This window comes from Dipodomys spectabilis, unplaced genomic scaffold (genome assembly GCF_019054845.1).
Source record: "Dipodomys spectabilis isolate Male_0828 unplaced genomic scaffold, ASM1905484v1 ptg000003l, whole genome shotgun sequence".
Lineage (NCBI taxonomy): Eukaryota > Metazoa > Chordata > Mammalia > Rodentia > Heteromyidae > Dipodomys > Dipodomys spectabilis.
In genome coordinates, this window is record NW_024870680.1 from 4,215,378 (window position 1) to 4,287,466 (window position 72,089).

The 72,089-nt window shown below is 41.7% G+C and overlaps 1 protein-coding gene across 1 annotated transcript; it reads right to left on the reverse strand.

Annotated features, from left to right (window-relative positions):
* Nucleotides 1-270: 270 nt before the first annotated feature.
* Ccdc83 (coiled-coil domain containing 83) lies at nucleotides 271-39,062 on the reverse strand. The gene is made up of 11 exons (XM_042689784.1): nucleotides 39,028-39,062; nucleotides 32,370-32,480; nucleotides 28,127-28,211; nucleotides 24,191-24,353; nucleotides 21,677-21,844; nucleotides 20,084-20,175; nucleotides 17,057-17,125; nucleotides 7,891-8,012; nucleotides 3,548-3,627; nucleotides 2,443-2,624; nucleotides 271-578 (listed from the first exon to the last, which is right to left on the reverse strand). Exons 2-11 carry the CDS (start codon nucleotides 32,450-32,452, stop codon nucleotides 420-422), a joined length of 1,203 nt encoding a protein of 400 aa, XP_042545718.1. The 5' UTR covers nucleotides 32,453-32,480; nucleotides 39,028-39,062; the 3' UTR covers nucleotides 271-419.
* Between the last annotated feature and the right edge of the window lie 33,027 nt (nucleotides 39,063-72,089).

Here is a 72,089-nt window from a genome sequence, read left to right on the forward strand (position 1 = left end):
GATAATAGTAACCATGATCCTCAAATCTCAGCCTCTTGAGCACCTAGGATTACAGGTCTGAGCTACTTGCACCCAGCTAGAAACATTCCAATTGAACTGCTTCATACTGGAATCTTGGATTAGTGGTGAATTTTTAGGTGGGAAAGGAACGCCAGATGCCACCTTGAACCTACTGTTTTGCTTCTGAATAATGCTTAAACAGAGACACCTTTGTCTCTCCGTGGTTTTCTTTTGTCACTCATGCCATACAAGTAAATAAAAAGCTGAATATTAGGAACTTTTGCGTTTTGAATGTAATCGTGACCTTCTGAAACAACAGGTTTGAAAATGGACCAACGTATAAGTCAAACAAGCAAGTGGGATTTATCATTCCTGGGGCATTTAGAAGGACGAGTTGTTTTCATTCTGTCGCTGCAGCCTTAGAGAAAAGACTTCATCATCTTGTAAGTGATGCAGGCTTCTGGGCTGCTTTCCTCAAACAATTTGGCAGGAATTTCCTTTTCTTCAAAATGAATAGGCATTTTCTTGCTCTGCACACTCATAAGCTTCACTGCCAAGGGACCCAGGTTTGAATAATCCTAGTGAAGAGACACAAGAGAACAGGTTATCTGGCAAGTTAGCCTTGATAGATTAGTTTTTATTATATTTGACCTTGAGCTGACAGCTTGCAATGGTCCTGTGAGCTAGAATGCTGAGTTACACATGAAATAGGAAAGTCACTGTAAAACAAAAACCTCCACAACACTGCGTAAATTTATGTAGCCAGAAGGGCAAAAGCTCTTGAAAGGCTTAGGCAGGAAGGTTGGTCATTTGGTCTCAGAGGTAGCTGAGGGGCACAGGCACATCTGCAAGCTGTTTAATTGGTGAAAGAGTATTGCCAAGATACAACCACAACAGACTAGAAAAGTTTTCTTCAGCAACAAATGGGGAATAATCGGCAAATGCTACTTTGACTATAGATATTCTAACATTGGGCAACTTTTCCAGGAATTTCACACATTTCACAGCATCTTTGGCTATGATAATATATGTATATATATAAATGTGTGTATATATTTATATATAATAAACTGCATTCTGACAAAGTATAGTCTAAAATGACAACAGAAGAATTAAATTTATATAAAAATCCCACAACTATCCTAAAACATCTCAAGCCCTATCCAGCATCCTTTGAACTGGGAGAGCTTCCAAATCACAACTCTCCTTTTTTATTTCTTTGATAGTTCTGCAAATCTGTCCTGAGTGCCAGCTGTACATATTAAGTGCATATTAACATACAGACAAGGGAGCCAGATGCAGGTGCTGGGTTTCCTCTTTATACAGTTAATATGGACTTCATTACTCGTCATCTGTAGCCCTATGAGCAATCTGAGGATAGGGCCCGCTATCTGGGTGTCTTTGAGAATTCATTTCCTGGTTCACCCCTTAAATTCCCAAACATCCTGGCATGTTATAGAGTTTGCAATAAAGAGCTCCCAGTACTTATCTGAATTTAAGAGAATCAAAGAATGGGGGAAAAAAGGAGGCAACATTTTATTTCTCAAGACTGCTTATACTTGTATTTTGTTTTCAAAGTATTCAACTATTAAGAGTAAGGGAAAGTGATGGAGGTCTACCACTTTACATACTTAAGGATATGCTAGTTCTACCACATCAAAAACTCACAGGAGGGGCTGGGAAGGTGGCTCAGTGGTAGAGCGCTTGCCTTGCATGCATGAGGCCCTGGGTTTGATTCCTTAGCACCACATAAGCAGAAAAAGCTGCATGATGATGTGCACCTGTAATCCCAGCAGTCTGAGATGGAGGCAAGTGGATCACAGGTGGATTACATAGTGAACAGCCTCAACTACATTGCCAGACTCTATCTCAAAAATAACAAAAACACGGGAGGGAAAAACAGAAGGGGTGATGGCATTGTCCAAAAAGAAATGTACTCCTTACCTGACATATGACATGCCCTCTGTACAATCACCTTAATAACAAAAAATAACCCCAGATAATAGTAAAAAATTAAAAAACCATTCATGTGGAAATAAATATGCCCTGCACTCAAACTAATGACGTCAACATGGATTTTGTATACAATTGTCTACCAGTCTGCAATCATAGTGATATGAGAGTCATGATTCCAGGAGGCATATTGGAGTGCATGAAGTATACAGTTGAGAAACTACATTGGGTCATTTTTGTGTGTGTGCCTATACTGGGGCTTGAACTCAGGGCCTTATGCCCTGGCTTAGCTCATTTGCTCAAGGCTAGTGCTCTACCACTTGAGCTACATCCCCACTTACGGCTTTTTGCTGGTTAGTTGGGAATGACAATCTCAAAGACTTTCCTGCCGTGGCTGGCTTTGAACTACAATTTTCAAATCTTAGAGTCCTGAGCAGGTAGGATTACAGGTGTGAGCCACTGGTGCCCAAATGCTTTCTTGAATCTTACCTTGAAATCCCGATCATCTTCATATAGCAAAAATTTCAGAGGAGAACTGCCAACTTCAGTGCAGGAACCAAACTCCTCCCACGCCTTCAGGCGCCAGGCATCGTCAGCGCGGCCTTTAGCGCTAAAGCCACGGGTCTCATCTACAGATTCCAAGTCTGTAGTTTCTAATATTGGTGGCTCTTCTGTGATGAACACAAAACAAGTAATTATGTTCACATTGTCACAAGATTTTAGAATAACATGCAATAGATCCTTTGTCACATTTTTAATTTTAAAGAACTTTGCGTATCAGAAATATAAAATTTGGAGCTAGGAGTATAGCTCCATGGTAGTTCCTGCCTAGCATGTGGAGCCCTGGATTCAATCCCAGCATTGGAGAAAAAGAAAAGAAAAAGTGGGAGGGGGCAGGAGGAGTAGGTGGGAAAAAAGAGGAAAGTTTAAAAAAAATTGATAAAAATAAGAAGCATCCTCATTTTAAGAAATCCAAATTGTATTTCCTTCTGATAGCTAGCAAGTCCAGTAATCAGTCATAAACAAAATATGGCTTTTAGTTAGCTAAACTGGGACCCAAACTATGTCATTGTAGGTAACATCCTGTCCCTTTTCACTAGTAACTAATTCACTGTGAAACGTGGTGAGTTCAGTTAGAAATGTATTAGAAACTAAGTATAGTGGTGCCTGCCTATAATTCTAGCACTTGGGAGGCTGAGGCAGGAGGATCAAGAATTCAAGGCCAGCCTGGGCTGTACAGTGAGACCAAGAAAGAAGAGATAAGAGAGAGAGAGAGAGAGAGAGAGAGAGAGAGAGAGAGAAGAGAGAGAGAGAGAGAGAGAGAAACAGACAGACAGACACAGACAGACTGACTGACTGAAGGAGGGAGAAAGGGAAACAGGGAGAAAGAAGGGGAGGCAGGAAAGAGAGAGGCTAGATTAGAACACACAGCAGGAAGTCTGGAGGAGCTGATAGGAATCTATGCCCTGAGTAGCTTTTGTAGGTGGGGTACCTGCCCATAAAAGGTCAGTAACTGTTCATTAAATTGAGAACAAAAATTAACATGACCGGACCCAAAACAAAAACAAAAACAACATTGCAATAAAAATAACACCTATTTGTTTGCCTGAGAACTGCAAAATCATTTCTCCAGGTGGCACTTCCTGCCCAGTAGCTTGAGTAAGATAGAGTTGCCTGAAAGAACAAATAAGAAAAGCAATGTCAGTCAATAAATATATTACATTTCTCTCCTGAGTGCCAGAGACACAAAGGCAAAAGTGAGAGTGATGTGCCTGGCAAGCAATCCAGGGGCTTCAAGTGATGGCTGATACATGGTGGGTGATTGCACCATGTGTGAAGGCTGAGGAGCAAATGCTGCAGTCCCTGAAGTAAGGACGTAGGGAAGGTTTCCCCGAGGAAAGGAAACTTGAGCTGAATCTTAAGGAATCAGTTTACCAGGAAAGAGCTGGGATGAGGAAAGGGCATTCCAAGATAAGGGAGAAACACCAAGGGGAGGCAGGGGAAGAGGAAAATGCGTTGCCTTAAAAGCTCTGTGTGACACTGATATGAGGTTTCCTGAAAAGAGCAAACTGGATCCCTGCAGCTATGCAAATGACCACTTTTTCTTAGCAGCTCAGCAACCAAGTAGATCCCCTGAATTATGGGCTGTCAATTATTTAAAGCACATGTATACTGTGTTAGCCAGACATCTGTGAATAAAACTGATTAAATATGTTCAGTATTTCCATATGTTCTACCTCCAAAAGACCGACAGGCCGAGCACCAGGGGCTCTCCCCAATCCCAGTAACTCAAGAGGTTCAAAGCCAGCTTGGGGCAGATAAATCTGTGAACCAGAAAAAATGCTGGGACTAGAAGTGTGGTTCAAGTGTCAAGAGTGTCAGCTTCAAGCATAAAAGGCCAAGTGAGAGTTTGAGGCCTTGAGCACCTGGACAAAGAAAAAAAAAAAAGACAGTGTAAGTTTCATGTGTAGCTTTGATCTGCAAGAAGACATGTCTAAGGCTTTAGAATTGCTTCTTGGTTTTACTATTATGAATTAGTCTTCCTACATGTGACAACCTTCATAAATCAAGCTTTATCTCTTAGCCATTAGTTTGTCACTTCTTCTGTGGGTGGCAACACTTTGTATTTAATAATATAGAAAACATTTTAAAAAACATTGTTATATTAAGTTAGTGTTAGATTTTGTAGACATTGGCCCACTGGAGTCCCAGTCATTTCTGGTTGACATTTACTTTGTCTATTTAGCCCAGTGTGTCAAACAAATACTATGATGTTCCATGCGAACTGTATAGGAAAAGAGCCTGGGATGCCTTGCATGGGAAATGTCTTAACTGTATAAAACAGAATACCCTGTTTCTTATCCAGATGGAAATCAGAAGGTTTATATGTCCTCTGGTTCATGTCTTTCTCCTCACTGTACTAGTATTACCAGAGGGAAGAATTCTCCACAAAGAGGTGAGGCAGTGCCATAAAATATAAAATGCTGTAGACCCTCAGTATTTATTGGTGGAGCAATTGAGGAAAACCTGTAAATGCTCAGGATAAATACAGTTCAACACTGTACTCAGATGCTTGATTTTTTTCATAACACTCTCCAATTCCCTACCAATGACATACTGCTTTTAGATGAATCTCAAATTTCTACTTTAACACTTAACTTTAATTTGTGTTTGTTTGTTTGTTTGTTTGTTTCTTTCTTTCTTTCCCTGTCTGTGCTGGTACTGGTGTTTGAACTTAGAGTCTTGTGCTCTCACTTGGCTTTTTCACTCAAGGCTGGTACTTTATCATTTAAATCACTCCTTCACTTCTGGTTTTTTGCTGGTAAATTGGAAAGAAGAGTCTCTCTGATTTGGCTGCCCTAGCGTGGCTTTGAACCTTAATCCTCAGATCTTAGCCTCTTGAGTAGCTAGGATTACAGGTGTGGTGGAAGCATATGAACTTCTTACTTATTTGGGGTACCATTTGCATTTTTGGAAGAGAGATTTTCAGAGAACCAAAGGCAAGAAAACACTCAGCAGACAACATAGTGATTTAAACACAACTAATGATATGGGACTGACTAAGAGTGTCTGTGCCTCCACTGAGTTGAGAAATTGTACACAGAGGGATTTAAACCTTTTTTGTTTTGCAATTTTTTGATTTTTAAAATTTATTACTTTTTATTTTACTGTTTGGTCAGCATTGCATGCAATAAATTCTCAACGTGTTATGTGTTATTTTTCATTGACTTGGAAATGGGTATAGCTCCTGAATACTAAGGTTATCTTTCTCAATAAGAAGTCTAACAGGTAATGGGGAATTTACACATTTCCCTATAATGCAGATCTTGTTAAAATGTTCTGAATGGGGGCATCAAGGAGTTCACAATCCAGCAAGAAAGCAGAAAGCAGAAATGAAGTAAGTACAGGAATGCAGAAACTGATTGTAAAGGAAAAGTGTACACTGCTGGGGAGTCAAGTACCAGAGACTCCTGGTCCAGGTGCGAGAAATGCACCAATAGGCTTGCTTTCTCCCTTCCACCTCTCCTTCCACCTCTCCCAATGCTCAGGCAATTACAAGCAGAACCTGATGCGACTCAGTAAACAAAACCAATAAGGACTGATTTTGCACTGTGAGCAGTGTGGACTTTTCTGGACGTTTTGTGGGGAAGTTCAGGACAGGGTTAACTTGTATCTGGCATAGCAAATGGCGGAGTGAAAAGTTGCATTGAAAGTTTCACATCTGGGCTATGTGTAGCTTAGTAGCAGGGCACCTGCCTAGCATGCACAAGGCCCTGGGTCCCCAATACTGAAAAGAAGTTTCCCATCTCCTTTCCTGTCCTCACAAGTCTTTTCTGGTCAGTGAAAGAACTCTCTATCATTATCACAGCACTTCATACCCACATCAGCATGAGCTCATAAATACCATCCCAGGCTGATCAAAACAGAAAAGTGGAGCTGGCAGTGAACAGCGTTGCTCTGTTCTGAGGTCTAGTGAGTTCAAAAAGAGGACAATGGATGGCAGGTATAGCTACGGTTAAAAGCCACACAGCAGTGACAGCTGGTGGAGATTAGACAGGATCACGAGGAAGACAGCAGTAGCAGGTGACAAGTATTCCAGTGGGACAGTGGTGTGGAGCTGGAGACCTGCTGACAGGTGGGGGCGGGGTAGGGGGGTAGGGGTGGGGCAAAACCCAGGGAGACCTCTCTCCTCTCAGGGAGACATGCAGGGCAGCAGCTCAGGAGTATGAAGTTCAGGAGTCCAGTGAACCAATCAGCATCTTCAGCCTCATTTCCAAAGCATCTACATTGGTACCTATTCTTCCTAAACATGATCATGTCTTGTTTCTGTTTCTATTTGTCTAAATTATGAATGTCACTTTGAATTTTAATTCCATATTCAAGAGTCCTAGCTTCCCATCAAGATGGTTATAAGACTTTTGGGGGAGTCCAGTGTGAAACCTAGCCAACTTAAACACAAAGCAATGCATACATTTGGTTTCTCCTGCCTAGGAACCATTGGGACTTGGAATTAGAGATGTTTTCTCCTCTTACAAAGTCATTTCACCATTTCATCAGAGTAAAGAATAATATAGTGTAGGGGCTGTGAAGATGTCTCAGTGGTAGAGTGCTTGCCTTGCAAGCATGAAACTCTGGGTTCAATTCCTTAGCACCACATAAACAGAAAAAGCTGGAAGTAGAAATGTGGTTCAAGTTGTAGAGCGCTAGCCTTGAGCTGAAGAGCTGAGGGATAGCACCCAGCCCCAGAGTTCAGACAAAAACAAAATAAATAAATAATATAGTCTACAAGATAACTAGATGCCCAAAACATCTCTAAAACCTTAATTATCGACTCCATTGTGCTAACTCTGCACCTCATTTATCTTTCCCTACACTATTTTTACTTTTTTTTTTTCTTTTCTTTTGGATAGTCATGGGGCTTGAACTCTGGGCCTGGGCACTGTCCCTGAGCTCTTCCGCTCAAAGCGAGTGCTCTACCACTTTGAGCCACAGCGCCACTTCCCGTTTTCTGGTGGTTTATTGGACATAAGAGTCTCATGGACTTTCCTGCCCAGGCTGGCTTTGAATGGTGATCCTCAGACCTCAGCCTCCTGAGTAGCTAGGATTACAGGCCTGAGCCACCGGCACCCAGCTTCTTTCCCTGCACCACTAGGTATTTAATTAGTAACTATTTTTTGTGCTGGCCTGGGGTCTTCCAAAAGTTGGCTGGTGCTTACTACATGACATCGTATATGAGTGGTAGCAAAGTAAGCCTGTGTTTCCACAGTACTTCACAGTAATAATCCCGGCCTTCCTCATGCCATTATGGGCACTCCTTTCTGACTGTTGCCATCTGGCGGAAGCATTGAAAAAAATCAAACCATCTGTAAGAGAAACAACTCTTTACAGATACCAATGTTGATGAAACACTTTCTAGAAATGTGCATGGACTCTGACCTGGGTATTTTGAGATCCACAAGTCTACAGTTGAACAGTTGATCTATGAGCAGCAAGTTTTCTTCTTCCAATTCATAAATAGTATTTTCTAGTTCTTCAACTTCCTTCTTGTGAACTGCAATCTGTTCACAGAAGGAGAGAGTGGATGTTAGTATTGACTGAGTTCTATGACATCTCCCACTGCCCATTCAACTCTTGAAAGTGCAATTGCCTGAGAGGAAGCTCGGAGGCTCACTGTAAGAAACAGGTGATTATTGGAACTTGTTTCATAGACAGGCAGTTATTAGAGAAGAATAGAAAGTGTCCTTGTCTACCCTTCAAAAGCACTGCTAAATTTAAGCAAGGCCAATTAATTTATCAATATGGCATACTGGTAACTAGCTCAATGAGAATCTAGTTAAAGGTTACAAACAATACAAGGAAGACTGGTAACACTGGAAAGAATTATATGCTATGGTATTTTTCCAAAGAAAAGCACATGCCTAGCAAACTTCTGTAAACTTCTACAATATGGCTAGGATTCTAGGTGTAAGCCATCATTAGTGTGTGTGTGTGTGTGTGTGTGTGTGTGTGTGTGTGTGTGCGTGTGTGTGTGTGTGTGTGTGAGCACATGTGCACATGTACATGTTCTACTGGCGGTGGAACTCAGGTCCTGGGCACTGTCCCTTAGTTTTTTCGCTCAAGGCTATGCCCTACCACTGGAACCTTAGCTCCACCTCTGCCTTTCTGGTGGTTAACTGAAGGTACGAATCACTCAGACTTTTCTGCCTGGACTAGCTTCAAACTATACAATCCTCAGATCTCAGCCTCCTTAGACCTAGTAACCAGGATGAGCCACTAGTACCCAGCTTCCTCATCAGTTTTTGAAGTACATTTTGCTAACTGATGTCTAAAGAAGGCTTGAGGGTGGGAAGGAAACATTGATAGATGCTACTAGAAAGAACCTCTGACTTTCCTGTTTGCCACCCACAGCAGTGGGGCTGCATGGCTTCCCGACTAGGAGGTGTTCATAGGAGAGATCAGGAGAGTGGAAGAATTAGAGCTAAATAGAGAGAGTGAGGACTAGTGAGATGAATAGAATAATGAACAGGGCTTTGAGGGAATAAGAAAATAAACAACCCAGGTGCTTAGATTCACCATGGCTTCTGAAGAATTGCCAAGAGAGCAGCTGAGTACTGAGAAGGAAATGGCAATATTTTCTGCAATGTCACTAAGACTGAACTGCACTTTGGAATCTTTTTTTTGGGGGGGGGGGGAGGGAAATCTGGTCCTGGGGCCTGAACTCTGGGCCTGGGTGCTGTCCCTCAACTCTTCAGCTCAAGGCTAGCGCTCTACCACTTGAGCCACAGCGCCACTTCTGGCTTTTTTCTTTTTGCTTATGTGGTGCTGAGGAATCGAACCCAGGGCCTCATGCATGCAAGGCAAGTGCTCTACCACTGAGCCACCTTCCAAGCCTTGCACTTTGGAATCTTGAAGCATTCATTACATTACTGAAACTGTATCACTCAAGTCAGGGTTCTGAGTTGGATGCAGGATACAAATGTGAGTGAGGAGCCTTCCCTCACCACAGTTCATAATCCAGTGAATAAAAACACAAATAATTATAAAGCAGCATCACAGAATTGCTAGTGGTTTAGTGTTAAAAGGAAAAGTATATATTATTTACCTGCCTAAAACAATCTTAGCAAAACCACTGAAGTCCATAATAGTAAATTACAAAGCCAGGGAGGGGTTGCTGTTTTAGGATCTCATAGGTGCAGAGATAATTAACTTATTACATTCTTGAATGCCCTAAGGAAAAATTACGATTCTCAAATGTCAATGGTTGGGAAGGAAATTAGAGTTAGAGCTTGTAAACAGAGGAAGAACAGAACATTTGGATTCGTTTGATATAAGGGTGTGGCATGCCTGGAGGCGGCATATATCTTCTGGGTCTGTTTCCAAAGTTGGGATCAAGGCCCAGTTAGGGAGTTATATCCAGTTTTTCCAGGTACCCTTTTGGGTACTAAGTGATGATCTTATCAGTAGCTGCTATCTCTCTTGTATTTTAAAATATTAGGGAAACAAAACAAAGTTCCTGTGTGTGTGTGTGTGTGTGTGTGTGTGTGTGTGGTAGTACTGAGGCTTGAACTCAGGATCTGGACACTGTTCCTTAGCTTTTTCCCTCAAGGTTGGCCCTCTTACCACTTGAGCCACAGCAACACTTCTTGCTTTTTGGTGGTTAACTGGAGATAAAAGTCTGATGGACTTTCCTGTCTGGAAACCAGTATCTTCAGGTCTCAGCCTCCTGAGTATCTAGGGTGATAGTGCTTGGCTCTAACTTTTATAATCATTATAAATATAAATATATTTAAATTTTTGGAGTAAGAAAGCAAAAAGGAGGAAAAAAATGGAAGACCACCTTCCCCCAAATACCTAAGACATGTGCACAGAAATCAGGAAAGAATATGTAGCTAATAATGCCAATGCTTATTAGACAGGGACCTAGAATAAAAATATCTATTTTTGCAATTTTCTTTTGAAAGTTTTATGGTAGCCTGAGGTCTCCTCATGCTAACTTCTTTCCTTTGTTTAGTTTCTCTGGTTTTCCATTTGTTAAGTCAGTTTAAGTCATTTGAAGATTTCAATTCTGTTCATTTTCCTAATAAGCATGCTAAATAAAACCAGATAATAAAATTCATACAAGAAATCTTTGTATCCTTTCCAGGGACCCATAATTCTGGTTATTGTTGAAAGAAGTTAAATGGAGAAATATCTTCAAGCATTCCATTATTAAATAATCCATTGTTATTCATTCTAAACCTGCCCCCAAAGAAATGACATACATTGTTCTGTTTCCAGGCAGTTTTTTAGTCTTGTAATAAAACATTAAACCAGAAATAATCTTCATTTTGTGAGTAAATTTAATGATGCTAAAATGAATATTTATTGAAATAAGAAATCTATTGAATTTCCTTGAAATGATTTGTCTTTTATTACTTTTATTACTAAGCCCTTTTCTCCTATGATTAAACTTGGAATATTTTTCTATCTTTTTATTTCCATTGACTTATAAGAAGTAAAAAGTAAAAGCAAGCAAAATGTAATTGTGGTTTTAGCAGAGTCAAAGCACCAATGCAGCCTTTCTTTACAGTTAAATATTCATTTTTGTCATCATTTTCTCTAAACCTAAGATCCATGACATCTTATAAAATTAATAGTTGAATAAGATCATGTTTAATAAAACTATAAGAACTAAATTGCTTCCCAATACTGTGGTGTGTGTGTGTGTGTGTGTGTGTGTGTGTGTGTGTGCGCGCGCGCGCGCGCGCGCGCGCGGGCATTCGCGTACCAGGGCTTTAATTCAGGGCTTCACGCTGTTACTCCGTTTTCTGGCTCAAAGATGGGATTCTGCCATTTTGAACCATACCTCCACTCTGGCATTTGCTGGCTAATTCACGAAGTAGTTTCACACTTTTTCCCCCAGGCTGGCTCTGAACCTTGATCTTCTGATTTCTTCCTCCTGAGTAGCTAGGCAGCACCAGGCCCCAGTACTTGAGCTATTGACATATCTTGAAGTTTATTTTCCCCTCATTTGAATGCATTGCATTAGCATACATTGTTTACAAGGAAAGAGGGACAGTTCCATACATGTATACAATGTGCCCCTTGCCCCTTCTGTTGTTCTCCCAGATTTACCAACTCTACTAAAGGGAAGGGAAAGGGGAGAAGCTGCAAGGGACCTTTTATCCTGAACGTTTATGAAACCCAGGGGAAGAAACTTCAAGAAGGAATTGAACAAGTCCTCTCACAGATGTACTGAGTTTGAAGTTGGGACATCCTTGTGGAAATATGCAGCAGGCAAATGAAAGTATAGGTCCAGAGTTCAAACCCCACGACTGACAAAGAAAGAAAGAAAGAAAAAGAAAGAAAGGAAAGAAAGAAAGAAAAAAGAAAGGAGAAAAGAAAGGAAAGAAAGAAAAAGAAAGAGAAAGAAAGAAAGAAAAGAAAAAGAAAAGAAAAGAAAAAGAAAGAAAGAAAATAGAGGTCCATAGCTACTCAGTTTGAATCCAGCCCAGCCGGAAAGTCTATGAGACACATCTCCAGGTTAGAAAACAGCAGCAAGCGGAGCTGTGGCTCAAGTGGTAGAGCGCTACCCTTCTTCAGAAAAGCTCAGAGACAGCACCCTGAGTTCAAGCCCCAGGACTAGCACAATCAAAATTGTACTTTTGAGAATCATGAAAGAAAAACTTGCTAAGCAAGATCTGCATCTGGTTTGAAGTCAGTTCTTTCAAAAGGTAGTGAGTTTTGATTCAGTATTTAAACACAGACTAAATGGCTACTGGTCCAAGTAAAAAGGTTAAGTAGGAATGGATGGGTGATGGGGCTAGATAACCCAAAGCACCATGAACAATCAAGTGGTGAGTTCAGTCAGTCAACACTACGTAAAGTCCAAATCTGTCTATGCTCCATACAGTGCCCCCTTTGTGTCCCTTATCTCTGTATTTCCTGGAGAACTGGTCATTGAAAGATTTTAAGCAGTAGACCAATATGATCAGGTTTGGTTTAGAAAGATGTGGAGGTAGGAGGAAGGACAAAGAGAAGTTTCTAGTTAGGGAAGAGGTGCAGTTGAGACTTGGAGAGTGATATGATGAGAGCCAGAACTAGGTAGGTAGGAAAGAAGTAAAGGAAGCTGGGCACTGATGGCTTACACCTGTGATCCTAGCTTCCCAGGAGGCTGAAAAATGAGGCTAGAGATTCAAAGCCAGCCCAGGCAAAAAACGTCTGTGAGACCCCTTATCTCCAATTAACAACCAATAAACTGGAAATAGTGCTATGGATCAAAGGGAAAAGCACCAGCCTTGAGTGAATAAGCTAAGAAAGTAAGGCTTGGGAGTTCAACCCCCAGAATCATCACAAAAAAGAATAAAAATAAAGTAAAAGGTCAGTGAAAAGGAAGTAAAAGAGAAAAGGCCATTAGAAAGTAATGCTGAGTGTGTAGCGGGAGTGAATAGATAATGGAGGAACTCCACTGGAGGCGCTGGGACAGGCCAGGAGAGGAAGCAATCCCGTAGGATGAGAAGTCTGTGGTGTGCTTTCAGGTGTAACTGCACACAGCTGGTTGTTGAGTCAGTCTGTTTGGAGCCTGGAATTAAGATCAGATGATTTGGAAGCCTGCAGCACAGTTACCTTCCTCAGACATTTCTGTCCTTGAAAAGGGCAGTGTTCCCTGTTTTTCCAACTTGGTATTTTGTTGGAGTACATTGTTGCATAAATTCCTAAGACTGGGAAGTAAATGTTCTGAGCTTTGTGATTTCTGGGGGAAAAAAAAAACCCTTAATTTTGTCCTTAATTTCATTGAGTATAGACTTAATTTTCCATCTGAATTTTGCTATTGAAAAAGTGAACACCAGTTTGGTGCTAATGCCTACCTTTGCAATCAACTTCCTCCTCCCCACCCCCACTACATTCATTTTTTTTTTTGGGGGGGGGGGTCCGGTCGTGGGGCCTGAACTCTGGGCCTGGGCGCTGTCCCTCAGCTCTTCAGCTCAAGGCGAGCGCTCTACCACTTGAGCCACAGCACCACTTCTGCCTTTTTTCTTTTTTCTTATGTGGTGCTGAGGAATCGAACCCAGGGCCCTCAGGCATGCAAGGCAAGAGCTCTACCACTGAACCACCTTCCCAGCCCCCCACTACATTCTGCCAGAAACTTTTGGCATTTTCCTTGTGTTCTTTTTTTTTGGGGGGGGGGGGGGCGGGGGGGGTCTGGTCGTGGGGCCTGAACGCTGTCCTTCAGCTCTTCAGCTCAAGGCTAGCGGTCTACCACTTAAGCTACAGCACCACTTCTGGCTTTTTCCTTTTTTCTTATGTGGTGCTGAGGAATTGAACCCAGGGCCTCATGCATGCAAGGCAAGCGCTCTACCACTGAGCCACCTTCCCAGCCCCATTCCTTGTGTTCTTGAGTCCTGAAAACATACATGTTTTTCAGTGACCAGAAATTTTCTTCTATTATTTCACATTCCTCTTTTGCTTTTTGAAAATACTATTGCTTAAAAGTTGTACATTTGACTCTAGTACTCTGTATCTCCTGTTCCCCCTCTTCCATTGTATTCTCTTCCATTTGTTGGGGATTATTCTATTTCCAATTTGATTATTTTTATCTTAAAGTACCTTTTTTGCAGGTATGAGGGCAGGGAGACAGGGTCTCACTATAAAGCCCCCGCTGGCCTTGAACTCTTGAAAACTCTTGCCTCCACTGTTTCCTGAGTGCTGAGATTAAAGGTGTACCCCAACACCTGACGTAAGTATCCTCTTTTCTAAATAAAATTCCTTTCTGGATATTATTATATTAATAAAAGATCTTTTCAATTCCCTGGATTTTTTTCTATCCTTTCAAGGGACAGTTTTTCTTATTGTTTACGTTTTATTGTTGCTAGTTCACTTGGGTTTTTTTCTCTTCTACTGTGCTTTATCATCTTTCACTATATCCATATTTAAGACAGGTCTGGGAAATGATGTGAATTTTCTCTAGCACTGTGTACATGGTAGAGAAAGTTTCTCCTCTGAATGGGAATGTAGCTTGAGGACTCTGTATATGGTTCCTCAGGGTAGATGGACTGACAAAGTAGTTTACAATGTGAAGGCAAGAGTGGTCCATTGGCCGTGCCCTGCCAGTGCTGTGATGGGAAGGATTTTGTATTGGTTTGTACAAAATTATTTCACGTCTAAAGCAGCTTTTATTCAGATACTTCCAGTGTTCTCAAAGGACATTCTTCAGATTCTTTGTCTAAGAATAGCCACCTTCGTTCTGTGTGAGGAAACGATGGTGGTCCTGGGGAAAGCTCACCCTTGCACACCGTCCTGGAACACGTGTTTTCTGTTCCAGTTCCCATTCCTACAAACTTGGAGCAGAAGATTCTCCATGTTTCTCTAAGCAGCTTAAGTTTTGCACATCCAGTGTAATACTCTTAAAGCATCTGAACCAAACATTACCTGCCAGTTCCACGCAACAATAGACTTTCATATCAGCTTTTTTTCTCCTAGGAAATAACTGAAACTTAACCTGTTAGTTAATTTCTCCTATTCTCTTTGTAGATGAGTGCTACAATTGTTATACTTCCATTTTATTTCAGGGGGTTCTCAGGAGAGACAGGATATATATATATATAGTCTGCTAGATTCAACACAACATTAACAATTCACAAAAGTTTTAGAATATCTAGGATCACCTAAGATTATTTACCTACGATCTAAGCTATATATTTGATTCATCCCTTCAATGGCTGAATTTACATTCATTGATATTCATTCAGTAAATGTTTAATAAGCATAAATTATTTATCAGGTGACATGAATATACAATTGAAAAAACCCACATGGCCTGTGTATCAAGGTCACAGATGCACCAACAGATGAATTTTTAACATATTTTAGCAAGAACACTCTGAGAAATGAGAATGATGTTGGAGTGAGTCCTCAAGATTTCCTGAGGTTATAAAATGATTCATGAAATTATCAAAGTCTGCGCCTGAAGGAGGAGTTTTCAGGCAGATGAGAACAAATAAGGAATGGAGACAATGAAAAAGGGACCATCATGGATGGCAGGACAGTAGCTCATAACAAAGAATTAGCTGTGCAAAATGTCAATAGTGTGGAGAGTGAGCACCTGCCCTGGACCACCCCAGCCAGAGCCATGCGGTAGCACTGGTAGACAGAGACCTGCAGCTGTGTCGAAGGCAGCACAGCTGGCTGAGGAGATGGGAAGAGAACCTGAGGTCAGGATGGGTTGAGGTGCAGCAGCCTCAGTGAGCGCGGACATTTTGAACACAAGCAAATGGATGGGCTGTGGCTTCAGTATTGGCTCACACACAATGTCCAAAAGACCAGAGCAGTCTACTTCAGAAGTCTGAGTGCCGGGTAAGGCTGTAAGAGGCAACTTAAAAAGGATGCTTTTGCTGGGCCCTGCGAATTAACTGAAAGTCCCCCAACTTGGTGTCTGTGCCCTTTGGTCTGAGCTATTCTTTGCTACAGCCCCTTTGCAATCACCGTGGGCTCCAAGGAGGAAAGAGAAGATTCAGCTGGAAGCTGATCCTCCTACAGGCAATGCCTTCTTCTTAACATCTTAAAGGCAACAGCCAAACAGTCAGGAGACCACCTTATTCCTCTTCTGTTCCAGGAGTGAAATGATAACAATTCTTTGGAACTCCGAACTAGTGGTCAAGTAGGCCATACCTGTGACTTGGGACTGTTTTATTATTCATTCATTTCTCATCCCCTGCCCCCATTCTCTCTATCTGACCTGTATTTAAGCCGATGTCTGGACCTCTGAAAATGGCTGAAGATGTACTGAAGTTCTATGTGATAAATCTCCTTTCTCTGCCCTTCACTATGTCTCTTTATTTGGCATATGGAGTGAGTGGCTAGACCTCACTCTGGGCTCCTGGACTTTGGGCCTTTGATCTAAACAGTACTTCTTGTATAGCAGAAAGACAAGAGGGATCAAGGATCCAAAGGAAGCCCCCTGGATCTAACACACTCAGTAACACACTCACAAAAAGCCATGCACGACTATTCTCCCCAACGTGCTCCTCTCCATATTTCCTGGGGCCATCTTGGAAAAGTCATTGGTGGAGAGGTTGATGACATGAAACCCAGGAGGAAGGAGGCTCATGAAAAAGACGAGTTCACTTTTAGGACATCAAGAAACTTCGTATATTTGAGTGTAGTGGGTGAAGTGTAAAGTCCCACATTACTTCTGGTTGTTACTAAAATTACTTATGGTATGTGCTGAGTAACAATGATAATAGCAATGGGACATCACTTGGGTTTTACTTTCTCTTAATCAAAGTTCAGTGCTTTCCCCATGACTTCAGTTTACAATTAATCAATCATTTCTAGTTCAAAATTTGTGAAAGAAGCCAGACACCAGTGGCTCACACCTGTAATCCTAGCTACTCAGGAGGCTGAGCAGCCCAGGCAGGAAAGGCCATGAGACTCCTATCTCCAATAAACCACCAGAAAACCAGAAGCGGTTCGGTGGCTCAATGTAGTAGAGCACTAGCCTTGAGCAAAAAGCTCAGCGACAGTGCCCAGGCCTCGAGTTCAAGCCCCATGACAGACCAAAAAAAAAAAAAAGAAAAGAAAAGAAAGAAAGAAAGAAAAAATTATTCTGATGAATTCCTCTTACCTCTTTTTTTAGCCAGTCATTCTCCCAGATCTCTCGATAACTGCCCCTGTCAATGAACTTCACAGCATTCTAAAAGAAAGTTTCTATGTTAAGGAAGAATTGCTACTTGGTGATTCATAAATTCAGTAATGGTAACACACAATTTATCTGATCTTTTTTTTTTGCTGGGTAGGGTGGGGAAGGGGGGTTGGGGAGTACTAGGGCCTGAATCAAGACCTGGTGTTGTCCTTTAGCTTTTTAGCTCAAGGCTGGCACTCTATCAATTGAGCCACAGTTACACTTCCAAATTTTTGGTAGTTAATTGGAGTTAAGAGTCTCATGGACTTTTCTGCCTGGGCTGGAATAGCTAGTATTATAGGCATGAGCCACTGACATCTGGCTTATCTCTCTCTCTCTCTCTCTCCTCTTTTTGGTCATGGAGCTTGAACTCTGGGCTTGGGCGTTTGTCCCTGAGCTCTTCAGCTCAAGGCTAGCACTCTATCACTTGAGCCACAGGGCCACTTTTGGTTTTCTGGTGGTTATTTGGAGGTAAGAGTCTCATAGACTCTCTTGCCCAGGCTGATTTTGAACCATGATCCTAAGAACTCAGTCTCCTGAGTAGCTAGAATTTATAGGCATGAGCCACCGGCGCCAGACTTATTTCTTCTTTTTTTAATATGAAGTTTTATATTATTTCTTCACATATGCGAGGCAAAATACTGTATTTCTGTACCACAGCCACAGCCTGATATTTACAGTGTCACCAACACTTTATCTATGAGATGGTTTTATATAGATATCAGGTTACAAATTAAATATTCAGTATCAGAAAGTCAGAAGAGAAATTTAGAAAGATATTCTAGAAAAAGGAAGGCCAGGTACTGGTAGATCATGCCTGTAATCCTAACTACTCAGAAGGCTGAGATCTGAGGATCAATGTTTAAAGCCAGCTGAGGCAGGGAAAAAATCCATGGGATTCCTACAATAAACCACTACAAGAAGTTGGAAATGGAGATGTAGTTTATCTACTAGAGAGCTAGCCTTGAACCAAAAAAGTTTGGATAGTGCCTAGGTCCTGAATTCAATCTAGATCCTTCTCCCAAATACACAGAAAAAAGAAAAGAAAAATAAGAAATATATTCTAAATCATAAACATCAAAATAAATAATTTCATGAGTATATGAAGGGTACATTTATATGTTAAGTCTGTAAGTTGGAAGGCTTTTAATTTTCAAAGAAAGTCTTTAAATTATATTTAATAAACTAAGAGTGGATATCTATTTCCTAAGAGCCAGTAACTTTTTTTTTGTCAGTCATGGGGCTTGAACTCTGGGCCTGGGTGCTGTTCCTCAGAAGTGGAGCTGTGGCTCAAAGTGGTAGAGTGCTAACCTTGAGCAAAAGAGCTCAGGGACAGTGCACGGACCCTGAGTTCAAGCCCCACAACTGTCAAAAAAAATGAATAGTGTAGTGAAACCATGTGGTAACCAGAAATGAATCTAGATTTTCCCGCTTGCTATAGGCAAGTCCCTACTACTTTATGGACCAAGTAAATTGAATGAGTGTTTTGAGCAGTATGTGGACCAGTTCTTGTGATATATGCTGGAAGCTATGCTTCTTTGATCGATGTATACCTTGTAAATTAACTTGACCATGGTCAGATTAACTGACCAAGTTAATGGTTGATTTCACAACTTAGTCATATTTAATTACAAACAATGTATTATATTGTCAGACTAACTATTGCCTTACCATAATCCTCTGTATTTGTGTAAGTTAGTAAAAGGAAGGTAACATTGTAAGAACAGCTAATAGGGATCTGACAAACAGGAACAACTCAAATTCAGAAAGAAGTCCTCTCACCGGATGTTTGTGATTCTGGAGAAAAGATGTCCCAGGTAAAGAGGCATCGCTTACTCATTTAGGAGACAGTTCAGAGATAGGATTATGGGTGAGGGTATGGAGGGGGGAGTCAAGTATTCTATGTAAAAGAAATTAGAGAACATTGGAAGTTACATCTCAAAAAATGTCTGAGGGGCTGGGAATATGGCTTAGTGGTAGAGTGCTTGCCTAGCATGCATGAAGCCCTGGGTTCAATTCCTTAGTACCACATAAACAGAAAAAGCCAGAAGTGGTGCTGTGGCTCAAGTAGTAGAGTGCTAGCCTTGAGCAAAAAACAGCTTAGGGACAGTGCCCAGGTCCTGAGTTCAAGCCCCAGGACCAGCAAAAAAAAAAAAAAATTGTCCTAAAATTTTTGAAAGCACTAGCAATATACAGTGTAATGTCCTAGATTTAGATACATAAGAAACATATACAAATATATCTTAATTTATTTGCATATATTTGGCGACACTGGGGTTTTAATTCAGGGCTTCATATTTGTTAGGCAGGCACTTTTTCACTTGAGTCATGTCTCAGTCTTTTTTGGTCTTGGTTAATTTCCAGATGGTGTCTTCCTTTTAGCCCAAGCCTATCTGGATCCTCCTCTCTTTATGCTTCCTCTGTAAATTGGGATTTAAGGGAAGAATCACTATTTCAGCATTTTTATTTTATTTTTTTTTTGTTGGTACCTGAGTTTGAACGCAGAACTTGAGATTGCTTGGCTGGAGGCAGGCCTGAAGTCAAGCTTTTTGATGGTCATTTGGGAAATGGAGTGTAATGGACTTTTCTGCCTAGGCTGGCTTTGAACTACAATTCTCCATATCTCAGCCTCCTGAACAGCCGGGATTACAGGCATGAACCACCCACACCCAGCTAATGTCCAGTTAACATGCTAGTCTCATGAACATTTGCTCAAAATGGCCTTAAATCACAATCCTCCTAATCTCAGCCTCTAGTAGCTAGATTATAGACCTGAGATAGTAGAACCCAAGTTCTTAACCACTATGTTAAACTATCATAAATAAGGGAAACATTTTGCTGTAAGATAGAATCGGGCTGGAGGTATGGCACAGGTAGTAGAGTGCCAGCCAATGAGCAAAAGCATCAGATACCAAGTCCAAGTCCTGGTTTTGGACCACCCCCCCCCCAAAAAAAAGGAAATGTACCTACCTGGGTAGCCCATTCCTTCTTTTGTTCCAGTTGCAACAAAGTTTCCTTGTTTATTTTCTTTCTAGCATCTTCCAGAGTGATTTTATAATGCTCTATAAAAAGAAATGAAAGCTTTAATAGGAATGATCCTAAGTAAAACTACGTTTCACTGTCTATGATTCTCATCTGCCCAACTATGCTTATTTTTTTCTGAATTTTGTCAGTCATGGGACTTGAACTCTGAGCCTGGGTGTTGTCCCGAGCTCTCCAGCTGAAGGCGAGTTCTCTACCACTTGAGCCAGTGCCACTTCCAGTTTTCTAGTGGTTTATTGGAGATAAGAGTCTCACAGAGTTTCTTGCCTGGGTTGGCTTTGAACTGCAATCTTCAGATAGCCGCCTGAGTAGCTAGGATTACAGGCATGAGCCACCAGTGCCCAGCTTTTTCTGAATTCTTTTTTTTTTTTTTTTTTTTTTGGGTCTGGTCGCGGGGCCTGAACTCTGGGCCTGGGCACTGTCCCTCAACTCTTCAGCTCAAGGCTAGCGCTCTACCACTTGAGCCACAGCTCCACTTCCAGCTTTTTTTTTCCTGCTCATGTGGTGCTGAGGAATCGAACCCAGGGTCTCATGCATGCAAGGCAAGCACTCTACCACTGAACCACCTTCCCAGCCCCTTTTCTGAATTCTTGAAGTATATTTTTATGATGCATCTGGTTCCTACAATTAGAAGAAATGCGCTAATAATCTGCTAACATCTTAATGTAAACTAACGTAAGATCAAAAGAATGCATTTTCAAAAGATTGTCGCTTCAAAAAGGAAAATTTTAGACACTAGTGTTTGTGCAACAATCTGTTTTTTGCATCACACATTCTAGGATTCCAGAAGAAAAGTCTAAATATTTTATTATCTGAGTGGTACTGTGTCCATTTGACTCCATCCTCCTAGATTTCCAGTAGTGCTGACATGAGTTTTATTATCTGAGTGGTATTGTGTCCATTTGATTCCATCCTCCTAGATTTCCAGGATTGCTGACATCTGGGGCAGGAAAGGCAGAATGAGAAGAAGAGAGTGCCAAGAACAGAGGATGCTGGAAGGCAGTGTGTCTGATGATACGTTGGGCTGTCTGCATGACAGGAAGATGGATATGAAGTGCTAGATTCTATTCTCTCTGCCTTTTCTTATGTTCATAAATGTCATATGGAGGGAGCAAAAATAAAGTGTTAGACCTCAATGTTCCTTTATTTTCCTGGCACTAGGGCTTAAACCCAGGGCCTTATGCTCTCCCTCTTTTATTCAAGGGTGGTGCTAGACCACTTGAGCCATAGCTCCACTTCTGGCTTTTGCTGATTAATTGGAAATAAGAATCTCACAGACTTTCCTGACCAGGCTGGATCTGAACTGTGATCCTTATATCTCAGCTTCCTAAGTAGCTTGGATTACAGGTGTAAGCAACTGGAGCCTGGTCAGTTGTGCTTTATTTATCATCCATGCACAATAATTTTCAGAAGTCAAGCATCCACCTGCCATTTAGGACATAGTTTTAACACTAGAACTGCCTGGGTCCTAGGGAAAGAGACCACAGCCTGCGTTCCTTGAGCTACATTTATTCCACTGACCTGACATTTTCTCTGCATTCTCTTTAACGGTATTGATGTCATTTTGTAAGGAAATAATGAGTTGAGCATGCTGTTCACTCCCAACATTCTTGTATTCTTCCCAATATTCCTTTTCGCCAAGCTTCTCAAGAAATATTTTCTCAGCATTAGTTATTTGCACGCGCATATCTGTTGGAAAAAAATCAAGACATGTCATTTTTACTGTCATGGCAATCATTTGTTGCAATCTGATATCATAAAGACAAAGTCTGATATAAAAATGCCACTAATTCATAAACACTATTTGTATATATGTAATTTGGGGAAATCTAAACTGTTCATGTTATTATTAGATTCAAAATCTAAGTAAAATTAAAATATCCAACTTAAAATAGGTGTATATATGAGCCTATCAACAATATATACTTGTATATAAACACACAAATTCATATAGTCCTGTGATAGCTTCATAAGGGTCCTTTTTTTTTTTTTTTGGTCAGTCATGGGGCTTAAACTCCGGGCCTGAGCTTCAGCTGAAGGCTAGTGCTCTACCACTTTGAGCCACAGTACCACTTCCAGTTTTTTGGTGGTTAACTGGAGATAAGAGTCTCACAAGTTTTCTGGCTTTGAACCATGATCCTCAGATCGTAGCCCCCAGTAGCTAAGATTACAGGTGTGAGCCACTGGTGCCTGGCTAAGGGTCTTATTTTGTACAACATATTAGATCATGTTTTCTTTACCATAGTGTAAATTAGAACTTTTGTCTCTGAGCAAAAGTGGTTTAAATTCATTTTTGTAAGGAAATAATTATTACCATTTTTGTGTGTGTGTTTGTGTGTGAATTCAGGAACTCCCAATCTTGCTCAGTTTTCACACTCAAAGATGGCACTCTAACACCTGGGCCACAACTCCACTCCCAGTTTTTCTGGTAGTTAATTGGAGGTTAATCACCAAATTAATTAGAGTGACACTCCAAATGAATTGGAGTCACACACTTTTCACTTTTCTGCCTGGGTTAGTTTCAAACTACATCCCAAGTAGCTAAGATTACAAGTGTGAGCCACCAGTAAGTGCATAGATTAAAAGAAATTATTTGATTCAGTCATCTAAAATTCACTGTTTGGCTTTCTCTTTTATGCAAAGTAGCATATAACAATCACAATTAATGTGTCTTCTCCCCCACTTTGTAAGACTTTAGAGTAAAATAAGTACTCACAATATGTACAAATATTGAACTGTTTCTACTATATAACTTTTAGTCTGCCTTTATTAAGATGCACTTGCTAAATTTGGTTTTAGGCCTGAGTAGAATGTTGCTGAATCTATTTGAATGGGAGCATTAATAGAGCAAAGTACTATGAACTTAATGGCTCTTTGGTTCACCAGCTTTGAGAGTTCCTTGAGAACAAGACCATACTTTGGTCATCTCTGTAAAGGCAGCCCTTAGCAATTAGTTGGTGCTCAGTAAATGTTTACTAAATGAGTCATTCTTGTTGGTCTGGAGAGATGTTGTTCAGCCCAAAGGTCTAAAAAAAATGCCTATACCATTCACAACTATTCTCCTAGCTACTTTGGAGGTTTAGATCTGATGTCTTGGCAGAAAAATGCCTGAGATTCTTTTTTTTTTGGGGGGGGGGTGTCCAGTCATGGGGCCTAAACTCTGGGCCTGGGCGCTGTCCCTCAGCTCTTCAGCTCAAGGCTAGCACTCTACCTCTTGAGCCACAGCACCACTTCTGGCTTTTTTCTTTTTGCTTATGTGGTGCTGAGGAATCAAACCCAGGGCCTCAGGCATGCAAGGCAAGCGCCCTACCACTGAGCCACCTTCCCAGCCCTGCCTGAGATTCTTATCCATGATTAACCAGGAAAAAGCCAGAAGTAGAGGTTTGGCTCAAGTGCTGGAGTGCCAGCCTTGAGCTAAGGTATGGTGCCCAGGCTCTGAGTTTAAACCCCAGTACCAACACACACACACACACACACACACACACACACACACACACACACACACACAACTTAGGCAGGCCCAACTTGCCCCAGTTACCATAGTTTTCCTAAGAAAAACTATGTATGGGGTGTTTCATACAGCACCTCTATTTCTCTCTCTGTCCTCCAAACTTCCTCTTCCCATCTCTAATCACTTTTCCCATCCAAACAAGAATGTGGGGGCTAGTTCCCTTAGAGAGATGGAGGGAAGGTTCCATGATTACAATCACTTTATTACTCCCAAATCTACATTAAGGCTAAAGGCAAAGAAACCACTAAATAATCGTCTCTCGCAGAAAAGAACCAGTCCCCATGAAAGGCAGATGGATTTCATCTGTGCTCCCCTCCCTGCCCTCACTCCTCCTCACTTGGCTCCGCTGCTTGCTTGATTATTTCCTTCCCTGCCATTTAACTACCTGTGTTTGTGGTGGTGATGCCATCAAATGAAACACACCCACAGCCACTCTGAACACATGGGCAGACAGAAGTGTTCATACATGCCAGAGCCAACGGACCCAACTTCTATCAGGATTTTCCTTCTTTTTTTCCACTCACCTTTCAGGTATTTTTCTTGGTCTCTTTCAAACTGCCATTTCTCCTTCATTGCTTCTTCCACATCCTCCCTTGTTACAATCGGCAATCTGCCGGCCCTCTCCTCTGTCAGCTCCTTCAGGACATTCCTCAGGTGCCAGAGCTGCTCCTCCTTCAAGCGCCCGTTCTGCCACAAAAGCCCAAGGGTGAACATGGGCTAAACTCCACACGCTGCTTCCCCAGCTCATCACATAAATGACAGGGCATTATCATATCCAAGAGCTATTGATGTGAAAACCACCCACCAGGCATGATGTTACCTATTAAAGTGGTTCTATGAACTTATCCCATTTCTAGTGACTATACAAGCGAAATGTCCAAGTCAGTTTTTCTTTTTTTGCCAGTCATGGTGCCTGAACTCTGGGCCTGGGCACTGTCCCTCAGCTCTTCAGCTCAAGGCTAGTGCTCTACCACTTGAGCCACAGCACCATTTCCAGCTTTTTCTGCTTATGTGGTGCTGAGGAATCGAACCTAGGGCCTCATGCATGCAAGGCAAGCACCCTACCAGTGAGCCACCTTCCCAGCCCCCAAGTCAGTTTTATCAACGCTGTTTTCTAACATGAACCAGGCTGTATTCTGGGCCCTGAGATTATATCAGTCAACAAAACTGAAAAAGTGCTGCTTTTGGAGAACTTATATTTAAAAAAAAAAAAACTTTTCTCACAAATTACTTTAACTGTCTTTTTAAAGTTTTTTTTTATGGTTACTATTCAAGACTCCACATTGAAATTATAGACTCTTCCAAATTTCTAAACTACTTATTTAACCAACACGAAGCTAATTAATCCAATGTAAACCGGCCCTAAAATAAATACTAAATCGAGTTCTTCACAATGAGGTAAAGGACACCAAAGAGTAACAACATAGGCATATCTGAAAGCCAGATAATGGTTATTTATTTTTTATTTTTTCCCCTATCTTATTGAAAAGACAACTGCATAGGGGAGTGATTATCAATCTATGGACATGGAAGATAAAAAGTGTATTTTATATGATAACACTACAAATGAAGAAGGAAAGAATGAGACAAAAGTTTTGTATGTTATTGAAATTAGGTTGGTACTAATGTAAACTAGACTATTGGCCAGATTATTCCTTGAAATTATCAAGGAAACGACTAAGAAAATAACTTAAAAGGGGGCTGGGAAGGTGGCTCAGTGGTAGAGTGCTTGCCTTGCATGCTTGAGGCCCTGGGTTCGATTCCTCAGCACCACATAAGCAGAAAAAAAAGCTGGAATTGGCGCGGGTGGCTCAACTGGTAGAGCGCTAGCCTTGAGCTGACAGCGCCCAGGCCCAGAGTTCAGGCCCCATGACTGGACTCCTCCCCCCTCCCAAAAAAAGAAAATAACTTAAAAATACAATAAAAGAAATAACAGAGTTAAAACAGTACAAAATAATGCCAGGGTACCAGTGGCTCACGCCTGTAATCCTAGCTACTCAGGAGGCTGAGATCTGAGGATTGCTGTTCCAAGTCAGACTGGGCAGTAAAGTCCATGAGATTCTGATCTTCAATTTAACCACCCAAACCCCAGAGGTGGAACTATGGCTCACGCCTTGATCACAAACGCTCAGGTAGAGTACCCAGGCCCTGGCTGGCATAAAAACAACAACAATAACAACAAAAAACAAAAACAAGAAAAGAAAGAAATATTCTTCCCATATGTAATTAGTTAAGATAGAGTCAGACTAGATTATGGTGGGCCCTAAAACCAATGATAGGTACCTTTTTATTAAGAAACAGTATGAAAAAAAAAAAGAAACAGTATGAAGAGCAGGGGTACAACTCAGTGCTAGTAGAATGCCTGCTTAGCATGCATGAGGCCTTGGTTTATTAAAAAAATTTTATTGTACAAATACTGTACAGAGGGGTTACAGTTACATGAGTAAGGTAATGAGTTCATTTCCTCCTTTGTTTGTTACCTCCTCCTTTGTTTCCCCTCTCCCCAACTCCTCCCCCCTCTCAAGTTGTAAAGTTCATTTTCAACTCATTGTTATAGGGCCAACCTATATTCTATTTCAGCATTTTGTTACTTCCCTTCCCCTCCCCAAATCAGAAAAATGTATCTACAAGATTCAGGGCACTGGAATCAAATACAGTAAAAACAGGGGTTATACCATGGGGGAAGAACATACAAAAGAAACAAAAAAAATCACATGGTACATTATAAGTACATTAAAAACAACATCAAGAAAGATAAAATCACTTGTCTTTCTAGAGGCCTTGGTTTTGATCCTCAGTCTCTCTCTCTCTCTCTCTCACACACACACACACATGCACACACACACACACACACACACACACGTGCGCACGTGCACGCACTTGAAAAACAGATGCACAAGAGAAATGGCATTGCTTGGATTATAAACAACTCAGTAGAAGACTCAGTGTTTAGAAGCCATGTAATGCTAAGGAGTGATGAAAACACCAGAAACGAGGAGACACGATGACTTCTGTCTGAATGATTTCAAAAGGAACCAGTCTTGCCTCCAATGTGCCAACAGTTAGATTTTTGAGCTTTGGCTACCTAAACTATGAGAAAATAAATTTCTGTTATTTTAGGGCAGAGAGCTTGCCATATGCTCTTATGGCAGCACAAGGAAGTAATCCATACCCCAACAACAGAACCCCAAAATACGTCAAGCCAACCCCTCTCACCACCTAGTAGCAATTAAGGAGCTTCCCACATATGCTTCAGGTGTCAATGAAGGCCAAGTAAGGAACCAAAAGTACTGTCTATCACCAGGCAGAGTTACAAGGCGACCAACTAATGTGCATAAAAACTAGGTAAAATAGAAGGTCATAAATAAGATCCAGAGGTTACAATACGATATAATATGAACATGTCCAGGTTTCAACTCATCATACCAATAGTCAAGATCTCCAGATGAATGAAAAGGGATACATTTATGATGTCAAGGCCCAAGTCCCTGATAGGTTACAATTACTTGACAAAGTTAAAGCAGCTATGAAAAAACTACTCCATGAACAACGATCAACATGCTTGAAACAAACAAACAAAACACAGAAAGCATCAGGTGCTGTGGCTCACCTCTATAATCCTAGCTGCTTTGGAGGCTGAGATCTAAAAATCATGCCCAGGCAGGAAAGTCCAGAAGACCCTTAACTCCAATTAACCACAAAAAGCTGGAAGTGGCACTCAAGTGGTAGAGTGCTAGCCTTGAGTAAAAAACCTCAGGGACAGTTCCTAGGCTCCCAGGGAAAGAGGTAGAGAGGAGGAAGGAGGAAAGGGGGGGTTGTGGGTGAGGCGGGGGGAAGAGGGGAAAAGGGAGAGAGAGGGAGTGAGAGAGGGCAGAGAATCTGCAAAAGAATAGCACATGCAAAGAAAAACACAATGAAAACTGTGTGTGTGTGTGTGTGTGTGTGTGTGTAGTAACTGAAAGAAATAGCTAACAATAACAAGTAGAATGGAAGGGCCAGAGGAAAGAATGAATGACATGGAAGATTGAACAAGTGAAGATTGAACAAGTGAAACTTAATGAGAGAGAGAGAAAGAGAGAGAGGAGAGAGAGACTTGAATAGAAGTTTTGGCTGGGAAGGTGGCTCAGTGGTCTGTCTCCTTCCTTCCTTCCTTCCTTTTTTTTTTTTTTTTTGGCCAGTTCTGGGGCTTGAACTCAGGGCCTCAAGCTCTCCCTTGGCTTCTTTGCTCAAGACTCGTGCTCTACTACTTGAACTGTCCTTTCACTTCAGGACTTTAGCTAGTTAATTGGAACTAAGAGTCTCTCAGATTTGGCTGCCTTGTGTTGAACTATGAACTTCAGGTCTCAGCTTCCTGAATAGCTAGGAATACAGGTGTGAGCCACCTGTGCCCAACTACACTGTGCAGTTTTTAAAAGCACGTATCTACATGTTTAATGACTAAAAATACATTTTTTACTCACCCTTTCATGATTCTTTTGGTTCTTTTCTCTAAGCTTTTTTATTTGAAATATCAGTCGATCTACCGTATTTTCCTTTATTTCACGTCTGAGAATAAACAAAGATGTATTACAATTATTTAGCTTAGAAAAAGTTAAGACAAAAATTAAAAATTAAACTAAATTGTTCGAATTCAATTAAACTACTAGCTGTATTCCAATAGCCCTTTTTTTTTGGGGGGGGTCCGGTCGTGGGGCCTGAACTCTGGGCCTGGGTGCTGTCCCTCAGCTCTTCAGCTCAAGGCTAGCACTCTACCACTTGAGCCATAGCGCCACTTCTGGCTTTTTTCTTTTTGCTTATGTGGTGCTGAGGAATTGAACCCAGGGCCTCAGGCATACAAGGCAAGCGCTCTACCACTGAGACACCTTCCCAGCCCCAACCCATTTTTTTATAAGAACCTTTTGTAAGAGAATTTGTGTCTTTGAATATATTTAATTCATTGAAAAATATGTTAGACAACTTCCAGCTTCTGGCTCTTTGGCAGTTAACTGGAAATAATAGTCTCACAGCCTTTCCAGCCCTGGCTGGCTTTGAGCCAAGATCCTTATATTTCAGCCTCCTAAGTAGCTAGGATTATAGGCATGAGCCACTGACAAATTTGTATTCTTAGCAGAGAGAAAAACAAGGTTCTTTCCTTCTAAATGATGAGGAATCACAAAATAAAAACAAAGCAAGCAAATCCTTTTGTACAAAAAAACTGTATTTGAATAATATGAAACTTAGATGTAGTTCTGTCTTTCCACTAACTGCCTAAGGGTACTTACCCTCTTTAGATCTTGTCTTACTGCTCTAAACAAGATGAAAGGAGTTCTGTGATTTCTTTTCTGAGGTTTCCACTGACCATTGTTCCCTTCATCCAGAAGGACATGGGTTCTGAGTAATGTTTAGCATTGTGTGGGGGCATTTAGACACAGTTTAGACTAAGACCATCACCATCCTTGCACAGCTTATAGACCATGACAAAGGAAGCACATAAGCATATGACTCACACTTGGTGATTAATACTATGGGGGAAAATATCAGATCATGGGAGCAGTAAATGGAAGAGGCTATGACAGCAGTGGACGCCACACAGATTTAAAAAATAAACTTATAGTAATTAAAAAACCATCTTTTCTTATTTAATTAAAGCTTAGGCACATAATGAGTGGGAAGGGATGCCTTCTCTTTCTTTGTGTGTGTGTATGCTGCCAGGGATGCCTGGCTTCTTTGGTGAGATAGGATCCCACTAACTCCTCCTCACCCCCCTTCACGCCAGCCTCCTGAAGGCTGGCCTTAAGCCACAATCCTCCAGTCTCTCCCTTACAAGTAGCTGGGATTAAGGTGTGCACCTGGATTTAGTCCAGCCTCTTCGGGAAGAGAAAATTAAGTAATGGTAACATTTTCTGGGAAAAAAATAAAGCCTATGCAAACATGCGCAAATATAATCTCAGCAATTACACATGGCAGAGGAATCCCAGGTGTGTTGCCTGCCCTGGTTGAGACAAGACTTTGGGCAGCTTTAATAGACAGACTCTCAGGCTGTGCCCACATGCCTTCCTTGGTGATGACTGAGAGAATGATGAGCCAGCAGGAGACCACACGTAGTCCCAACCCCAGGTACTGCATGGGATAGACTTACACTGAAAATGGTACTGGAATTAAAATTTAATTGGATATCTTGTATTTTCTGTTACCTCTGCCAACCTCATACTTAAAGCCCATCACTGCTGCACTCAGAGCATTTAGGAAAAAATGGTCCAGAGCTTTGTCTTTTGTTCATTTGGCAGTGAGCAGTTCCCTATGACTGGAGTCAGCAGACGTTGGGGAATTCTGGGAGGCCCTCTTGTGGAGCTTGTGGAAATTGCACGTGTAGCTTAGCGGGGTCTGTCTCTGGAATTCACTTCCAGCTTTCTAGGAATCATGCAGAGGTGGATTTACCAGGAAGCTTTGGAGCTTCAAAAATCTACATTCTTAGCACTACATGGAATTCCATTGTTACCATTCTTTTTTTGTTGTTGTTGTTGGTCGTGGGGCTCAAACTCTGGGCCTGGGCATTGTCCCTCAGCTCTTCAGCTCAAGGCCAGCGCTATACTGCTTGAGCCACAGCACCACTTTCAGTTTTCTAGTGGTTTATTGGAGATAAGAGTCTCACAGTCTTTCCTGCCCGGAATGGCTTTGAACCGTGATCCTCAGATCTCAGCCTCCTGAGTAGCTAGGATTACAGGCGTGAGCCACCGGCGCCGGGCTCCACTGTTACCATTCTTTATAGCCTTTCATATCTCCCCACAGGTGCCTTAGCATCCAAGTGTGCCCATGGTATCCTGAGTGGTGAAGCAACTGGTGTGTATATAAGCCAATGTATTAAAATGGGTTGAGGGGCTGGGAAGGTGGCTCAGTGGTAGAGTGCTTGCCTTGCATGCCTGAGGCCCTGGGTTCGATTCCTCAGCACCACATAAGCAAAAAGAAAAAAAGCCAGAAGCAGCGCTGTGGCTCAAGTGGTAGAGCGCTAGCCTTGAAGAGCTGAGGGACAGCGCCCAGGCCCAGAGTTCAGGCCCCATGACAGGACCCCCCCAAAAAAAAAATTTAAAAAATGAACAAAATGGGTTGAAAAGGATATAGCACTATTCTAAAGCACAATGTTATTAAAATGTTGTTGGTAATCCATTAATTGTTAGTAATTTATATTTGTTTCCTCCTCAACTTTCTACATTGGAAGTAAATAAAGATATCAGAACAGGGTTGGATATGGTCCTAGATTGAAAAACAAAGAAGCAAGAACACATGCAGCAGGGCACTAGTAGCTCACAGCACCTGAATTCTAGCTGCTCAGAAGAATGAAATCTGAGGATCACAGTTTAAAGCCAGCATGGGCAGAAAAATCCATTAGACACCTATCTCCAATTAACCAGCAAAAAGCCAGAGGTGGAAGTGTGGCTCCAGGAGTAGAGTAAGAGCCTTGGGGGGAAAAGCTAAAGGAAAACATAGGGCCTAGGCCTAAGGTTCAAGCCTCAGTACCAATAAACACACAACACACACACACACACACACACAGATAAAAGTATACATTTTGTTAGAATTCAAATTTGTTTTCATTTTTCTGTTTGTTTAGTACTGGGGCATAAACTCAGGGCATCCCTTGCTTAGCATTTATTCACTTATGGCTGGTACTCTACTACCTGAGCCGTACCTCCACTTCTCAAATTTGTTTTCCTTCCTCAAAATTTCAACATAATAGTCACACAGGAAAGGAAGGGGTACGAGGGTGTCACATTACTAACAATTAATGGATTACCAACATTTTAATAGCATTGTGCTTTAGAATAGTGCTATATCCTTTTCAACCCATTTTGTTCATTTTTTTAATTTTTTTTTTGGGGGGGGGTCCGGTCATGGGGCCTGAACTCTAGGCCTGGGTGCTGTCCCTCAGCTGTTTAGCTCAAGGCTAGCACTGTACCCCTTGGGCCACAGCACCACTTCTGGCGTTTTCTGCTTATGTGGTGCTGAGGAATCGAACCCAGAGCCTCATGCTTGCAAAGCAAGCACTCTACCACTGAGCCACCTTCCTAGCCCCTCACCAGTGATTTTTTTAAATACCTGTTTCATGGAATTTTGCACAGCAATTAGAAAGAATAATATCTCATTTGCAGGGAATGGATAGACCTAGAACCAATCATGTTAAGTGAGGTAAGCCAAGCTCAGAGAGACAAATGGCACGTTTTCGCTCATATAGGGAAGCTAGACCTAAAATACACAGGGATATGATAAATTATACTGGCTTTCTAAGCATTCATACACAGTGAGATCAAAGGAGGAAACTCTTAGGAGAGGAACATAACATCACACAGAATAATACTTATCGAATGTACCTGTTTTGAGGTAGGTATTTCACCACTGCATGTGAGTACTTAAAGAATATTTCCTATATCTATAAACAAAGCAAGATCGTTTTATTTTCATGAATGTAATTTTGCTCTGGCAAGATCTAACAATATTTTCTCAAGAAAGAAATCTGAGCTCACACTATATATCAGGCTTTCTAGGTATTAGAGATATAAAAAATTGTAAATGAGAAAAATAAAAGACACAACTGTACAATTTGGTCTCCAACCTGCTTCTATTTTCTTGGCAATAGTTGGATGGACTATTTTCATTTGGTATCATAGAACTCCCAACAATGACTACAGTTACATCAGACAATTGTTAAATTTCAGAATACGAACTTACTGGTAGTCCAGAAGCGATTCAGTGGTGGACATTTTGTCACTCTTTGGTTGTGTAGGTATATCCTTTCTATTTGCTTTCTCCATTCTTGTGGTTAGCTACTAAGAAATATGCCTATATAAAAAAAGACATAGGAAAAGTGAATAAATTTTGTCCATCTAGCGTTTGTTTACTCTAGGAACTTAAAACTAAAAGGCAGAAAGAGACTATGTGGGAAGAGAAAAGAGACCAGTAGCAGGAGTGTGGGGAGCAAGAAATGGGAGTAGATATGATTCATATACATATATAGAACACTCATGATAAAACCAATTAAAATATCAAAAAAAAGAGAGAAAGGAAATAAAGTCTTTGTTACGCAGGAGTCTGAGATCTGAGGACTAAGTGGTTTAAAGCTAATCTGGGCAGAAACATCCAAGACTCTTATCTCCAACTGCCCACCAAAAAGCAAGAAATGGAGGTATAGCTAAGATGGTAGAGAGCTACCTTTGAGCAAAAAAGCTAAGCAAGAGCGTGAGGCCCTGAATTTAACCCCAGTACTAGTGCACGCAGGCGTGCATGCACACACACAAACACACAGAAAAAGAAAAAAAAAAAAAAAAGCTGGCTTTTCTGTGCCGACTGCTTCTTGTGGCCAGATCTAACATCAAGTGCAAGTCTGAAACATCAAGGATTACTTGGGTTCCTGAGTCCCATGATTTCCATGTTTATTTTAGGTACAATGTCCCCTCTTCATCCCCACATCCATTCTTCCATCCAGAACTTTCTAAGACTCATTCTCTTATGTATTTTGATACTTTATCCTTATCAAGCTCCTCTAAGAGCAAAAAAGTGATATTGATTTTTAAAAAAAAAACACATTTTATTTCTCTATACTGTGTGGCAGGGTGCATAACACATGGTAACTACTCAATAAATATCAACTAATATTTTATCCTTTGTTTTTTGTTTTTGCCAGTCCTGGGGCTTGAACTCAGGGTCTGAGCACTGTCCCTGAGCTTCTTTTGGTCAAGGCTAGCACTCTACCACTTGAGCCACAGCACCACTTCCAGCTGTTTCTGTTTATGTGGTGCTGAGGAATCAACCCCAGGTCCTCATGCATATGAAGCAAGCACCCTACCACTGAGCCACCTTCCCAGCCCATTGACTAATATTTTAAAAATGAAAAATGGTATCACAAATTTTGTCTTTCTTTTGCTTTTGGTCACACAATTTTCTATAAGCATCAAGAAGCTTGGATCTAAACAAATTGAAACTAGGCTCCAAAAGAATTAAATTTTGTCTGGGTTACTACAAAAGTAAATAAAAATACATTTTGAAAGTCTTTCACTTAGAAAGGGGTGATTCTGGGGCTTGAACAGCAGATTTGTTCAAGGCTAGTTTTGAACCCTGATCCTCAGATCTCAGCCTTCTGAGTAGCAAGGATTACAAACATGAGCCACCAGTGCCTGGCTTGAAGGTGCTTTTCAAAGGTTAGGAGATTTACAAATGTAAATAACAATAATCCATTATCTACAACAACTTTTCATAAGCTATTACTTTCTTCTAAACTTAATAAAAATTATCAAAAATATATACATACATATGTATATGTACATTTGGTGTTTTTTTGTTTTGCAGACGTACTTTTATTTTTTATTTTTTTATTGTAAAAATACTGTACAGAAGGGTTACAATTACATGGGCAAAATAATGAGTACATTTCTTATCAAGCATTGTAGCCTCTTCCTTTGTTTCCCCTTCCCATCCCTTCCCATCCCCTCCTCATCCCCCCACCCAATCTCCCCCCCCCCCCACCCCCCCCCCCCACACACACATTTGGTGTTTTGAGACAAAGTTTCACTGTGTATTTCAGGCTGGCCTTGAGCTCATGATCTTCCTGCCTTCTGAGTGCTGAGATTGAGATTACAGTATATGTGTGTGTGTGTGTGTGTGTGTGTGTGTGTGTGTGTGTACATATTTTTGTTTTAAAGAAAAGCCAGCTGGGCACCTGTGGCTCATGACTGCAATCCTAGATATTCAGGAGGCTGATATTTGAGGAATCAGGTTCAAAGCCAGCTTGGTCAGGAAAGTCTGTGTGACTCTTTTCTCCAACTAGCTACTAAAAGAGCCAGAAGTTAAGCTGTGGCTCAAGTGGTAGAATACTAGCCTTCAGCAGAAAAGCTCAGGGACAGCACCCATCTGTCCAGAACCAGAACAACAACAACAACAAGTCAAAGCTCACTATTCATCAATGTTTCTATTGAGCAGGAATATTTCATGGCTTTGATTTAAGTACTCAATTACCCCTCGCAGTGTATAGTTTTCCTAAGAGATTTTAAATTTAAAAGTTTTACTACTCTCATACCTTCAAGGGGAGCAGTCTGTGTATTGGTAGTTGGGTGTGGTGGGAAGCATATCATCTTTGTAACTCCTTGTTTAAATGGTTAAAAATGCAGGAGAGTAAGCAAAGGAATGTGTAATTAGTTCTTGAACACGACTGCAGTTTCCACTAAGCCCAACATTCTTATCAATGAATGCTTCAGTGGATGGATGGATGGATCAGGCATGCACATGTTTTAAACCTACACTCACCACCTAACTATCTGCATGACCTTGAGAAGATTACTATAACTCTTTTTGAAGTCCTTTTTCATCAACTATAAGGTGAGAACAATAATGATCTTATTCTAAGGACTCTTGTAAGGATGAAATCAACTAGTATTTAAAGTACCAGGCATAACATCTCACAAATAGAGCTTAATAAGGGTGCCTCTACCTCTTTCTTTCATTTATAACTCCAGACTGATCCTAAAATTCCAGGAAGCCATAAAGCAGAGGATGTGTGTGCACTGCCAAGTATGAGGACATGTGGAAAGATCAATCATAGACTGTCAACCTTCATGACGGACTTGGATCACAGGATTAGCAGTCTACCTAGATCTGCATAGACCATTTAGCTCCACAGTGGAAAAACCTGCTGAAATGGAAACATACTTGTCTCTGTACACTGCCCACAGCCTTCCCGGCCCCCAGACCTCCAGTGAAGCGCTTTGTGTCTGAGACTTTTCTAGCCAAGTATTCCATCATCCTTGAATGCAAATATACAACACTTTCCAATGGAAAAGCATACCGATGACGCATAGCAAAATATAATACATTAAGGTAGTGTCTTAAGCTGGGCACCATGGCTCATGCCTATAATCCTGGCTAATCAGAAGGCTGAGATCTAAGGTTGGAAGGCAGTCAGACATAACTGTGACATTCTTCTCTCCAATTAATCAGCAAAAGGATGCAAAGGGATGTATGGCTCAATGGTAGACCATCAGCCTTGAGTAAAAAAGCCAAGCAAGAGATTAGGGCTCTGAGTTCAAGCCATAGTACTGGCACACAAAAAAGGACGGTGTCTTAACTCAGAAAAGTATTGAGAATAATTCAGTAAGATCCATGATTTTTTTAATGAAAATACCATACAGAAGAGTTACAATTATATGGGCAAGATAATGAGTACATTTCATTATCAAGCATTGTTGCCTCCTCCTTTGTTTCCCCTTCCTATCCCTTCCCACCTCCCCCCCCTCAAGATCCATGATCTTAACTACAAAATATTTTATTTGAAAGTTAAATGTCAACATGAATCTCTTTGTGACTCATATGGAAGAGATCAAGGTTTATGGACTCCACCTGTGGTACCCATCTGGTGCTGGTGGAAAATGACCTCATCTTGCTCAATGGCCTCACATACCTGGCTCTGAGGTTCATGATTCTCTAGTGCACAATTAGTCACCTAACTGTGGTCTAACCACAAAAGGTTTTAATAAAATATGAGTGCAAATATGGATTTGTTAAAGCACAAATGACTCATGCATAAATTATATTAGGACTATTGTTTAATACTTTTAAGAAAATTAGTAATCAACTAGACTGCGCTTTGCAATCCAATTTTTTTTTTTTTTGGTCGGTAGTGGGGCTTGAACTCTGGGCTTGGGCGCTGTCCCTGCTCTCTTCAGCTCAAGGCAAGCGCTCTACCGCTTGAGCCACAGCGCCACTTTTGGTTTTCTAGTGGTTTATTGGACATAAGAGTCTCACGGACTTCCCTGCCCCGGCTGGCTTTGAACTGCGATCCTCAGATCTCAGCCCCCTGAGTAGCTAGGATTACAGGTGTGAGCCACCAGTGCCCGGCTGCAATCCAATTTTTTGCAGGGAGCTAATGACAAGTACTTCAAAATGTACTCTTGCATTTGATAATGTCCTTTGAACAATGGTGATTTTCATATGAGTCCCAGTTCCTGACCACCCACAGGATTTCTATCTCTAGTAAAGACTGAGGATCCTAGAAAAACATTCACAAGGGCTGGGAAGGTGGCTCAGTGGTAGAGCGCTTGCCTTGCATGCATGAGGCCCTGGGTTCGATTCCTCAGCACCACATAAGCAAAAAAAGAAAAAAAGCCAGAAGTGGCGCTGTGGCTCAAGTGGTAGAGTGCTAGCCTTGAGCTGAAGAGCTGAGGGACAGCGCCCAGGCCCAGAGTTCAGGCCCCATGACCGGACCCCAAAAAAAAAAAAAATCACAAAGTAAGGGTTATCTCCCAAGAGGATGGCACTTAGACTAATTCCTGACCAATGGCTGTCTAATCTGTCAATTACTGCAAACATGTATTTAGTGCCTACTCTGCATATGACACTTTATCTGGCCAATGGCTATATAATACAGAAGGAACAAGATCTTTATTCAGACTGAAAGAAAGAATCACTTTGCAAAACCATGGAAATTTAGTGGGAAAGGGAGGGCACCTGTGGCTCACACCTGTAATCCTAGCTATTCAGGAGGTTGAGATCTGAGGATCGCGGTTCAAAGCCAGCCAGGGCAGGAAAGTCCGTGAGACTTTTATCTCCAATAAACCACTCGAAAACCGGAAGTGGCGTTGTGGCTCAAGCAGTAGAGCCCTCACCTTGAGCTGAAGAGCGCAGGGACAGCGTCCAGGCCCAGAGTTCAAGCCCCACAACCGACAAAAAAAAAAAAAAAAGCCCAAGACAGACACATAAAAAAACAAACCCAAAACAATGTGACTAGCACATGACCTCTCTTTTGTGTTTTTCCATCCCAAACTCTGAACACTAAGCTTCCATTCCAGAATCAGGGCAGGTGAGCAGTCTAGGATTGAAAGATTTAGGTACCTAGCCTTTCATCAAAATGAATGCTCAAGAAATACTTCATCTGAATGACTAATTTGTAAAGAAAGCATTACGTTCCCTACCAATCACCCTATTTATTTGCTAATGATGTTGCATATACCCTAAATATGGAACACAAATTACCACTTACACTAGGCACATTTTTTTTTCTTTTTTTCCTGTCATGGGGCTTGAACTCTGGCCTGGGCTTGAACTCTGGCCTGGGCGCTGTCCCTCAGCTCTTTAGCTCAAGGCTAAGGCTCTACCACTTGAGCCACAGCACCACTTTTGGTTTTCTACTGGTTTATTGGAGATAAAGAGTCTCATGGACTTTCCTGCCCGGGGTGGCTTTGACCGAGATCCTCAGATCTCAGCCTCTTCAGTAGCTAAGATTACAGGCGTGAGCCACCGAAGCCTGGAAGAAACTTGTTTTTTTTTTAACTTACAAAAAGAAAAGGTTTATTTTGGTTCATCAGGACCCAATGTCTTATATCTCATCTATTTGTGTGTGTGTGTGTGTGTGTGTGTGTATGTGCGCGCGCGCAGATCCTGGGGCTTGAACTCAGGACTTGGGCACTGTCTTTTAGCTTTTTTGCTCAAGGTTGGTGATCTACTGCTTGAGCCACAGCTCCACTTCTGCTTTCTCCTGGTTAGTTGTAGGTAAGAATCTTGCAGATTTTTCTTGCCCAGGCTGCTTTCAAACTGTGATTCTCTAACCTTAGCCTTGAGGTGTGAACCACCAGTGCCCAGTCTCAGCAAGTTTTTCTTTAAATGGAATCATTTAAAACCTTCTAGAAGTGATATCACCTAAAGTTTACTTATTTTTTTAAATCTCTTTTTATACAGATTATGTATACATAGTCATAAAGTGTTAAAATGTAAAATTCATCCAGTTTGGAGAAATAATGTTAAAACTATACATTAAAATCTAGGTATTTAAAATATGTGGATGAATAGCATTTTCAACTGGCATTTGGATGATTGATGATGTGTAATTATATTGACATGTATTTTCTTTACCAATGAAAATCTTTTAGTCACAGCACATTTCTGAATTGCATTTCCTAGTTATTCTGGATTCTTCCACTGGTCTACCTTCTGATTCAGAATTACTAAAAACAAATGATGTTATCTTAATGTCTCTAGTAAGCAGAGTTCCATTTTCCCTCAACTCTTCCTTCAATTTTACTGTCAAGAAAAGACAAAAGCATAACCAAGAATATTGTGAGGATAATGGAAATATGTGCAATACTTCTTTTTTTTGTGTGTGGGGCGTCGGGTCATGGGGCCTGAACTCTGGGCCTGGGTGCTGTCCCTTAGCTCTTCAGCTCAAGGCTAGCGCTCTACCACTTGAGCCACAGCACCACTTCCAGCTTTTTCTGCTTCTGTGGTGCTGAGGAATCGAACCCAGGGCCTCATGCATGCAAGGCAAGCGCTCTACCACTGAGCCACCTTCCCAGCCCCACGTGCAATACTTCTATACTGGATAACTGGAGAACATACATTTTTCTACCTTCAAAGAGCAGTAGTAAATATACACAAGATATCCTAGGGTCAGATCTTGGACTTGGCTGTAAGGAGATCCAAGAGTAATGATCACATTCATTGTCAAGCATTCATCCTTAGCATTTTCATTCTCAGCCTTCACAGAACTAAATTTCCACCTACTCCCACTTCTTTTTTTCTTTTTACTTAAATGGAACATCCTTTCCCATTTGAACTACTTCTTCAACCTTCTCTGCCCAGCGGAGAAGTGTGAAGTAAGGGAGTGAGTAAATGAATAAGGTACTATAAAAATCTAAGGGCTTCCTTAAACCTAGAGTTCTTTTTAAAAGGATGTCGAGGTGTCAAGGAGAGGAGTTTTAACAGTTTATGGATTGAATGTGAGTAAAAGAACATCAACAACACATCTGGCACAGCCAGTGGGAGGAGCCCTGTGATGTCAGAAGGATTCCAAGACTGGAGAGGTCTTCACTCAAAAAGCTTTCCTTGGGTTGGGAAGGTGGCTCAGTGGTAGAGCGCTTGCCTTGCATGCATGAGGCCCTGGGTTCGATTCCTCAGCACCACATGAGCAAAAAGAAAAAAGCTGGAAGTGGTGCTGTGGCTCAAGTGGTAGAGCGCTAGCCTTGAGCTGAACAGCTGAGGGACAGCGTCCAGGCCCAGAGTTCAGGCCCCACGACCAGACCCCCCCCCCAAAAAAAAAGCTTTCCTTATACTGGGAATTCAATGGCAAAAAAAAAAAAAAGGAGAAAAGAAAGAAGAAACTATAGCAGCAAGACTGAGTCTAGCCTTGGTTTCTCCACCAAGTTTTATAGATTCAGACAATTTTCTGAATCCCTCTGATGCTCAGTTTCCTTCTCTGTTTTTCTCTATGTGGTACCATGCTTTTCTGTTTTATTTTCATGTTTAATTAGACATGGAGTCTCAGGACTTATGGACTGACTTTGAACACAGATTCCTCTAGATCTCAGTCTCCTGAGAGACTTTCTTCTTTTCTCTTTTCCTTTTTGGCCAGTCCTGGGACTTGCACGCAGGCCTGGGCACTGTCCCTGGACTCTTCAGCTCAAGCCTAGCATTCTACCACTTGAGCCACAGAGCCACTTCCAGCTTTTTCTGTTTATGTGGTACTGAAGAATCGAACCCAGGGCTTTATGCATGCTAGGCACGCTAGGCAAGTACTCTACCGCTAAGCCACATTCCCAGCCCACCAAGTTTCTTAATGAAATTCAAATGCTTTGGGAAATTTGTGTGACAAAGTCCCCTATGAATGGAAGACATTATAGTAGTTCCCCTTAATCAAGGGGTTTACTTTTAAGATAACCTCATATATGCTTGAAAGGGAATAGTACCCATCCCTATACTATGACTTCTTTTCTTTTCCACTGTATATATACCTATAATAAAGTTTATTGGGCAAAGTTGACTAATAGGCAAGCAGATTAATGACAATGATACTAAAATAGAACAATTACAACATGCTTTAACAAAAGTCACTTAAGCTGGGCGCCAGTGGCTCACACCTGTAATCCTAGCTACTCACAAGGTTGAGATCTGAGGACCCAGCAGGAATATCTGAGAGACTTTTATCTCCAAATAACCTCTTAAAATCTAGAAGTGGAGCTGTGGCTCAAGTGGTAGAGTGCCAGCCTTGAGCACAAAATCTCAGGGACTGTGTGGCCCAGGCCATGTATTCAAGCCCCATGACCCACCAAAAAAAGTTATTTATAATTTAAAAGTACAAATAGTGTATTTCTGGAATGTTCCTTCTGCTATTTTCCTGCCTGCCGTTGACCTGGGGGAGCCGAGGGGGCCCGCGCTTAGCCTACCAGTGTGCTAGGCCCAGGAGGCTAGGAACCTGCGAGCTCGGCGAGGCTCGCCCCAAAGGCAAAGGATTCGTAGTGTGCTCAGATCAAAACCGGCCAGCTCCTCTCGGGGTCTACCAGGCCGCGAAGAGGGGTGCCCGATGAGCGCCGCTGCGGGGGCTCCTAACGGCACCGGACGGAGAACACCCACGCGCGCGACCGCAGGCCCACGGCGGAGGCAGCGTGGGGCCCGGGGCGGGTTCGGGGGTGGGGCCGGGGCCGGGCCGGGGCCGGGGCCTGGCCCGCGCTGGGGCCGGTCTCCGGGCTCAGACGCGAAGGGCTGCTGTGGGTGGCGCAGGGACCCGCGTCGCGGCGGTTTCGGCGAGGGCACGGGACCCACCCCCCCACGCCCAACCCGGCGGACGCGCACGCGGTTTCCAAGGCGACCAGCGTCCGCTCTTCCTTCCACTTCCTACCCCCAGTTCAGCCGCGGTTCGGGCGCGCCCCCTGGCGCCAGGCCGGGGAGAGTCGGGCTGTGGCCGGCGCGCCGCTCCCGCCTCCCCGGTGCGGACCCCCCTCCACCCGCAGGCCGGGCCGGAAGTGCGCCGGCCCCGGCTGTAGAGTGAGACGCCTGGGCGCGTCGGTGGGGACGGGGAAGCGGGATGCGCGTGAGGGCGGGGGGGTCCTGTACGCCCCACGGTGACTTCTCTCCTTTTGCGTGGAAGCCTTTTGTTTTGGCTGCTTTTGTTTTCACCCAAATGATTGTGGTTCCAGCTCCAGGCCGAATGGCGAACAACCTGGACGTCCAGCTTCATCGGGAGGATTTTACCGATGTATTTATATAGCTCCTAAGCCGCACACGCGCACACACGCGCGCGCGCGCACACACACATATAACGCATGCACACACATATAACGCACGCACACGCGCGCGCGCACACACACCATGACATCTCTTCCTTCCTCTTCACGCTTTATCTCTTCCTAGGGACTCCACATTGCACCTTTAAAGTTGGCCTCCGCCAGTGAATTTTCTCATTATGGAGATAGTCTACATTTGGGCTTCTTCCTCTTCTGTTTGGTTTGTTTTTGGTGCCGATCGTGGAGCTTGAACTCCCGGTTGGTTCTCTACTACTAGAGCCGCAGCTCCACTGCCAGTTTTTGGTGGTCAATTGGAGGTAAGACTCATGGACTTACCTACCCAGGCTGGTTTTGAACCTGAGGTTTTTAGACCTCAGCCTCCTGAATTAGCTAGGATTATAGGCGTGAGCCACTTGCACCAGGCCCACTCATTTTTCACCTTTTGTCGTGGGCAGACAGTGGCCTCTGTTCACTTCCCAGATCATCCGTTTTCTTGGAAGGTCTTTTTTCTTCCTTTTAAATATAATTTTATTGTTAATAGTAAGGTGGTGTGCAGAGGTGTTACCGATTCATAGGTCACGCAATGAGTACGTTTCTTTTTGGACACTGTCACCCTTTTTGCTTTCCTCCAGTTTCCCTTCCTGTCCCTGCCAAGTTGCACAGTTCATTTTCTTGGAAAATCTTTTGAAGATAGATTATCATGCGTATTTTGGTTCACACTGTGGTATATTAATCCATTAAGAACTTCTTGAAAGTAACTGAGTTAGCCAAAATATGAATCAGCTTTTACTAAGAATTTTTCTCATTAGTAAGATGTTATCTCCAAGTGAACCAGTTTGAAATAATTTAAACCACTTTTCTATCAATGTTATATATTTATCAAGTGACTTGTGAGTTGTGCATCTGATACAGGTGTTTTTTAGTTACCTGATCTTCCCTGGAATAACAGGTGTCATTCCGGAGTCAAAAATGTATTAAATATTGTGCAAATGAGGGAGAAAGAGAGCTACTACTGAACATTTTAAAGCAAGGAGATTTTTAGTTAAATTGAAAAACAGTGTGTGATACTTCCCGTTGAATTAATTCCCACATCATTTCCTATAAATCTCAGTCCTGCTTTTATGAGTGCCTGGGCCATGATCAAAAATGTGCTTTTACCCTATCGTTTATCGCCTGCAACGCTTTTCTTACAATGCTTGCCAGTTGGTGGTCAAACAGTGAAGCCAGATAAAAACCTTTTGCTGTTTCCTCATTTGACCTTGATATTCTGTTAGCTTGCCATGTGGAATGATGCACAAATAGAAGCAGGAAAGTATTTATGGTAGAAAATACCAAACACATTGTCGATTTTTGGCAAAACTACAAAGGACCTGTTTGGTACAAACACTTGCTAAATTTTCTTAAAAACTGCAGGATATATACATATATATATTTTTTAAAAAATTCTATGAACATACTTTTTCCTCATTATTTTGCTTAAATCTACTTTCACTGAAGATGACTGTCTTTGCCAGTAGGCCATTAGGCAGTCAACAAGATTTTAATATTAACCATCACAAGAATTTCTGGAGGTCTACAGTGAAATAGAACTGAAGACCCAGAAATGAACCCACAGACCTGTAGCCACCTAATCTTCGATAAGGGCTAAAAAAAAAAAATAGAATGGAAGAAAGACAGCCTCTTCAGTAAATGGTGCTGGCAAAATTGGTTAAACACCTGTAGAAAACTAAAGCTAGAACCTTATATATAACCCTGCACCAGAATCAACTTCAAATGGATCAAAGATCTTGAAGTCAAAGCAGGCACCCTGAAAACATTACAGGAAGGAATAGGAGAAACTCTAGGGCTCCTTGGCACAGGCCGAAATTTTCTTAAGATCCAGAAACACAACAAAGCAAAGAAAGGTTGGGCAAATGGGATTGCATAAAACTGCAGAGCTTCTGCTTGGCAAAGGACATAGCTAGCAAATATCAATAGAAAGCCCACGGATTGGGAGATCTTCACTAGCCGGATTGGGAGAAGATCTTCACTATCTATACAACGGACAAGGGTCTCATATCTAAAATATACTGAGAACTCAAACTAAATCCCCCAACAACAAATCCTCAAAGAAACAACTGCCCAATTAACAAATGGGCTAAAGAGTTAAAGAGAAATTTCTCTGAAGAGGAAATAAGAATGGCCAATAAAAGAAATGCAAATCAAAACAACATTGAGATTCCACCTCACCCCAGTTAGAATAGCTATAATCAAGAAATCTAATAACAACAAATGCTGGAGGGGATGTGGTCAAAAGGGAACCCTACTGCATTGTTGGTGGGAATGTAAACTTGTTCAACCACTTTGGAAAGCAGCATGGAGATTCCTCAAAAGCTCCTTTATGACCCAATAATTCCACTTTTGGTCATTTACCCAAACAATCACAAACAAGACCATACTAAAGCTACCAGCACAACTATGTTTATTGAAGCATTATTTACCATAGCTAAGATATGGAACCAACCCAGATGCACCTCAGTAGATGAATGGATCAAGAAACACACACACACACACACACACACACACACACACACACACAATGGAATTCTATGTCTCCATCTTAAAGAATGGCATCGCCCCATTTGTTAGGAAATAATTATATTAAGTGAAGTAAGCTAGGCCCAAAGAAACGTAGGACCCATGGTTTCCCTTATTTGCAGTAACTATTATATGTCTATGACAAACAGAAAAGGTCAAAAGCTATTTGTACATAGGCCCATCTAAGATGATGTTAAGCAAAATGAGCCCCAAGATAGGGACACAACTGGTTTTTATTTTCTTGCTATTGTTTTTAATGTACTATGTTATTTTTTTTTGATCTTTTGTATGTTCTCCTCTACGGTATAACCCCTGTTTTTACTGTATTTGATGTTGGTGCCCTGCATCTTGTATATACATTTTTCTAATTTGGGGAGGGGAACGGAAGTAACAAAATGCTTAAATATGTGGCTCACGCCTGTAATCCTAGCTACTCAGGAGGCTGAGATCTGAGGATCACCGTTCAAAGCTGGCCCAGGCAGGAAAAGTCCAGAAGACTCTTATCTCCAATAAATCACCAGAAAATAGGAAGTGGCGCAGTGGCTCAAGTGGTAGAGCACTAGCATTGAGCTGAAGAGCTGAGGGACAGCGCCCAAGCCTAGAGTTCAAGCCCCACGACTGACAAAAAACAAGAAACAAAAAAACAAATGCTTAAATAAAGAAACAAGTTGACCCACTGTAACAATGAGATGTACAAGACACAATGTTGAAAACTTTATAACTTGGGTGGAGGTGTATGTGTGTGTGGGGAGTTGGGGAGGTGAAGAGGAAAGGGATGGTAGGGAATAAACAAAGGAGGAGGTAACAACGCTCGATAGGGAATGTACTCATTACCTTACTTATGTAACTGTAACCTCTCTATACAGTATTTTTACAATAAAAACATATAAACATTTCTGGAGGTCTGTGTGATTTAACCTTTTGACTTTGCATCAGATGTTTTACTGACATTGAAGTTACTTTTGAAAAGTAAAAAAAGCTAGGCTACAATTCTTTTAATCCAAAAACTTTGTTCCTAGCATTTTTGAAACAAATTGTGCTTTGTGGGGAAAAAGCAATAAAAAATATGAGGTCATGAATATTCTCTCTCTCTCTGTCTCTCTTTCTCTCTTGTGCCAGTACTTGGATTTGAACTCAGGTCCTGGGTGTTGTCTGAGCTTTTGTGCTCAAGGCTAGTGCTCTATGCTCTACTACTTGAGCCATACCTCCACTTCTGGCCTTTAGGCAGTTAATTGGAATCTCTTGGACTTTCCTGTCCGGGCTAGCTTTGAACCTTGATCCTCAGATCTCAGCCTCCTAAGTAGCTAGGATTACAGGCATGAGCCACCTTTGCCAGGCAATGTCCCTTAACTTTTTGTTTGAGGATGGAGCTCTACCAGTTGAGCCATAGCTCCACTTCTGCCTCTCTGTGTGTGTGTGTGTGTGTGTGTGTGTGTGTGTGTGTGTAATTGGAGATAAGAGTCTCACAGACTGTCCTGCCTAGGCTAGTTTCAGGATCCTCAGTTTTAAGCCTCCAGAGTAGCTAGTGTTACAGTTGTGAACCACCAGCACCTGGTGATGAATATTCTCTTGAAAACAAAAAAGAGAAGATGAGGTAACAAACTCACCCAAGGATAATGTTTTGATGCCTTCCGGCTTTATTTATACGATCACTTGATTTCCCTTGTAGTCGGCTCCTTTCTTCATTGTATCTATCTAGTTTTGGCATGAATACCCATACATGACATCTTTCTTTTCCCCTTACCTCCTCTGTAATGAAGTTTTTGTTGGTTTGTGTTTACCAGAACGAGGGCTTCGATTCAGGGCCACATGCTCTTGCTTAGCCTTTTTCTCAAGGCTAGAGCTTTACCACTTGAGTGGAATCTCCACTTCCAGCTTTTTGGTGATTAATTGACTTGGCAACTTGATGGTTTTTTAACCTTGATTATCAGATCTCAGCCACAGGTGTGAGCCACTGGTGCTGGGCCTTATATAACTAATTTTTGAAATGACTTTTATGATCTGTTTGTTTTCTGGGAGGGAAGAAGAGTCAGCCAGTTTTATGTTCCAGCAACATGCACCAGGTGATGTAAATTATGCCTGATGTCATGAGAGAGAGTTCAACAACAACAAATTACTGCATGCTTACAGTACTTCTAAAACAAGGAAGCCCATGAGAGCAGAAACAGAACTTATACAATATCCAGAATTTCCTGTCCTGTGAGCTCTTTTTTTCCTCTTATTTTTTTCTTTTTTTGCTGGTCTTGGTGGTTGAACTCTGGGCCTGGGCACTGGCGCTGAGCTCCTTTTGCTCAAGGCTAAGCACTCTACCACTTGAGCCACAGCACCACTTTTGGCTTTTTTCTGTGATTAATTGGAAATAAGAGTCTCGTGGACTTTCTTGCCTGAGCTGGCTTCAGACCTCGATCCTCAGATCTCAGCCGAGTCAGTAGCTAAGATCGCAGGCGTGAGCCACTGGTGCCTGGCTTCAGTGAGGCTCTTAACTCTTATTAACCACCAAAATCCAGAAGTGGGGAATCTCTGACACAAGTGGTAGAGCACCAGCCTTGGGCAAAAAAAGTTACTAGACAGTGACCAGTCCCTAAGTTCAAGTCCCAGAAATGGCATGCACATACATGTATGCATTCACACACACATACACACACACACAAATAGCTGAGGTATAAGACATTGGGTCCTCCCTGCCAGCTAGCCGTTGGCTAAATATTGTTGCATCAAACTTACTTTATGTCTTAAGGAGCAAGAGATCAGCAGTTAGTAGACCATGGGATACAAAGTGGTTGCTGTTTTAAATCACTTAGTTTGAGTAGTATATTAGTTCTCACTGTATTAATATCACTCTAAAATACAGTGGCGTATTCATGACTGTGATAAGCATCATTAGCTCACAGTTTCTGTGAGTGAGGAATTTGGGAACAACTTGACAGGCCAGTTCTAGCATGGTGCACGTACCTCATGAGATCAGATGTTGGATGGATTCTGCATCTGTCTGGAGTTGCTTTCATCTAAGAGGAAAGAGTTAGTAGTCAAGTTTACAGGCAATCACAGCACAATTGGAGAGCCCCAGAATGGGGTGGGGCAGGAGGGTGTTATGGAAATCTGAGTCTAGGTTCTGGCATCTAGGACTGACTCCTGGAAGAAGTAAAGATTGATTTGAGAAGTGACAATGAACAGGAATTATTCAGCTTGGAGTGGGGTGGGGGGGACTGAGGGCATGGCATATATAAAGGCCCTGAAGCGGAAATGAAAATGCTGAGTTTCTAAGGGAACTAAAGATAATTACAAGGGTTACAGGCTAGGATCCCAGAGCTAAGAGCACAGCAAGGCAGGAGGCTGGAGAAGCACACAGGGACAGATGGCATCAGGCCCTCTCAGCCATGCTGAAGGTAACAGGCTCTGTTAAGAAGACAGATGTTTACACTGCCTGGTGTGTGCCAGGTGAGAAAGGTCAGGGCAGGGTGAGATGCCACAATGAACTCTACTGACCACAGTTGTCATCCTTCTTTTGCCTGAGGGCCTTGCACTTGGGTCCAGTTTCTGGTCCAAGGAGTATTCTCAGGCTCTGCTCTTTCTAAGTTTGCAGTGATGACAAAAGGATGACTTCACTCTCTGGCTCAGCTTGTCAGTTTGCCTAATCTCTTAAGGCTTCAGTGACTCAGGTGAGATGTCCACCCCCACACTAGGAAGTAGTCTATGAAACTTTACCATGACCACAACATCAGCAAACATATTAAAAGAATTAGAACATAGGGAATTATACTACCTCACAGCTGGAGAATGAGGCTGTATTAATTCTAATGTCCATTTTCTACCAACTGCATTTGAGCCAGGTATAGTGATATACACCTGGCATCCCACCTACTCAAGAGGTGAAGATGGGAATCTTGAGTTCAAGTCCATTCCATTAGAGACCCTAATCTCAACAACAACCCAAAAACAACTCATAAAAAAGCAAAAAACCCACTGGATTTATGTAACTGTAACCTCTCTGTACATCCTTAAATTAAAAAAAAAAATCAAAACTAAGCCAGGTGCTGGTGGCTCACACCTATTGTCCTAGCTACTAAGGAGGCTGAGATCTGAGGATCACGGTTCAAAGCCAGCCTGGGCAGGACAGTCCCTGAGACTCTTATCTCCAATTAACCACCAGAAAGCCGGAAGTGGCGCTGTGGCTCAAGTGATAGAGCACTTGCCTTGAGCTGAAGAGCTGAGGGACAGCGCCCAGACCCAGAGTTCAAACCCCACCACCACCACCAACAACAACAACAAAAAATCAAAACTGATACCCAACCAAAAAACCAAAATATCCCAGAAACAGCAAACCAAACCAAAGAAATAATAGGGTTGGGTGCAAAGAAAACAAAACAAAACAAAACAAAAAATTCAGGCTGTCAGGCTGGGAAGATGGCTCAGTGGTAGAGCCTTGCCTTGAATGCATGAAGCCCTAGGTTCGATTCCTCAGCACCACATAAGCAAAAAGAAAAAAGCCGGAAGTGGCACTGTGGCTCAAGTGGTAGAGCGCTAGCCTTGAGCTGAACAGCTGAGGGACAGCACCTAGGCCCAGAGTTCAGGCCCCATGCTGGACCCCCCCCCAAAAAAAAAATTCAGGCTGTGAGTATGGTTCAAGTGGTTGAACACTTGTTTGCTCAATATGCCATGAGACCCCAAGTTCAATCCCTAGTAACACAGAGGTGAGGGAAGAGAGAGTATGTGAGATGGACAGAGAAGTTGCATACGTTTGCAGAAGAAAATATAACCCATTTTCAGAACTATCTACCTGTACTAGTAAACCCAACTTAGGGCACTGAATTTTTAAGTAAGAGGAATAATAATAATAGTGGATTATTCCCTTTATATGGTTATGAGTACATCTTTTATCTTTTACACAGCACCCTAAGAAAACCACAAATCTACAGAAATAGAAATTGAGTTCTCAGCCACGTTTGTCCTCCATAGGGCCACACCAGCAGGGGGCCCACTAAAGGGAGAAAGCTAAGGCATTTCAGAGATAGGAATCTGGGCCCAGATATTGGGAAATCCTCCTAATGAATGTGTCTGCCAATGAGAATAACCCCACTTTATTGATGTTTTAAAAAGAACACAAAATTTCCAACATGAGGTCTTCTGAAGTAGCTTATTCAAGAGTGATCTTGAGAAAAAGAAAACAAACCTGTTCATCATCGTTACACTAAAGATTAAAAAAAGAAAGAAAGAAAGAGTGATCTTGAACAATACAACTTGTAGATGGGGATGGGAGAGAAAAACTGGGAGAGAGCGAGGGAAGAGATGACACTGTCCAAAAAGAAATGTACTCTTTTCCTGAGATAAATAACTGGAACCCCTTTGTATATCATCTTTATAATAACAATAAAAAATTTAAAATCTAAAGAAAGACAAAAATTGGACAAGGTACTTTGCCTTTCCACTCCTTAGTTTCCTCATCTGTAAAATAGATAATAGTAGTACTTCTCAAAGCTGTTCTGAAGATTAAGTAAACAAATAGTATAATTCTTGGCATATGGATAGGTTTCAAGAAAGGCTATTTTTCATACCCCTTGAAAATCTTAGAGACCAGGAGAACATGGGTCTCTTCAGGGTCACGTTTCCCATGTATCTGAAGACAGCTTGTTGTAGTTAATTGTGGATATGTGTCTCATGAACTTTTCTGCCTGGGCTGGCTTCAAACCACCATCCTCAGATCTCAGCTTCCTAAATAGCTTAGATTACAGGCATGAGCCACTGATACCTGGCTCATTCATTAAATCCAAAAATATTTGTTGAGTATCTACTTTGGATTAGTGTTTATGAGGCAGGCCCTCATAAATACTTCACTGTCTTCACTGTCTTTTACCCAGGACAAACCCCAGTAGTGTCATATCTGGACTGAAGAAATTACCTCCCATCTAGTTGTCCTAAGTCCAGTTCAGACATTCTGCTAAACTCATCCTTTGTTTAGTACCTTCTATGGCTTCCCATGGAGCCCACCAGATGAACTTACTGACATGGCTGAGCAGGCTCCTCAGGCCCCAGGCCTACCAGGGGTTTGAGCAGACCTCCCTGGCCTATGCTTCAGTCACCAGTTGGGGTCTCCTAGAAGCAAACCCCAAGTAGTCTCAGACTGCTCTGGTAGGAAAATCATGAAATGAGAGGAGAAAGAAGCCATGTGTGTTAGTGAACAAGTCACTGAGAGATTTGGTTTCTCTGAGAATTGAAGAGAAAACATAGAGCAGGTCCCCCTCTCTGTAGAAGGGTGAGGAGGCTGTGTAGCTCTGGTTTGTCATTGGTTGAGGGCTGCTTCTGGTGGTGTTCACAGCAGGTGTGCCCTTGTCCCCAGTGGACTAGAGAAGTTCTCACTTAGGACTGCCTCAAGTAGGTACAGGAGCCTTGGCTTGTGTGGTGAGTGCTGAGGATATCTGTACAGGGCCCTAGGGAATCTACCACAGCACTCAGATCATCATATATTTATAGTGCTCCTTGCCCTTGAAAGGACTCATTCAGTGTCCATCTTTGCTGCTCATCTGTTAGTGCTGTAAGGGCATAGACAGGATCTCACTGTGTCACTGATATTCCTCCAGTGCTTAGCACAGAGCCTGATATGGCCAAGATATTCAGTAGATACAGAGAGAGATGAGTAGATGAATGAATCAATAACTACCTTTCCAGTGAATAAGCCCAGCATGGCCTGCTGTGCCTGGTAAAATACATGCATCATAAAACCTCCAAGCTACTATGACATCTGATGACACATGAGTCATTGATACATTTTCATACCCATTTATGGGCTATAGTAGACTTTCTAAGTAAAATTTAGGATGCAAAGTTTTGTCACTTTGCAACCAATATATTCCCAATACCTTTCTTTGTAGATTGGAACTACTCCAATGGGACATTCACAGCATACCCTGTGAATCAGGATGCAGGCTCAGAAGAGGTGACAGGGAGCAAAATGCATTGTACTCATAACCTCACGGAATTGAAACCTCCTTGTACACCCAATTAATAATAAACAAGAAAAGGAAGGAAGGGAGGAAGAAGGAAAGAAAGATGAAGACGAAAGAAAGGAAGAACAAAAGAGCAGGCTCAGCTCTGCAATGTTAGACAGCACTGGCCTGTCCACTTATGTGGATATGAGGTAGAGGTAGACATGGTGATGTTTCGGAGCTTTGACTTTATCCTGACAGCACTGGGGAGCTACAAAAGGATTTCCTACTGAGAGCAAGACTCAAAGATTAATGAAGCCAGGTACTGGTGGCTCATGCCTGTAATTCTAACTACTCAGGAGGCTGAGATCTGAGGATCACGGTTCAAAGCCAGCCTGGGCAGGGAAGTCTATGAGACTCTTATCTCCAATTAACTGCTAGAAAACCAGAAGTGGTGCTGTGGCTCAAAGTGGTAGAGCACTAGGCTCGAACTGAAGAGCTCAGGTACAGCATCCAGGCTCAAAGTTCAAGCCCCATGGACTGATAAAAAAAAAAAAAAAAAAAGATTGATGAAGCAAGAAATGCAATAGAAGAGACTAGATGTTGGGAGGCAAACTGGGGGTGAAGAGGCCCGAGACAATGTGGCTGACAGGCCTTTGGTCTATGTAACACTTCTGATAGTGGCTCCCTACACAGGTTGGGGTCAGAAGAGTCACTTAGGTGAATGAATTGTAATATTAACATTGTGTGAATATAGTTTGTTTTTCTCTAACTCACTCACAAACCTATCCTGTCACTTTATTTGCGAAGTGTTTCTTAAAGCATTAGTAGAGTATTTATTGAAAAAGTAATAAGCAAGTGGGCTGCTGGTGGCCCATATCTATAACCCTAGCTACTCAGGATGCTAAGATCTGGAGGATTGAGGTTCAAAGCCAGCCTGGGCAGAAAAGTCCAATTAACCAGCAAAATGCCAGAGTGATAGTGTGAATCAAATGGTAGAGCACATGAATAGCCAAGCAGGAAGCCCTGGATTCAAACCCTAGAACTGCCAAAAAGCAAAACCAAACAACGAAAGAAAAACAAAACAACAACACAAAAGCAGTTACAGAAGATATATAATGTTATCAACTAGAAGAAGGTAAAGAAAAAAAAAGTCTGCATCATCAGTTAGTTACCAAGTACCTGTTCCTATACATCACCAGAGGCTTCCTTTTGAAAGATGGCTGATCATGACACACTTGTTCCTCCAAGGTGGGAATCAGGCTTGGAACCTCCGAGGCTTGCAATCAGCTCCAGCACGGTGTGGCCTTGTTCTGAGCAACAACCAGGATTAGCTCTGTTCAGGGTTTCTCTGCTGTCACCATTTTGCCTTGAGGAGAATGTATTCTGGGGCACAGGGGAAGATTGTGAGTCCGCTGTCACTGCCACTCACACCATGGACTAGTTCTGGAGGCTGAAGTCCAGGTCAGGGTATCATCAGGACTGAGACTTCCCGAGGGGGCATTTCCTGGCTTGCAAATCTACCTTCTTGCTGTGCCTTCACATGGCTTTTTTTAATGTACATGGGTGGGGAGGGTGAGGGGAAGGAAGGAGCCCTAATGGCTCTATCTCCAAATACAGTCACTTTGTGGGTAGAGATACAACATAAGCTTATAATTGGAGCACTACAAATAAATATGGTGTACTGGGATAATTCCACCTCGTTCCTGGTTCTGCACATGGAAACTTAGGGAAAGGATGTGTGTTAAGAATTGAGAATAATCGAGATTTTTTAAATGTTTTTTTTATTGTAAAAGTACTGTACAGAGGGGTTACAGTTCTATGAGTAAGGTAATGAGTACATTTCCTTTTGAGCATTGTTACCTCCTGAGATTTTTCTCTCCTAGCCATTTGTGATGATAATTACAGGAGGAAGCAGAAAGTTGAAAGCAAAATAAATAAAAAACCAAGTTTTTGTGTTAGTAAAGCCTAGAAAGGTGGTGAAGAAGTCAGTTCCAAGAGCATAAAAATACCAGGAGGAATGCATCTGTGTGTCTATGTGGAACGTATTCAAACCATACACACTTCCAAAGACGTCTAAAGTGACTTGATCACTTTAGAGACATAAGATGCGTCATATAATGCTGGGTGCCTGCAGACCTACCAACTCAAGAGGCTGAGATCTGAGAATTGTGGTTCAGAGCCAGCCTGACCAGGAATGCCCATGAGACTCTTACCTCCAACTAAGCACCAAAAAGGCCAGAAGTAGAGCTGTGACTCAAGTGGCGCTGATCCTGGGACTTAAACTCAGGGCCTGGGCGCTGTCTACCACTTGAGCCACAGATCCACTTCTGGCTTTTTGATGCTTAATTGGAGATAACAGTCTCATGGACTTTCCCACTGGGGATGGCTTTGAACCATGACCCTAAGACCTCAGCTTCCTGAGTAGGTAGGATTCTAGGCATGAGCCACTGGTGCCAGCTTCAACTTCTTTTTTCTTAGAGATTGCTCTGCAGTTTGACCAATAGCAATGCCAGCACTGCTGAAACAGCACTCTTCAAATGTAAATAATTGTTGCACAAAAGGAAACTTATCTTCTTTTCAAAACTGACATATGCCTTTTATAATCATGCCATGAAAAGTATGCATGATGGCAAGCAGCTGTTTTAGCTGACATCACTACCATTCATAGATGGGATGCTGATGAATGGGAGACTCTTTCTGCAGTGACTGCTGCAGTAGCATATATAGCTATAGTATATAGTTGATGCATCATGGATCCAGGAATGATTCAGCGATCTATGTTTTTGCTACTGTTATGTTTAGTTACCGTTATGGAAAATTAAGGTTATGGCACCAACAATCCACCATGGATTTATTAACACTTATCACATACACCTAATCTGGGCTAGCCAGTCCAAGAGCTGGGAAGAAAACCTCAGGGCACAGAACTGAGCAACAGCAAGTGCAACCTCCCTGAGTTTGAAATAGAGTGCCTTAGTTTTCATTCTCCTAACTGCAGATTAATAGACAAGGACTTGGCATATAGGGAGTTTATGTGGAAGTGATCTTAAGAGCCACAAATGTGGCTAGCAAAGGAGAACTGCCAGTAAAATGATGTGGTGGAGAATCAGGCTTGGAGTTCACACCTGTGATCCTAGCTAGAATGGGGATGGGAGGGAGGAAATGGTAGTTTCAGACCAGCCCTGGATAAAAATAGAGTAATTCTCTACTTAAAAAATAAGAGCAAAAAGGGATGGCAGCCTGGTTCTGATGGTTCATGCCTCAGGAGGCTGAGATTTGAGAATAGAAGTCTGAAGCCAGTGAAGGCAGGAAAATCCATGGGACTCTTATCTCCAATTAGCTACCAGAAAAGCCTAAGTAGAGCTATGGCTCAAGTGTTGGAGCAACAGCCTTCATCAGAAAAGCTAAGGAACAGCACCTAGGTCCTGAGTTTAATCCCCATTGCCTTGTACTTCCTTAGGAAGTACAAGATCCTGAGTTCAAAATCTCAGCATGGCCAACAAAGGGGTGCACCGATGAGTGAGTTACTATTATGGAAAATTAAGGTTCCACCTCACTTGGGACATTCTGAAGGGTCATTTGAACAAGCTTCAAAAGTGCCCCGTAGTAGGGCAAGGAAATGAGAGAATCCTTCACATTTCTGTCTTTAAAGTTTAGAAGGTACCCACAGAAATGGGTGTATTGATTCTGGCCTCTAACAACTGTGTTCTGAAGAATGTCACAGATCAAGTTACAGAGAAGGAAAGCTGGCAGCATGTGGGTATCAGCTCAGACTGGCCAGGGACTAAGCTTGAGGCATAAGAATCATGTAATCTGGAGAGTTTAGATTTTTGGGGTGATAGAATATCAGTGTTGGGAGTGATTATAGGATTAGAGCAATGGGTTTGTGGATTCTTCTTTTTTGCTGGGCTTGGGGCTTGAACCCAAGCTGTTCCTGTGCCTGTTTGTGGTCAAGGCTAGCATTCTACCACTTGAGCCACAGTGTCACTTCCAACTTTTTCTGAGTAGTTTATTGTAGATAAGAGTCTCATGGACTTTTTAGGATGGCTTCAAACTGTAATCCTCAGATCTCAGCCTCCGCAGCAGCTAGGATTACAGGCATGGGCCATGACCCCCAGGCTTGGTTTGTGCATTCTGTATAAGGAATCTCCGTTCATTGTTATTATCCCCCAGTGAAACAAAATTGGTGAACAATACTATCAGCTACATAATTCAATTCAATTGTTTGACATCCTTTAGACAACTAGTTTTTAAAGTGTTATTACAGTTAAGCAGTGTCAGTATCACCTGAAATTAGAACACTTGGGGCTGTACTGTAACCCCATTGAACCCAAAGCTCTGGATTGAGGACTCAGAAGATGTGACAAGCCCTCTATCTGATCCCATACACAATAAAGTGTAAGAGAAGTGCATGTAGACAGGATCCTGTGCTGAACTTCATTCCAGTCACACTGGAGGGGACAGGGTTTCTGGAGAAACCCAGGTTTCTAGTCCTAGTTGGGTGTGAACATGGAAAAGCTACTTGATTTCCAATCTGTAAAATGAAAAGGTTGGGCTAATAATATACTGAGGCTTCAAGCTCTTAATTTTATTAAAGCAGTGGAATACTTCTTTCAAAGACATCCTACTTAGGCTGGATGCCAGTGACTCATGCCTATAATCCTAGCTACTCAGAAGGCTGAGATCTGAGGATCACGGTTCAAAGGCAGCCTGGGCAGGAAAGTCTCTGAGACTCTTATCTCCAATTAACAATCTGAAAACCAGAAGTGGCACTGTGGCTCAAATGGTAGAGTGCACACCTTGAGCTGAAGAGCTCAGGGACAGTGTCCAGACCCCGAGTTCAAGCCCCATGACTGACAAAAAAAAAAAAGAAAAAGAAAAAGGAAAAAAGATATTCTACTTGAAACAGTAATATCCATAAGCCACAACAACAACAAAAGACATTAACACAAAGTCCTTATTTGGGGATAGTAGACCAGTTGCCTGTCTTGCTTTCCCTACAGTGGCTTTCAATGTGCCACTAAAGATATTCAGAGATTTGAGGAGTATAGTTTGAGAACCACTGCTCTAGAGAGCCAAGTTCCCCCTGTAGTACATCAACAGACTCAACCATTAGTCACCTAAGATGATAACACTGAGGCAGACCCAGCATCACAAACTTGGCCCCACCTCTGCTAGCTGGGCAACCAAGAGCGAACCACATTATCTCCATGAGTCCAGCATCTTCTACTCTAAGTTGACATTGACTCTAATTCTTGGCATACCTGTCCTAAAGGGCTGATGAGAGGATCCAGTGAAATCATGTATATGAACGTACTTCATATATTGTTATGTTGTATTTAATTGAAAGGGATTCTTAGGGGAGAAATTATCCTTCCAGGTAGCTTTCCTTTGAAACTAGTGCCAAAGATAAAGATAGAGAATATAGCTGGTTAAATGGTTTGTAATTTTTCTCTTATCTTAAAGGGATGCTAATACAATTTTCCTTTTTAATTAAAACCTGTTTACCAGGATGAGTCACTCTAAATAAAAGGATGCTTAAGCAGAGACTTGAATACACTGGTTGAATCATTCTACTAAGCTTGTAAAAAATGTTTGGGTAATACTCTCTAAAGAGAAAATTCTTTTCTCTTAACGTTCTGCTGCCCACATGCTTATAGGGAAAGCCAATTTTGGAAGATGTTGACTTAGCATTTTTAGCTTCTTGCATATTGAGAAAAATTGTAGTGTAACATGAATTCAGATTTATGTGGTTTTTTCCCCCTGTCAGATGGGGTTTCTCAGAGAGAGTCATCTACCACAGAGATGCCTGGGACATGCCAAACAGCAAATTTTATGGCTGTATTTTGTCATCCGGAAAGTCATGAACAATTCTTTGTGAAACTTTTGAAAGACTAACTAGGAACCTCAAATATGGTTGCTGGAAGTAGAAGGGAGTTATTTTGAACCTATTTGTTTCAAAGACCCTGGGGATGATATAAGATCAAACTATGTTTGAAAACTGTTGTCCTGAGAAAAATATATCTTTTTAGTGGCCATGTTGAAAGCAGCAATCACTAAGACCTCTCTACACTTTCTAAGCATGTATGACTTTGTTTTTCCTAAACATATTAACTGGAGGCCGGGCGCTGGTGGCTCACGCCTGTAATCCTAGCTACTCAGGAGGCTGAGATCTGAGGATCGCGGTTCAAAGCCAGCCCGGGCAGGAGAGACCGTGAGACTCCTATCTCCAATAAACCACCAGAAAACCGGAAGTGGCGCTGTAGCTCAAGTGGTAGAGTGCTCGCCTTGAGCTGAAGAGCTGAGGGACAGCGCCCAGGCCCAGAGTTCAAGCCCCACGACCGACAAAAAAAAAAAAAAAACATATTAACTGGAGCCCGGGCCTAATGTGGTCTTGTCAGACTCCCTGGAGCAGCAATCAGCACTGAGTGGACAAGGATTTGTTCAGAACAACCTCATATTTGAGACATGGGTTGCAATCATTCTTGTACCTTGGGACTGGCTAGGCTGTTTGGGGGCAAGCTTCTTGTGATCATGCTCATTCACTAATACAAAAAGGAGATAGATATCCAGAATTTACTTTTTATCGGGTGTTGTGAGAACATAGCCAAGCAGAGAAGCCTGGGGAGACCTGAAGATTATGGGGCTTCCTCCAGGCAGGAGTAGGAGAGAAAGGGGAAGTAGGTTGGGAAAGACAAAGAGGCATGGAGGAAAGCAGAGAAAGTTTTAAGCAGAGAAAACAGAATGGCCCAGAAGAGAGCTCATGGCACCTTCTGATGACTGAATAAAGTCCACAATAGCTCTAGAACTATTGAGTCACATGGATCAAAAGGGCAGTTAGACTGGGAAACCCTTTGACCTTGCCAGCATGGCCTTCTTCCTCATTTGTGTGAATATAGGAGCAGTGCAGAACACTCTTTCTCCAACTGCTCCACAGAATCCTAGGGTCCATCAGAGACTCCAAAGAACTTTGGGGAGTAGGAGGTAGAAGGACGAAAGCACTAGCCCCCAAGTTTTTGCCTCATTAGGAAAAGCATTGTCAGTGTCCATTTCAAATGTTGGATCTGAGTATGATGGTATTGGAAGATAAATAAATTCTATGGAATTTTTTAAAGAAAAATTACTGCAAATCTTCAGGTCCATCCTTTGACAGTAAGAGTCTATATTGTTCTTCTGAGACAATTCTATCTGGGTTAATGGGGCATTGGCTTGTCTGTAAGAAGCAGCTGTATCACAACTGAAAACACCCAGGGTGATAGCATGAGCTCCTGAACTATTTCAGCAGGAGACAGGGGCCCTTAGCAGGGCGCCAGTGGCTCACATCTGTAATCCTAGCTACTCAGGAGGCTGAGATCTAGGATCACAGTTCAAAGCCAGCCGGGGCAGGAAAAGTCCATGAGACTCTTATCTCTAATAAACCACTCAGAAAACCGGAAGTGGTGCTACGGCTCAAGTGGTAGAGTGCTAGCCTTGAGCTGAAGAGCACAGGGACAGCGTCCAGGCCCAGAGTTCAAGCCCCATGACCGACCCCCCCTCCCCCCTAAAAAAAGCCTTGCTCTTGAGTCTCTCCCAACTAAGAATACATAGCTAGAAAGCACATCCACTTACACACTGAAGGGAACGGGTGCCAGAAGCAACAAATCCTGAAGTGAGAACTCACTCTATCTTACCCAGAAGAGGCCTAATGAGTCCTGGTTGAAGTGTCTGTTTTGTTTCTTCCTTGTCCCTCCTCCCCCGCCTTCCTAGCCTTCTGTTCTCTAGATTAGCTCTCTAGACCAGCATAACCTGTTTTAGCTTCTCTCTCACCTGACCCCCTCAGAACTGACTTATCATCATCTTGACCTCTGCACATTCATTACCTTGAGCCAGGCTGCTGCTCTGAAACTCAACTTTACTCATGGATTCCTGCCCAGTCAGACTTGCACCACAGCACCTCAGATGCAGAGAAACTACACACCCCAGCAACTGTAGTGATAATTTAAGGGATTAGTTGAACATGACTTCCTAACTCCTGCCAGCTCTAGCTTCTTCAACTTGGAGCCATTAGGTACCCTCCAGCAGGAGACACAGGCTTTTCATTCCTCCTTGTCAATCTTTACGTTAGCCATGCTTTTCAAAGATCACCTGGAAGTTTGGCTAAAATGAATGCATCTGGCATGGAGCTCCCCTATATCTAAGACATTGTTAGGGGATGTCAATGGTTCATGAACTTTGAGAAATAGGAAAATAGGCTAGCAGCCTCAGTCTCACACGAAGGCAGTGTATGGGAAACGTTTTTAACTTATTGGTAGACATTCATTAAACACAATCTGTCCATATGGCAATAGCTGTTACTTTGTTTTCAAGGTTTAAATATTTTATAGAATGCAGTGTTTGAGTCTACATAAAGTATATAGTTTAATTCTTTTTTTTTTTTTTCTTTTTTGGTTGGCCATGGGGCTTGAACTCTGGGCCTGGGTTCTGTCCCTGCGTTCTTCAGCCCAAGGCGAAAGCGCTCTACCACTTGAGCCACAGCGCCACTTCCAGTTTTCTAGTGATTTATTGGAGATAAAAGTCTCATGGACTTTTTCTGCCCGGGCTGGCTTTGAATTGTGATCCTCAGATCTCAGCCTCCTGAGTAGCTAGGATTACAGGTGTGAACCACCAGTGCCCAGCTTCTCTCATGGTTCTCTGGAGCCAGATACTCAGCATCAGGTAATTAAAAAACTTAACAAACTATGTATTGAGTATAGTGAGCAAGGAAGAATGTGGCTTTAAAATAGCATTCATTCTCTAACCTTTTAACTCAGGGTAGTAATACTAACTGTCTAGTAGGCAGATGTGATTCATTCCAGGACTCATCTCAGCTGTGCCAAGTTCTGCCAAGAGTATGGGGAAAACAGAATAAGTGGGATGATTCATTTTTTGTAATTATTATGAATATAATTTGCTTTATTATGATATTTCTACAGATGGTGTACAATGTGGTCTGATTAGTTTTCATTCTTTCTACTCACTTTTTTCAGGTAGTCAGTTACATCATGCTATTTTAATATTTTGATCATATTTACCCCCAAGTACCCTCTTCTTCTCTCTTCCCGGTGATTCTCCTTCAGATAGTCCATTTTTCTACTCATGTCTCATTACTATTATTATTATTATTTTAGATCTAGTTTGTGCATATGAGTGAAAACCTGTCATGTTGAGCTTTTTGAGCTTGCCTTATCTTACTTTAACATGATGATCTCAAGTGTCATCCATTTTCCTACAAATGACATAATTTCATTCTTCTTTCTGGCTGAATAATATTCCATTGTTTATATATTCTACATTTTCTTTGTCCATTCATTGATTGTTAGGGACCTAGGCTGATTCCATAGCTTTACTGTTGTGAATAGTGCAGTGATAAACATAGTGTAGATGTCTTTTTTCTATGCTGATTTACATTCTTTTGAATATGAATCCAAGAATGGTATGGCAGGGTCAAATGGTACGTCTATTTTCAGTTTTTTGGTGAAACTCCATATTGATTTCAATAATGATTGTACTATTTGCATTCTCAAGGAATGACAAGATTCTAGAGTTGGCTACATGGGAGACTATAGATCTTAGCTGCTTTGCTCTGTTGTCATGGCTTTGACTTTTTCTCGTGTCTCCTGCTCTTTCTTTGCCTGCCCATTTAAGCAGGGCCTGCTCCTCAAGTAGCAAAGAGCTTACTTGTTGGTTCACTTACTTTTATGGAATTACCCACTCCATATAGGGGCAGGGAAAAGGACAAATACTTGCTTTTACCTCGGCTGTTTCATCTGTTTTAAGTGGCAAGACAGTCTGACTTCAAGTAGGCAATCTGTAGTAGAATTCTGTAAAACAATCATTCCTACACACTGGCTGACATTTTCACAGCCAGAATTCTCATGGAAAATGATGGTAAACTAAACTTTAGGCAATCTCTTGTATACCATATGTCACTTTGAATGACATTTGTAGACATGGCTCTTCTCTCCTCTAACTTTCCCAACAAACAGAAATGTCTGACAAACTCAAGCCCAAGTTTGCTGTGTACCTTCAGACCTCTAGCTGAGTGTCAGATGGGTACTGTGACTCCATTCCTGCCTGATCTTTTCCTTACCTCAATTTCCAAGAAAGGACACACTCAGGTCTCAGCATGTCTTACCCAGGGGCCACTGGGACAGTGACACTACTAGGTTGTCTTAACCACATCATAAACAACAACAGCTCTTCAGTCATGGAGACTTTTTGCACCCACCCCCTCATACAAAATATAAACACATTCTCGGTTAGCTGTGTTGTAGTGTGTGGTTTCCTTTAATTTAAAGTTAGAGGCCCCCTCAGGGTTTCCCATGGTTTCTTTGCAAGTCCTCTGGTTGTTTGTTTACTTTGAACATGAAGGTAGCCCCTGGGCCCTTCAGCCCAACTAACCACAGCATCTTTTAGGCAATGAACAGAGACATCTGAAAGACTTTTGAGTTTTAACCAAGTCACTAACCTCAGAAGTAAACCAGAGTGATATCTCAAAACTTGACATCAATATTTTCTTTTTGGAATTCCACTCAAGTCTAAAACAATGTGTGGTAAAGCTCTATAATTTTTAACCCAAAAAGGTTGACTCTATAATTTTAGCAATTTTTAGGCATTTTTTTTGCTACAAGTTCTGTGGCCTCCAGCAAGTGTTTGCTAGTATCGATAATACTGACCACAAGTTTAAAAAAATGAGATAGCTATAACAACCAAGAATAAACAATAACACATAGCACAGAGCTGGGCTCCAGTGGCTCATGCTTATAATCCGGCTACTGAGGAGGTTGAGATCCGAGGACTGAAATTCACAGCCTAGGAAGGAAAGTTCATGAGACTGTTATATCTAGCTAAAAAGCTGGAAGTGGTACTGTGGATGAAGTGGTAGAGTGCTAGCTTTGAGTGAGGAATCTAAGGAACAGCACCCAGATCTTGACTTCAAGCCCCAGTACTGGAAAAAAAAAAAAAAAGAGCACCGTTTTGGAGTTTTAAAGATCAAGGTATACTTTCACCTCCTCTCAAATCCATACATTATTTCTTGTCTTGAGAAATTTCAAATGATATTATATAGGAAGTGTTTGAAGGCTATACAAATTGACAGCGATTACCTGACTCAGATCTCTACTTTTATTATTGGTGAAATCAGTGGTCAGCCTGGGCTGTGATTTCTACTTAAGGTTGGTGTGGTAAGTCTGAAGATCAAATACACATCAATTACTACTTGACTATGCACATAGTGCCTACTACATGCTGGAGGTTTCTCTAGATTTTAAGTATTTTAATTTATGATCCATTGAAACAAGGAGTTTCATGTATAAATTCTATACATGCATATAGTGTCCTTTGAGCAAGTTCACCACCTCTATTTACCTCATTAAGTCTTAAAATGATTTGTGTATGCGTGCCTGTGTGCGTGCATGCTTGTGTGTGTGTGTGTGTGTGTGAGAGAGAGAGAGAGAGAAAGAGAGAGAGAGAGAGAGAGAAAGAGAGAGAGAGAGTGTGTGTGTGTATATGTGTATATGTGCCAGCACCAGGGCTTGGATGCTGTTCCTTAATTTTTTAGCTCAATGAGGGTGCTTTACCACTTGAGACACGACCCTACTTCTGGATTTTTGTTGGTTATTACAGATAATACTTTCATGGACTTTTCTGCATAGGCTGGTTACTAACCTTGATCCTCAAATCTCAGTCTGAATAGCTTGGGTAATCCACCGGCACCTGGTTTAAAAGGATTAGTTTAAAAAGACAATGGTTTTTGCTGGCATGGGACTTATATTCCTGTGGAAGCTCTAATACTTGTTAGTGAGTTAGTGGGGATGAGGAAGAGTTTGGGACTGGGCTGCATGGTGGTAAGAGCAAATGGCTTTCCATGTCAATGTCTCAGGTATTAGTGGAAGCCACAGGAAGGTCCTGACCAGATGACTGAACCAGCTTAATGACCATACCCATTCTCTCCAGCCCTGGAAGAAGGCACAATCTCCACATTCATGTGTGTGGGAAGTCATTGCAGTTTCCACCCCAACTTTACACTGCATCCATTTACTCCTTGATATGTATGTATGTATGTATATATGTATGTATGCATGTATGTATTTATTTTTGCCAGTCCTGGAGCTTGAACTCCTGGGCATTGTTCCTGAGCTCCTTTCGCTCAAGGCTAGCACTCTAACACTTGAGCCACAGTGCCACTTCTGGCCTTTTCTGTTTATGTGGTACTGAGGAATCGAACCCAGGGCTTCATACGTGCCAGGCAAGCACTCTATCACTAAGCCACATTCCCAGCCCCTTGATATGTTTTAGATTTAAGGTTTTCTTCTTGTTGGCTGCTTCTTCCTCTCTGCCAGGCAGTTTTGGATTCATGCTCTTTGGGCCTGGCTGTTTTTTTTTCCCTCTCATTTTCTTCATCCCTAGATATTCTCCTTTCGATCTTTCTTACCTGTCTGTGCTTCCCCAGCTACTGATTAGTTCTGTCTCTATTTGAGCCCACCCATGGTTCCTGGGTCTGAGCCTTTGATACTCCTTATCTTAGAGGGGAAAAAAGATATAAAAAAGCAGGGATCTGTGTGAGAAGTTCCCGGAGGGTGGTGCCACTTAAATGGGGGAGGGCAGAAAGACTGAGGTGTATCTAGTTTGAAGTGGCACAACAATTAAGAGGACATTGGCCAGAGAATGTCAAGGATTCAGAGTTGGCTCTTCCTAGGCAAACTAAAGTGTAAGGCAAAATGTTAAGGTAAGATCCAATATGGTAGATGTGCATGGCAGCAGTCAGGGAAGGGCTGGAATCTGGTGGGCACATGGGCATATCTAAGCTTTTGTAGCAATGCTCATCTCAGACCCTATGACAGGTGCTGACATTGTTAGTCTAGGCACCTGCTTAGGTCTGAGACTCACAGAGAAGACTGGTTAAAACTATAGACTTGTCTGAGCAGAGATGGGAGGGGGAAACAGGAGTAAAATTGTCCAAAAAAAAAGGAATGTATTCATTACTTGATTTATGAAATGGTAAACCCACTGTACAATACCTTAATAATAACAATAAAAATATATGTGTATGTATAGTTGTACTTATGTATGCATATGTATATATACACATGTATATTATATATATACATATATATATATATATATATATATATATATATTATAGACTTAGCTGTACCCCAGTGGTAGAGCACTTGCCTAGTGAGTGTGAGACCCTGGGTTCCATCTCCAGCACTGTAAGAAAAAGAAAAAGCACAAACTTGGAGAGAAAACAGATTAGAGCATTCATTCCAGTACTGCGAGATATTAGTTTTATCATCTTGGCAAGTCATTTTGTTTCTGATCTTTAATCTTCTCATCTATAAAAGAGGGAATGATAACACATACTCTGAATTTGGTATCACTGTGAGTCTTCTTCAGGCAGAAAGGCAAATAAATGAGTCCTTGAGCATCTGGGGCTATCCCTGGGGCCTAGCTGAGATGGGGCCTTAGCCTGATGCTGACATGCTAGATTGGTGCTGACAGCAGGGTCTGGCATGGTCACTCAATAGCACTAGCATATCATGAGCATGTGCTCCCACTGGATCTTGGGGGGGTGGGAGGTGGGGGGAGAACAGGTGTTGGCTCATTTATCCCTGGCACTGGGCTCAGGGACATTTAGTCTCCTGGTGTTCCCATAGTTCTGCCGTGAGCCCGTAAGCACTGAGCTTACTTCCTTTAATCTAAAAAAGTGTCAACCAAAAACTGAATACACACACACACTCACACTCACAGTCTATTCTACATGCTTGTCCCTGAGTCGATTCTATAATAGCAATAGCAATGTTCCATTGCTCAGAAATTTTCAGGTGCTTCTTATTTTTAACTGTGGTGTGTTGTCTATTCTTCTTCTTCTTATTATTATATTGTTGTTGTTATAATTTTGGGTCAGAATTGGGAGTTGAACTTGGGCCTCACACTCTTCACTGGCTTTTTCTGTTCAAGGCTACTGCTGTACTACTTGAGCCACATCTGTACATCTGAGTTTTTGCTGGTGAATGGGAGATAAGAGTCTTCCCAGGCTACTTTCTCAAACTGTGATCCTTAGATCTCAGCCTCCTGAGTTACTAGGATTACAGGTGTGAGTTACCAGAGCCTGGCTTGATTGACTTTTGTAGTTTAGTTTTACCTTCTGGGCTCGATTTGCTTCCTAATTCTCCCCTCTGTGTCTCATTCAAACCTGTGTCCCTCTGTCACTGCTCACTCCTCCTCCCATTGCTGCCTTCACCTCCACATGCCCCTGTTGGTCTTCCTCTTTAAAATCTTACTCTTTTTTTCAGCCTAGTGAAAGTCTTACCTTTCTTCTGCTCTTTTTGACTCCTAGAATCCTTATTGGTCTACATCTTTCTGAAGTTAAGTGATGTTTAATAGTTTTAAATTTATAAGATGCACCACTGTTTTATATGCTATTAGAAACAGCCTTCTAATTAATCTGACATCAAAGGTAAGACATCCAAATTTCAGAAATATTACCATGTTAAAAATGCACAGTCTTGGTGCATTGTACTTAATAAACCCGACCTGTTGAATTGAAACTTCTTTGTATAACTAAAGATAATAAAAAGATACATCTTAGAGTCTATGAAATAGTGTACATATTATAATCATTGTTGTATAATAACTCATTTTTTCTCTGATTCTCCCACTAGAATGTAGGCTTCTGGGACATACTTCATTCCGGCGCCATTCACTGCCCCATCCCCTGCCAGCCACTACCCTGTCTAGCATTCCACTCAATGGGTCAATGGACTCCTGAAATGAATGGGAAGTTTTTCAAAGGCAAGGACTCTGTACTATAATCTTATATATGTATTTTTTCAGTTCATTTATTTAGTTTTTGTGTGTGAGTCAGTCCTGAGGCTTGACTCAGGGTCTGGGCACTGTTCCTGAGCTTCTTAAGCTCAAGGCTAGTGCTCTACCACTTGAGCCACAGCGCCACTTCCAGCTTTTTTTGGTGGTGAATTGGAGAATAAGAGTCTCACAGACTTTCCTGCCTGGGCTGGCTTTGAACCAAGATTCTCAGATCTCAGCCTTCTGAGTAGCTAAGATTACAGAAGTGAGCCACTGGCAATCAGCTTATTTATTATTTTGATGGTGCTATGCATTGAATTCAGGGCCTTGTGCTTGCTAAGTTGTCACTCTACCACTTGAGCCAGGCTCCAGCCTCTTTTTATATTGATTATTTTCAAGGTAGGGTCCTGCTTTGTGCCTGTGCTGACCTGAATCTGTCTTGTGCAGCAGAAGCCCCACCCACAGAATTACGGGAATTAATACTTCATTTTAACTACTGTGTTTGGAGTGGTTTGCTATACTAATAGATAACTACAACTGTTGTTTTAAATGTCTTTAATATTTTGCTCTTTTGCCTGGGAGCATAAAAATGTAGAGGGCAAGACACTATGAAATAATTGGAAGCAGGGATTTTTCTGTAAGCAAGTAAGAAGAGTTCTAAAGATTTTATACATTTAAATCTTATAAGGCTGATGGTGAGAGAATTGATATGGTAAATATAACTTTGGTCAACATAAATACTTTTATTCAGAGAATTATTACCTTAAAAATAATAAATTATTGGAATTGGGATATGGCTCAAGTGGTAGAGTGCCTGCCTAACACGTGTGAAGCCATGAGTTAAACCACAGTCCAGCCAATTTTATGTTTTAGTCAGTTGTGGGGCTTGAACTCAAGGCCTGAGCACTGTCCTTGAGCCTCTTTGTGTGCAAAGCTAGCTCTCTACCATTTGAGCCATAGCACCACTTCAGGTTTTTGAGTGGTTAATTAGAGATAAGAATCTCTTGGGCACTTTTCTGTCCAGGCAGACTTCAAACTACAATCCTCAGATCTCAGCCTCCAGAGTAGCTTAGATTATAGGAATGAGTGAGCCATGGGTGCCCCTGTGTCCAGAAATTTTTATAAATTCTTAAAACCTGAGATTTTGATCTAGAAGAGACCTAGGATCGATGCATTTGAACTTCAGAGAAAAGGCCCTGATGCCTGAAAGGTCAAATGCCTTCACTACTGTTGTTAGCGGAGTCCCAAGGAGAGGCCAAATCTTCTGACTTGCAATGTCTTTTAATAAGCCAAGAATGGTGGTGCACACATATCATCCCAGTTCTCAGGAGGCAAAGGCAAAAGTCAGTTAAGACTGACTAGATTACAGTACTGAGACCATGTCTCAAAACACCTAAAAAAGCGTAATTTATAGATGACCATTTCTGCTATTTTATTTTCACAATAGACAAAGTGGATATTTTTATTCTTTTCAATTTTATAGGTGGAAAAACCCAGGATTTGGAAAAGAGATATACTCATTTCACATAAAATCAGGAGTAGATTCTGGGCCCTATCATCTCTGGTTTAGAGATTTTTTTCAGCATTTTGGGGTGCCTATTATGTTTAAGTGAGAAATAAACTCTCTGTGTGTGTGTGTATGTGCGTGTGTGTGTGTTGGTACTTGAACTCAGAGCTTTGTACTCTTTTCCTAGAGTTGTTTTTTTTCGGGGGGGGGGGGGCGGAGGGGGAAGGGGACAGTTGTGAGGCTTGAATCCAGAGTTCTTGAGCTCTTCAGCTCAAGGTGAGCACTCTACCACTTGAGCCACAGCACCACTTCTAAGCCTTGCATTCTTGTTTGGCTTTTTTTGTTCAAAGTTGGAGCTCTACTGCATTAGCCACACCTATAGTTCTCATAGATTCTAGTCTCATAGACTTTTCTTCCCCAGCTGGCTTCCAAGACCCTTAGATCACAGCTTCCTGAGTAGCTAGGATGATAGGTACCAGTACCTGGCTAAACTAACACAGATTTGAAAGAAAAACAACAGCAGACTACTAATCTGGTTTATCTTTGAACTCTTCATTAAGGATATGCAATATCCCTAATGACCACTTAATGAGTATTCGTAGTATGAAGTTTATGCATGAATATGAATGAACCAAGAAGTAGTAGTCTTCTTAGTCTTGAGCACTCCTACCCAATAGAATATCATGCAAGCCGCATATTGAATTTAAAATGTTAGCTGGGTGTCAGTGGCTCACGCCTGTAATCCTATCTATTCAGGAGGCTGAGATCTGAGGATCATAGTTTTGAAGCTAGCCATGTTAGGAAAGTCCATGAGACTCTTATCTCTAATAAACTTCCAAAAACAACCAGAAGTAGAGCTGTGGCTCAAGTGGTAGAGCACTAGCCTTGTCCAAAAAAGACAAAGCTCAAGGACAGTGTCCAGGCTCTGAGTTCAAGCCCCAGATCTTGAAAAAAAAAGTTCTAGAAGTCACACACAAAAAAAGTTTTAACAAATTTAGAATATATTTAACTCAGTATGTCTCAAATATTGTCATGTAATCAACACAAGTATTGATGAGCTACTGTACTATTGACAAACTATGTATTATATTTATTTAAAAAGCCATTTCAATCAACAGTAATCACTTTTTATTTTTATTTTTTGGTCATTACTAGGTTTGAACTCAAGGCCTGCATATAGGCAAGCACTCTTACCATTGAGTCATAATTGCAACCCTATTTCCTGCTTGTTATTTTTGAGATAGGGACTCACTTCCTGTCTGGGTGTGAAGCAGGAAGCCTGTGTTATATTTCTCACTGTAGCTAGGATAAAAGACACAGACTGCTGTACCCAGCTCTCCACTGAGATGGGCTGGTAATTTTCTATAACTTGGATTCTTTTTTTTTTTTTTAACTTGGATTCTTATCTGTAACCACTTCGAGCTTCTCAGATGATTATATGAAGTAATGAATATAAAAGCATTGACTCCAGTACCTGGCAGGTAGGAAATAGAACCTTAACTACCACAACATCCTGGGTTTACTGAGATCTTGCTTCAATACATAAACAGCAGCCCCATTTGGGATTATTACCAAGGATTAATAGAGTCTCCTACAGTTCACTGTCTCCTCTTCCAAGGTAAGTACAGATGGGCTCTTAAGTACATAGAATTTCAAAAATAAGCAAATAAACAAAAATGATAATATCTGGATTTGACCATTCTAGGTGCCCTATGTAAGAGGGAGGCCTTCTATCCTTTTTAAAAACATTTTTCTTTCTTTGGCAGTACTGGAATTTGAATTCAGGGCATTGCACTTACTAGCTTACCAGTGCCCAACTCTATTTTTTTTTTTTTGGTCCGGTCGTGGTGGGCCTGGGCGCTGTCCCTCAGCTCTTCAGCTCAAGGCTAGCGCTCTACCACTTGAGCCACAGCGCCACTTCTGGCTTTTTTCTTTTTGTTTATGTGGTGCTGAGGAATCGAACCCAGGGCCTCAGGCATGCAAGGCAAGCACTCTACTACTGAGCCACCTTCCCAGCCCGCAACTCTATTTTTTGAAGTAACTTTTTTTTAAAGATTAAGAAATATTTGTTGTATAATGTTGGGTAAACCTAGAGATATAAAACCTAGAGATTTAAAAATACCTGTTAGCATGAACAGGTGAAAGGCACTGTTGTAATGAATAATGATTATTGTACATTCGTTTCAGAGACATAATCTTTACTTTTAAAGGAATTCTGTAGAAAGCATTTACACATGAACATAAGTTAAAGCAGATGTCTGCCTATGATCATTGCTTATAAAGACGATAACTAATGGTCAATCTCCAGGTTGTAACTTGACTTCATTATTAGTTTTTCATTTGGCTTGGGTATCAGGACCTGATTCTCTCCAGCCCCACTTGTTTTCATCTGTAAATGCTGATACTAGTGGCAGCCCTTCATCAAAGGATTGATGTGAAGATCAAACAAGATAATCAAAGTAAAAGGCCTTTGAAAAATACAAAGCCCTGTAGAAATGTGAGACATTATTAAAGACTGTAGAGAGATTGCTAACACAATTTGATTTACAGCCAAAAGCTTTGTATTTTCAAAAGTTAAAAAGATAGCCAGCATTTACAAATTATTTAGAACAGCAAATTCTTGCTTTGGTGACCCAGTACCATGATTAAATTATGTTCTAAATGCTGTACATTTGATACTTACTGCTATAAGTCATCTAACCACAATACCACACCAGATGTAATTATCCAGCATTTTAACAATATCTACAATTTTAGTGGGAAAGAAGTTATAAATGTACATAGCATAAAGACAAAATCATGTCCTTAGAAGGAAGCTTCTCTTACTTTTCCCCCTCCATGGTGGCAATAGATCTATGTATTAGAGCTATGTAATATATCTATGAGAAGCTGTTTGCCAATGTAACTTAACAGACATTTATTGAATACCTACGGTGTACAAGTCATTTGGGAAAAGATGGGATAAGGAAAAGGATGGAAGTGGTGAAAAGTACAAGAGAGAAAATGTCACTGAAGTGGGTGAGCTTTAAAATTATTGGCGGTGGCAGACACTGAGACAAGTAACTATAAGACAAAATGAAATCAATGGCAAGAAAATGGTTGAGGAACAAAGATTCTGAGTTCTATCCCTGGTACAAGAAAAACAATGAGGGCTTCAATTCAAATCTGTAGGAACTAATATAGCCCATGTCTCCAATAAATTTCAACCTGTTAACCAGCTTGTAAGATGTATTCAGCAATGTGCCTGTGAATCTACAAAGTCACCACTGAATGGCATTTAGAGGCTACACGCTAGAGTCTCCTCTAAAAGCAGTAGCCTCATAGCATTCCACTTTTCTGGAGGGGAGTTGATAATTTTATCCTTGTTCAGACAGGAGGCCTCAAATTTAAATAACTCACTTCCATCTGGAAAACCATGGGCCAGGCTCTACTTGCAGGCATCTCAGCTCCCTTGATCCACTTAGTTCTCACAGATTCTACCAATGTTTACTTTTGTTTCCATTTCCTTTTGGAATTACTATTTGATTACTCTTCCCTGAAAGAACTCTTTTCTAATCATGGACATGCTATTGACCGCATGTATGGAGCTATTTCCTTAGGCTAGGCAGTGTACTAAGTACTACATCATGGTCTTCATTGCACTGGTCTTAGAACTATTTCTGTTGTATAGAACAGTCCCTCACACAGGAGAAGTGTCTTGTCCAGAGTCACCCAGAGAGGTCCATGGTAGAACCCACATTTCTGTCTCTTTTTTTTTTTTTGTATTTTTTATTGTAAAAATGTTGTACAGAGGGGTTAGTTACATGAGTAGGGTAATGAGTACGTTTCATAGACAGCATTGTTACCTCCTCCTTTATTTTCCCCCTACCATCACTTCCCTCCTTGCCTCCTGAGCTCATCCCGCCCCCCTCCCCTCCCTGGGCATTGTAACGTTCGTTTTCAATATAGTGTCCTGTACATCTGGTCATCACAATGGGTCAGCCTGCATCCCCATTTAAGTATTCTGCAACATACCTTCCCCTCCCCAAATTACAAAAATGTATATACAAGATGAAGAACACAGGCATCAAATCCAGTGAAAACAGGGCTTATATCATGGGGAAGAACCTACAATAGAAACAAAAGAATCACATAGTACACTGTACATACATTAAAAACACTAGCAAGAAAAAACAAAACAAAACCAAAAAGCCCTCTGTGTTCCTGTCTTGGGGTACACTTTGCTTAACATTATCTCATGTGGTTGTATGTACATGGCCTTTGACCTTCTCTGCTTGTCCTAGACATACTAGTCATTGCAAAAAGGGGAAACCATGGGACCTATGTTTCTCTGGGCCTGGCTTACTTCACTCAATATAATTTTTTCCAAGTCTTTCCATTTCCTAACAAATGAGGCAATGTCATTCTTTCTGACGGAGGCATAGAATTATGTGTGCATATCTATCTATCTATCTATCTATCTATCTATCTATCTATCTATCACATTTTCTTGATCCATTCATCTACTGAGAGGCATCTGGGTTGGTTCTATATCTTAGCTATGGTAAATTATGCTGCAATATACATGGTTGTGCTGGTA

Coding starts and splice junctions, on each gene's coding strand:
- Ccdc83 (XM_042689784.1), bottom strand. CDS start 32,452: ATGGAGAAAGCAAATAGAAAGGATATACCTACACAACCAAAGAGTGAC. Junction 3,628..7,890: donor GTGGATCTCAAAATACCCAG/GTCAGAGTCCAT, acceptor TTGTTCTTTCAG/GCAACTCTATCTTACTCAAG. Junction 579..2,442: donor AAGATGATCGGGATTTCAAG/GTAAGATTCAAG, acceptor TCTCTTCACTAG/GATTATTCAAACCTGGGTCC.